Source organism: Lygodium microphyllum, chromosome 7 (assembly GCF_053477565.2).
Source record: "Lygodium microphyllum isolate KBCC chromosome 7, Lygodium_microphyllum_v1.1.10, whole genome shotgun sequence".
NCBI lineage: Eukaryota > Viridiplantae > Streptophyta > Polypodiopsida > Schizaeales > Lygodiaceae > Lygodium > Lygodium microphyllum.
Window position 1 is genome coordinate 149546500 of NC_141141.1, and position 72089 is coordinate 149618588.

Sequence of the window (72089 nt, forward strand, 5' to 3'; positions counted from 1 at the left end):
CCAAATCGTCATGCCTCGCGATCTTGAACAACAGGACCTTCTTCATTTTCCATCTTGTCTACGTTACAACAAATAATTTAATGACTTGTAATACAATTTGGAGGAGAAGGTGAATCGCTTTTGTATGTTGCACCATGCCTCTATGGAGACGTGGCTGGCCAAGTACCAGATCGCTAGGCAAGATCTAGAGGAAGCGCGAGCTGAATTTCGACGTAGTACACGTCATTGATCGATTCGATATCCCGAGGGCATGGAGGAGATGTCGCGGTTCATGTCAACGCGATGGTTGCATGGAGCTTTAACCGCAGCGTCTCGCGAAGGGACAGAGGTCTCAATGGAGGAGTGGGAATACTCAAGGAGATGTAGTCCAAAGGTGATGAGGGGTTTAGAATTTGTCGTATCTAAATTTTATATGCGACATCTAATTTGAGTGTTTCAATGTACAGTACAAAATATATAGTGCAGTGTGGTCGCACGGACGGCATTTTCGTGTGGAGCGTATTGACAAAATGCGCTCCACAATGGACTGTGGTATCATGGCAAGGTTCGAGTAAGAGAGTTGGCGACAAGCAATGGATCCAAACACGGTTGTGGATGAGATGGAGTATTTTGGGAACTTGCAAAGTATTGTTATGGTGGATTACCATAGCTTCTCCATGATACTATTCGATGTGCAGTGGTTTAAAGTGGTACTTGGAGGAGTTGGAGCAAAAGTTCGATGAGGTCCATCTGGATTTCTTGAAATAGATTTTGAAAACAAATAGACGGATTTGCGCGACACCTTTGTGTTGCAAGCTAATTTCATTTCCCTATGTGCCTCTTTCATGTGCACGCCATTCCAAAAGGTCAACATGTTACATGCATTCCCCCTTAGAGAGATCTAGATGTCCTCATCTCAAAGTTAGGGGATAAGTTGGGTTGCTGGACTTGTGATTAGGACCCATCATGCTCCTCTTGTGCTCTTTGATTAAACACAAACATTCAAGATTATAAGGATAAGGTAAAAAAACCCATTGCAAGGTGGTTCTTATTACAAAAGTTGGGTTTATTATATCTAACAAAAATCTTTCTAAGATTTTAATCGGATCCTAGTCCTTTATTACAAAGGAAACAGGAGATGTTGTTTACAATGAGTATTCTTATCCATCCAAGTGGCATCCTCCTTAGGATAGTCTTTCACCCTAGCCCCTCCCCTTGTGGCATATTGAAACCCCCTTTCCTCCAAGTTTGACCTAAGAGTCCTTCGACCTTACTTATAACCTTTACGGTTACTATATCCCCTTAGAGTTCTCTCCCGCACCTTGTGTTTTTTTCATCCCTTTTCGTTCCTCGTTTGAACGAGTCATTAAAAGGCCATTAAGCCTTCCCCATGGCTTCAATGGGTCTTAGTCGTCGAAGACTCTGAAACACCCTTTCGAATTTTCCCGACTTCCAAGGAGGGAGCCTTCCAAAAACTACTATCGACAGGCGGTGCAAGGGAGCGATGGTGGAATTCCTAGGAGGAGTTGTAAAGCTGCTTCCACGTCCGAAAAGCTACAATTGCGATGCCTCCTAAGAAAGTCCAAGGCGCAGCCGCGAGAGGGTCATCTCCCAGTATCCATGTGGATATCTCACCCCAAACCCAGGTTTTCCTTCTTAATTTTTATTTTATATCGTTGTAATTCAATCATGCAAGGTTAATTGTTAGAAATATGATATATTTTGTCCTAGTTGTTCACGACGAAGGAACTTAGTCATTAATACATTTAATGGAACATGCAAAATAAATAAAGCATAAACGTATTTCTAGCAAATAGCTTTATGCATTGAAATAATTATGAGCTAGATTATTACCCATTAAAATAGTATACTTCGGTTAAGCCTAAAGGCATAAAATTGCATCTCACACTATTAAACTCTATTCTTTTTGCAATGAATCATCATGGAAAGTGCAAATCATGAAATGACTCTTACAATGCATAAACTCTATGAAATTATCGTTGTTAACTGCATAAATTAGCAAGAAAAAGGTTGCTTATTTAGCATGAATTTTGTTCGCAAAGAAAAGGGAAGATTAGTTGAAATTAACCTAACCTATACTTGACCTCAAATCGATAAGTTAGGGTTATGCATAGACAATGAATCATGTGGAAGTAATCTTGAAATTATCTTCTAGAGTTAACCAAATTGATATAAACTTAAAAATACCTATGCTATGAAATACCCGTTGGGAATGAGTTAAATTCCAAGAAATGCCTATACCTTAAATACTTGCCCACATTCCCTGAATCTAGGGTCACTGAATCGTAATCGTAAAAGCAACTAGGGTTTGTCCCTGAGATTCTTACAAAAATGAAGCTAGGAAACACTACGTCTAACGACGCCAGCTTAAAGAACTTGAAACAGATTGTTTCGTGAATCCATTATCACATAGTACGATGCGGCACTTGCGTAGCAAGTACGGAGTCATGAAGAAAGGCCGAATTCTTGCAACGAGGATGGCGGATCCTTACGCAAGTTGTCTTGCAAGAGGATGTATACTTTGATATCCTTCTCGAGTAAGGAAGATTAATTAGAGATTAAAGACCAGAAACTGAAGTACCCAATGAACTTTAAGGTTTGACCAAGTTGGGTTAATAGGGTACGCCCTAACCCACGATATAGGGGATCTTGCCAAGTTGCAAGTCATCCTGGATCGAGTGCTGGATGCATTCGAAAGGAAGGATTCATTCCTTAGCAGTTTGCCAACAAAAACGATCAATGGAAATGTTTGTGCTTGCTACAGATTTTAAAGCACTGTTTGGATTTGTTTGACTAATGAATTAAAAGATAAATGAATATCTATACTTCAGGTTGAAGGCCTGAAGGGAGAGGCAGCTTTAGTTACCCCCGACTGCCTGCCTGATCCTAACCAAGGGGGTTGTTGACCGCGCTGGGAACGTGGACCGAACCCGCCGCGAGAGGTCTCTCCGTTGAGCGCTTCTTGGAGCAGGAGGATGCTTGGGTGCCAGGGGGGCTCTGGCCGTAAATCCCTCGCCTTCCGGGTCCTGCACAAGAGGCTAACGTGACTCCTGATTGGATCTCAAGGCCCGCATACTAGTCTACGGGCGGAAACTTGGAATAGTGATCCCTATGGATTGCTGGATGGCCTTCGGGCAGATTGTGGAAAAGCCTACGTGCTGGACTTTTTGTATTTTCAAAGATAAATATGATAACCTATTAATAAGGAACTTTTCTGATATTGTTTTTCTATGTCAAGTGATAAGATTAGGTGAAGGAACTAGTGCCTAATGGGTTAGTTAAAGAAGCTGGTTGTTACATGTCCAACTAATGTCTTAGGTAATTAAATAACTAAAACAACCCGAGGAAAGTGCGAAGGATGGGCCATAGGTCCGTCCTATGGATGGGTGGTCCCAGTTGGCCGCGAACTTTTCTCAAATCACGATGAATAGCAGGAAGATTGTCAAAGAACACGATCAACTAAAGCGTTGACCTAGAGTTAAGAGTGAACCCGATTTATGCTATTTTAGGGGAACAGAATGGGACTATGCCTTATGGCAGAGAGGTTGAGCTTTGCATCCCTCTCATTTCCAATTCTCCTTGAACTAAGTGCAGCGTGAATCCGCTTTGGACCTGGTGTTTCTGCATAAAGTAGTTCGCTTGGGTTCGACGCTAGTTGCTGGTAGGAAATGACCAATCGGGAAAACCCTAATTTAGGTCAATCCTAAGTGGGAACGGCCGGAATACTTCCGCTACATGGCAGACACGGAAAGCCCTAGATCGCTAAGCCCGTAACATTCCATGGGAGTGCGGGGCGAAGCTTTCTAGACATCCTTCCGATGGACTGCTAAGACGTGTCCTGAAAATACAAGTAGACACGCTACAATTTCTATGATTGGATTACTAGGCATTGAGACCATTGTTGTGAAAGATCTTGCCTGGGAGGGTTTATTTTGAGATAAGGACATTGAGAAATGCTTTGCAGCTTAGAACATCCACAATGGCAATTTTCTTACCTGGTCTGTACTTAATCACGATGGCATACTCTTGCAAGATTTCAATCCATTAGGGTCACCTCATGTTTAGGTTTGGTTAAGCAAAGATCCATTTGAGACTTTTATGGTTAGTGACTAAGGTAAAACTTGTGCCAAGTACATAGTGTCTCCATAATTTGAGAGCATGTTTTATAGCAAGTAGCTCAAGATCATGGGTAGAATAGTTATTCTCATGAATCTTTAGCTTCCTAGAAGAATAGGCTATTGAATGGCCTTCTTACATAAGCACACAATCTAATGCAAGAGAGCTTGCATGAGTGAGCGTTCGAATGGCCTTCTTGCATAGGCACTACCTAATGCAATAGAGCTTGCATGAGTGATAGCTTTGAATTCTTGATTCAAGTCTAATAGTTTTAGAATAAGAGTTGTGGTTAAACTTTGTTTAAGCTTCTTAAAGATAGGCTATTCAATGGGAGTCCATACAATGATAGTTCGCTTGTTGAGTAAATTAGTCAAGGGTTTCACAATCAAGACATATTCCTTGACAAAAATCATGTAGCATCCTATCAAGCCTAGGAAACTTTGGGCTTCCTTAACTGTCATTATGGGTGCCAATTCTTATATATCTTCAAGCTTGGCAGGGTCTATTACAATCCCTTTATCAAAGGCTATAAATCCAAGGTACTCAATCTACCTTTGGAAGAAGGCACATTTTTTTTTCTTGGTATAAAGCTTGTGTGTCCCTGTTATTTCAAGGACAACTCAAAGTTGTGATTCATGGACTTAATCCCTCTTTGATTAGATTAGAATGTCATCGAAGAAGACAAGAACAAAGCCATCAAGATAGGGTTGAAATATATCTTGCATCGACTGGTTATTAAAGGTTGCAAGTATGTTGGTTAATCAAAAAGACATCACAATCAATTCATAATGGCTGTAGCTTGTGTTAAATGTAATTTTTGGAATGCCTTTTTCTTTGATCCTTATCTGATATTAGCTTGATATTAGACCAATCTTTGAGAAGATCTTTCAATTTGAAGACGGTCAAGTAAATCGTCTATCCTTGGAATTGAATATTTGTTCTTGATTGTCACTTAGTTTTAGTGGATGCAAAGAAGGAGGATTCCATTCTTCTTCTTTTGGAATAGCAACGAGGCTCCCCATGGTGAATTACTTGGTTTTATATATCATTGGTTCAAAAGTTTCTTGAGTTTTTCTTTCAACTCAATGGCTTCTGGAATGGATATAGGATAGGGTTGCTTTGCTACTAGCGCACCTCCTATTGTTATCATAATCTTATGATCAACTTCTCTTGGTGGGGGAAGTTTTGCCATCTCTTTAGGAAACCCATCTATATATTCCTTTAGCCAAGATGGTCCTTCATCAACTTCATTTCCTTGCTCAATCTTATTAAGTTTGATTAGGTAGATAGATAATCCTTTTCTTAGTCCCTTCATTATTTAAGAAGCTTTTGTGTTAACTAGATCTTAGGATTTCTAGCTTCACCTTGAGTGGTTCCTAGCTCTTCTTTTTTATCTAGGAACATGATTTAACTTTTCTTGCACAATGAATATGGACATCATTGGGGATTATCCAATCCATTCCTAGCAAGCACTCATAAGCTCCTAAACTCATGACTCTAAACCCCATGCTGAAAAGATTACCTCTTAAGTTAAATTCTACTCTTCTAGTTTCTTGAGCCAAAATTGCCTGTTTCCCATTTTCTAATTCTATAAACAACTTAGATGTAGGTATAATGTTTACTCCTAGCCTTTTTGTACACTTTGGTGATAAAAATAAGTAGGTGCTTCCACAATCAATCAATATCTTAAATATTTTACCTTTGTAAGTTGTAGGAATCTCGATTACTAAGAACTGGTAATTGGGGCCCTTCTTGTTGAGAGAAGCATCTATTGTTACTTTTTCCATGTCTGATTCTAAAGTTGGATCTTCACTTTCATCTATTCCTTTGTTTCTCCCTTTGAAGAATACTCCAGTATTTTTTTCTTTGGTGGTTCCAATTTCTCAATTCTAGCCATGGAATAGTCCTTGATGGATTGGTTGACCTAACTTTGATATTGTCTTTTGAAGTGGCCAGGTTCATTGCAATGGAAACTTCTTGATACCTCCTTGTTGCCGACTGCTAAAGCGAAGTTTCCAACTGCATATGTCTTGGCCTTCTTCCTTTGACTGGTCTAGTATTGTCCTTAGATCCTCTTCATGTATCCTAATGGTCCTTTGTATGGATAACTTTGTCCTCAAAATTTGCTATTCCTGGATATTGATGGAGGTTTTAGTATAATAGGCCTTGCTCAAATTAATGTTTCTTATAAGTCAGATGGGCACATTGTGTCGAGACGAGTATCCAATAAAGGATTTAGCTAAAGACAAAACTTCTGCTAGGTAAGGTCTACAGGCAGAGCATACTTTAGAAAAGACACGAATCTAGAATAGTAAGCTTCCAAACTTAATCGAGATTGCTTCAAGCTAAAGAATTCATTCATTTTCAGTATGCGGGCATGCCAATTAGAGGTGTCGTTTGTGTATAGCTTTCTTCAGCTTTTTGCAACTAATGGTTACTTCCATAATCCCTTATGGTCCTTGCACCATTGTTTTCACAAAATTTAGGCTTCACTTATCAACTTTAACTTAGCTATCATTGCTTGATTAGGAGTAATACTTGCAATAGCGAAGTGGTCCTCCATAGACTCAATCCAAATTTATGCTTCACACTTGATATCCTTTCCTTTGCCATCAAACTCAAGCGGTTTGATTTACTTGAGAATTATTTTTTTCTCTTGTGCTTTAGTTGGGGTAAACATAGGTATGAAAGGCGCAATACCCTAGTTTTGTTAACATTTGTAACATTAGTTGCATGTCTTGAATGCTTATAATATTTGCCTCTCTTTAAGGTTTTTTACACTTAAATCCACGAATTTAAATTTAAAACATAAGGTTAGTATGAAGCACACAATCTTGCAAAATTTTGAGACTCTTTTGCTATTTATGGATTTGCAATAGGACTAACCATATTTCTTTATTACATCAAGTACATAATTGGAATCAAGCACATTTTTGGGTTACAATAGTCAAGCTCATTTTTGGGTTACAATAGTTATACTTATGAAATTTAGATCCATCAATTGTTATAAAGGTAGGAGGCTCATCAAATATATTTAGAAATTTGTATTTTTTGGGAAGATTTGGAAAACCATATTTACAAAATTTATGGTAGTGTGAGCAACCTAAAATGGCAATATGCTCGACTGGGAAAATATGGAGCACATAATCATAAAGATAATAGTTCTGGCAAACTTGTTCTCCACCTGTGTTGAGGGTAGGATTAAGCCATGATTCTTCGAAGATGAATAGCTTAACGAGCTTAAGGTCTTCCATCCACTTGATTGTCTTAAAGTTGTCTCAAGGCAAGTTAATTAGCATTGATGAAGCAATAGACTTCACTTCACATCCATCGACACTCTCAATATAGCAACAAAGGACTGTACATGCACTTCAATATCCTCATGAAGTGATACCACCAATCAAAATCCAGGGAGTGTATTACTTACATAAAAATTGTATCAAATACCAAGAATTTTTGCCAATTCTCGTTACTTTGAAAGAAACTCCATTGATAGTTAGAGGGTGAATTATTTTTGTATGGAATATTTCCTTAAACATGGTCACAAATAAATCTTTCTATACATTAATTTCATTTTTCTCCAATACCACATGTGACATGCCTACTTGAGACATCCTTAGTGGCACAAATTAGTGATCCATTGGGATCATTTTCTAGGTGACCTCACTTGGTACTCTTTTAAATAACACAAGGTTTGTAGCCTAGACTCTCTTAGGTTCACTTCGCAAACAGAAGGCCTTGGCCATTCCCACAAGAATTGACCTGAATTTTGGATTCTAAGTAAACTAAGGTAAATTTTTGAGCTTCACTAGCATTTGTCTTTGAGCAATTACTTGTGCTAGATTGCCCAAACAAAACCTCACTCATATTGCACTCCGTTTAAGGAGAGTGAGAAACAAGGGAAAGTATGAGTACGTTAACCTCTCTACCTGGAAAGTAAAGTTTTACCTTGTTCCCCTGAAACAATATTGAGTCAAGGTTCTAATTGAGTCTATGGGTCAATATTTCCTATACTCTAATGCATCAAATTTGTAAAGAAGCTCTTGGCTTATCGAGGCTACCCTACCTTAGGGTGGATTTGTCAAGAATTATATCTTTCTGCTTCCCTTGGTTGGGTAGTCTTAGTTGTCAGCAACACATTTAAGTTGTACACATAAAATCAACTTCCTTAAGTTAATCACGATTTATTAACGTGATTTAAATCACAACACATGGATAATGAGAATAATCCCTTAGAAAATAGATTCTTTATTTAATAGATATTCTTATACAAGTGTTCACCTTCCATCCATATGAAAGAACAATATGAAGGCCTTTATTTTTTTCCAAGATCTCCATCCCTCACTACTATCCAAGCCTCAAGAGGTCCATCCTGAGTCACATAGGGGTTTAGACAATTCCTAAGAGTTTAAGAGTATACTGTTGGGGTGAGAGCCTCCCTAGTATCCTTAGCTCCTTCTATCCAAGAAACTTATTACGGAGTGCCATCTTGCCATTGGGATTGTTTGAACTCTCCAAGGTGGCAAAGCTAATCCCCATTGGAAAAGAGACCTACAACTAACCTTGGGGGAGGTGTAGTACATTTTGTTTTTTTCTCTATTCTAAACTTTGTAATTAGGATTTTGATTCAATTTAATGAACTTTCTAAGTCCATTGTAAGAGAGGGGGATTCAATAATGGGAAAATACTAGCTACACTAGCTGGTATATAAGGTATTAGGGACTTGATTTTTCACCATCAGATTTTAATACAAGTGTGCTTTCATCTTCATCTCCTTCTCCAAGCTCTCATGGCTTCTTTCTCTCTCTTTCTATCCTTCTCTCTCTTTTTCTAGTCTTTCTCTCTCCTCATCACTCTCTTTCTCTCTCTTCCTACAGCCTTTCTCTCTCTTTTGCATCCTCTCTCTCCTCTCCTTCTCTCTCTCCTGCCTCCTTCATTACAAGTGGTATCATAGCTCTAGTTCTGATCCATTTAGTTACTTTACATGCTCAATTACCATCATTTTCAGTTTTAAAATCCAAGAAGCTTCAGGTACACAGTGACAGGCACAAAAATGGAGGAGCATTGAAGAGCCACAGGTCAAGGACCAAGAGAACAGCAGTCAGGAGCATTAATGGAGTCCTTGGACCAAGATTGGAGGCTGGAACACCACATTTAGCAGGTCGTGGTTCATTTTGGGCCAAGTTTGAAGGTAAAATTTTAGAAACAATGGTCACAAGAAGTAGGGAAGAGTTAGTCTTGGTTACTTTTCATATGCAGTCTTCTCTCTCCTCATTCTCAAGCTCTCGCCAAGCTCCCATGGAGGAGAAACACCATGGATCTTCTCAACCTCAGCCCCAGTGATCTTCATCACTCTTCCTGAGCCTCATAGGGATCAAAGTCATCAGTTCAAGTTGTCCAGGGACTGGTTGGACCCTCCTTTCCCTCCAAGAAGTAGCCGGTAATTTTCGGCACAAATTTTGGGCTGCATCTTGGGAAAAACCATCAGCAGACCATGCCTCTTCTTCATCCTGGCCTTCTTCCCCATCATTTGACAGTTCATTCCAGCAAGATTGAAGCCTCCTTTTCATCCTCTTCAACATCCTTCAGCCTCTAAAACCCTAGCAGGTGCAGGCCATGGACAGCCATGGATTCTCCTTCAGCATTTAGTGATTCTTGAGGGCTTTTGCCTTCCTTGGTCCCAGGGACTTGTACCTACAAGAATCCTTGAAGAAGCAAGCATCAAGAGGCCCGTACTTGAAGATGGAGGCAAGATTGCAAGTTGGACATTTGGGACAGCCATAGCCATAGACCATGACCTTCAATTTCTTCAAGTTCTCTTCAAGATCAGGTCCCGAGGCTTCAAGATTGGACTCTTTACCATCAATGGAGCTTGTTTACTCAACGGGAAGAGCTATGGAGCATCAGAAGGCATTATGGGGTGAGATTTTGGGGCATTCTTCTTCTATGATCTTCAAGGCATGCCAAGAACTATTGGAGTTCAACCTTTCATTTTCCCATTGAAGAATCAAGCTTGAAGACTCAATTCTTGGCTGAAGTTGTCATCATGGAGCTAATGGGAGCATTGAAGATTGATCATGGGGACATTGGCCCACTGATTCTTAGCCGTCTTCACCATTTGACTCTTGAGCTCTCTTCTAATTTCGTCCTCTTGATGAGCCTAAGAAGCCTATTGTTGGAAGAGATTCAAGTAGTCAATCATGTATTTTCTTCCAGATTTCAATGCTTGCATGCTGCCAATTTAATTTGAGTTCTCTCTTAGGCTTCCTTGCATTTAGGATGATCCATTCCTTGCTGGAAATTCTCACTATTATTTACTCATTGCCTCACCCTAACCTCTTGACTTGTGATGATTGCTTGAGTAAATATTAATCCCTGAAATACATTGTAAATGAAGTGAGTTGGCACTGAGTCATTGATCGGTAAGCCCTCTCCTTATTCCCAATTCAATTCCATTCACCTCATGAAAAGAATTACTTCCAAGCCACCCTGCATAGCATGCTGATTGCTTAAATAATAAATGTCTGCCATGTATACTCTGGGTGAGGAAAAAGCACGATGCCAGGCGAGGTGGCAAGACAAAAGAGGAGTGACTCCCCCTTGCCATCAAAGACCCTGAAGGGGTGCACAACCCGGCCTGGAGGGAACTTTGACCACCTCCTAGTGATTCGGATCCCAAAGTTGCTTGCAGGTGCAGGTACCCACTTGAAGAACTGAGATATTGACCTAGCACTGATGTATGGATATATTACTGGCTGCAAATGTATGGAAATTTTATTGAGGATGTATTTGCAGACATGGGAGAACATATGCAGTCAATGGCAGTGAATGCAATGCTTGGGATGTATGAGAGATGCCTATGCATGGAAAAATTGTGCTAAGAGACACTTATGACATGCTCAATTCTTGAATAAGGCTACAAATAGTGAAATTGGATGATTGGGCAATGCATTATGTCATGTGGGATGACCCTTCGGTCATGCATTGACAAGATAATCCATTGTAACCCCTTTCTTAACCCTCACAGGGTGCTGTAAGCAGTTTGTTTGCATTTACAGAGGTAAACCTACTCCCAAGAACGAAGTTGCAGGCCTTGCAAAGTGCCCACAGGTCCTACTAAGGGGCTTTGATGAGTTTTGGAGCTTTATTTGGACTCTACAAGATACTTACAGGTCAAAACAGGTCTCCTACAGGTGTAGACACGTTACTGGACCACATAGTACAACAGTACTTTTCATGTTACATAATTTTATACATAAATTCTAGGAGTGCGTGCTTATGCTCAGTTTGAAGAGGGCATCCTTGGCTCCGATTTGAACAAAAAACTAGGTCAATTGGAGCTTCTTAGCTCAAGTTACGGGCAAAACAGTGGTAGGTGGTCTAATGGGACTGCACCTAACCATGGCAGGGAATAAGGGAAAAACTAAGGCAAATGATGATCTTCAGCAACAAATAAGGGATGCACGCGCCCCGAGCGATGAAACTAACCTTGAGGTGGAAGATGAAGATTATTCTCATGCCGTGGATAGCCTCAGTGCACTCACTAATACCCTCATTTTGCATGAGACAAGGCATGTTGAGAGGCATAGAGAATTGATGGAAGGCATTGGTCAAATGAAGACCACTATGGACACCCTTGCTGCCCAGCTCACTAAGTGGATGGAATTTAAAATGAAAGGAAAGGAACATGAGGATAGATTGGGTATGCATGCGGCAGAGGCATAGGAGCTATATTGTTACAAGAGCATGGGGTTATAGCATTTGAGAGCGGCAAACTTGCTGAAAATGAGATGCCCATGAATGTATATGACCAAGAAATGCTAGCCATCCTTCATGCCATTAAGAAATGGCACCACTACTTGTATGGCAGTAGATTTAGGGTCAAGAGTGACCATAGGGTCCTCAAATACTTCCTCTTTCAGTCTAATCTTACCCCCAAACAATGCAGATGGGTAGCTACATTGCAGAACTATGACTTTGACATTACACATGCACGGGGAAAAAACAATGTAGTTGCTGATTCATTATCAAGAATGTGGGCTTGTAAAGTTTCAGCCATTATGGAACTTCATAGTGATTGGATAGAAGAGCTTCATGAGGCCTATTTGTCAGATGTTGATTTCAGCCACATTTTTCAGAAATTACAGCAAGGGCATGTAGAAGAAAACTCTCCATATTAGCTTAAGAACGGTCTCTTATGGTTTCAGGGCAGGATTGCCATCCCATACACTTTCCCATTCAAGCAAAAGATCATGCAAGAGATGCATTCTTACGACAAAATTGCTAAAAGCTTACATTGGAAGGGCCTATGGAAGGATGTAAAAGATTTTGTCTTGAGCTATGTGACATGTCAACAAAACAAAGACAACACCTTAAAACCAGTTGGTTTACTACAGCCATTGCCTATGCCCGAAGGCAAATGGACACACATCACTATGGACTTCATAATCAGCCTACCGATGAACAAAAAGGGGTGGAATAACATCTATGTAGTTGTGGATGGACTCACCAAGGCAGTCCATTTCATTCCTACAAAGATTCAATATAATGATTCTCAAGTAGCTAGCCAATTCATGGAACATGTTTTCAAATTACATGGCTTACCACAAGTCATTGTGAATGACCGGGATGCTAAATTTATGAGCAATTTGGCAAGCAGTTTTCAGCTCTATGGGCACTCAATTAGTCCCTTCCACTGCTTACCATCCATAGACTAATGGCCAAACAGAGAGGGTTAACAAGTGGCTGGAAACTTACTTGAGGCATTTCTGTTATGATGTGCAGAATACTTGGGACTGGTGGTTGCATCTGGCTGAGTTTGCCTATAACAACTCTATACACTCTAGCATTGGAGTTTCACCATTTGAGGCATTGTATGGCTATAAGGTGCCCCTCCCCATGGTTATCTTCAATGATAAAATAAACCCACAAAGCAAGGAGGACCTGGATAAAATGCATGCCTTACTTCAGCAGTGCAAAGTCAACTTGAAGAAAGCTCAGGATCAAATGAAGCTTTATGCTGATGACAAAAGAAGGGATGTCGAATCCCAAGAAGGGAATTTGGTGTTGTTGAAGGTGCCCAAGTCCAGATATGCCACCCTTAAGGATGGGTCCAGCAATAAGTTGGCACACAGATTCTATGGGCCATATCGGATTGTCAAAAGAGTGGGAGACTTGGCATATCAGTTAGCACTACCGCCATCCACGAAAATTCATAATGTCTTCCATGTGAGCCAATTGAAGCCCTTCATTGGATCATTAGTGGATTATGTTGAGGACTTACCACCGATAGATAAAGAAGGCATCATTCAATACATACCTGATCAAATCATAGGACAAAGGGAAAAGAAGCTTCGCTCTCACTCCATTATGGAATACTTGATTAAGTGGCAAGGTTTACCACTTGAGGAAGCTTCTTGGAGGCCAGCTTCAATTTTGGAAGAGTTTCCACATCTATTAGAAGCAGATTTGGCTGAAATCTAGCTAACTATGGTCCCGTTTTCTCTCAGAATGATTGCAGACAACTCTTTGTTTTAAAGCAGATTTTACCCTACACTATGGAGAGCAATGGACGCTATACATAGGCTGAAAGTACTCCTCAAGAGCTCCGTTTTGATATATGGCCCACCCTGATCGGAGTCTCGTACAGAAAGTTATGACAGATTTACTACAGCAGGGTCCTGTAGTAAACAACTTGCTGTCCACTGTCAGTAACTCACATTCACTCAAGATACTTGGGTCAAAATTCATTTTTATAATTCCCCAATAAGACCCATGTAACGTACATACCCCAATGACCTGACATACGCAATAATACCTCTTCATTCATTTCTATACCCCTGTAATAATGCAGCAGAGTAGTACTCTGATCTGCTCCTACCTAGTTAGCATAAGTGCCCAAATTGTTTTTGAGGGCAAAAACCTTTGGGTGGGGATGGAATGTAAGAGAGGGGGATTTAATAATGGGGAAATACTAGTTACACTAGCTGGTATATAAGGTGTTAGGGACTTGATTTTTCACCATCAGATTTTAATACAAGTCTCCTTTCATCTTCATCTCCTTCTCCAAGCTCTCATGGCTTCTTTCTCTCTCTTTCTATCTTTCTCTCTTTTTCTAGTCTTTCTCTCTCCTCGTCACTCTCTTTCTCTCTCTTCCTGCATTATTTCTCTCTCTGGCACCCTCTCTCTCTCCTCTCCTTCTCTCTCTCCTGCCTCCTTCATTACATCCATCAAGTAAAATTTATATGCATTGTTATAAGAGCAATAGATTCTTCCTCCAGGAATATTTTTACACAAAATAGAGAGGCAATTTCTCCTAGTTTTCCTTCAGATTTGTGTTTTGTAAGTTCCTTTTTGAGGTCTAAATTTTGATTAGTCTTTCTTCATTGGATCTTTCATTGATTATCCTTAGTCTTTGTTTGCAATTTTAAGGCAATTTTACTCATAACCCTTGTTAAAGATTTGTTACTTGATCTCGTATTGGTTACGAGTTTTGAGTAATAAAAAGTTATCCTAATTTATTAGAACTAACTTAGAATTTGGAACCAAAATTTTTTCTTGAAAATAAAGTGAGCCAACAAGGCAAGTATTTTTCCTATGAATTTTTAAACTTTTATTTTTCTCAAATGAGAATTATATCATTCTTTTGGCTACCTTCTAACCTAGGACTTGTATTTCATTTTCTCATGTTGGCAAAGTGAAGTGCTTCAAATATACTAGGTTCAAATTGGTTATGTAATTGATTTAATACTTTCTAATGTGCTATGTATGCCATTTAATAACTTCTCACTTAATTTATTTAATGGTAGAATTTTCTCTAAAGAGAGTACTTCTAACCAATAATTTATAATAACCTAATTTAATTACCTTAATTCACTTTACATAACTCATAAAAGTCAAGAAAAATCATTCTTCTAACTTAAGTAATTGGTAAATACTAAAAGAAATAATATTGATATAATTCTTAATTTTTTATATTTATATAGTTTATAAATACTAAAATAAATATTCTTGATGTAATTTCTAACTTTTCATAAATTTTCATAATTTGTGAATGCTAAAAGAAATATTTTTGATGCAAATTTTCACTTTTTCTATATTTATATAATTTATAAATACTAACAAAAATATTATTGATGTAAATTTTCATTTTTTCTACATTTACATAATTTGTAAATACTAAAAGAAATATTCTTGATACAAATCATGTATATGCAGTTAGAGGAAATTTATTTAATGCTTTTGGATGTCATGGAATCTATCCTTCCTTTTAAACTCTAAATTAATAGCCTCTACTTATTCTAACATTTTTTTGTAAATTTTCCATTAAGCTATAAAATTTTTATCGAATAATAAAACTCTTTGATTTAGGTTTCTATTTATATATTAATAATTGGTCTTTAATCTACACAACAATGTGGTTTTGTGTTGCATATAATGGTGTGTTGACCACAGTTCCGGACTGTATTCATAGCTCCCATGCTCCTTGCTCTAGAAGATCATCTCTTGTGGGTTGCCTGCGATAAAGAGACCCTGTTACAGGTGATGAGAGAGTTTCATGAGAGTCCTTGGGCTGGTCATAGAGGAGTGTGGGCTACTTATGAGAAAATCAAGGAAAAATATTGGTGGAAAGGCATCTATAGAGATGTTTCTCGCTTTGTAGAGACTTGCGGAGATTGTCAGATGTATTCCATAGTGCATCATCGAGATGAGCTTCATCCGACTATCCGTTATGCATTCATTATAAGTGGATACTTGACTTGGTTACTATGCCTATGGGTCTATGGCAGATGAGGTATATTGTTTTGGCTAGAGAGGATCTTACCAATCATGTTGAGGGCATACCTTTGAGAACGAAGACCAGTAGTGCAGTGTATAAGTTCTTATTGGAAGAATTTTTTTGCAGGTATGGTTGTGTTGGTAAGATCACTGCAGATCGTGGTGAATTGGATGTAGATGAAGCTAGGGAGTTTTTTTCTCAACTAGGAATCAAGTTGGCTCTAACCACAGCATATAATCCAAAGGGAAATGGAAAGAGTGAAAGAGGGCATCCACCGATAGTGAAAGCATTAACCAAAGCATGCAGAGGACGGATTGGAGAATGGCCGAGACTTCTACCATTTGCTTTGTGGGCTGATCGTACGACTCACAGTGTTACCACAGGATATATGCCCACAGAGTTGATGCAAGGTCAGAAACCGGTTATGCCGAGTGAGACTTGTGCTTTGACTTGGTTAGTTTTACCTTGGCAGGAGGATTTGATGAGAGAGGAGCTCTTAGCTCTTCGGATCCGGAAGTTGGAGAGAAGACTAGAGGATATCCAGCTAGCTATTGACAGGTTGAAGGTTGCTAGACTTAGAAATAAGGACAGGTTTGACAGCAGGCATCGCTTGCGGCCTAGAGCAATAGAAGAGGGAGATTGGATATTAGTCTTTGATAGCAGCCTTGAAAATTAGCATACTGCACTTTAGAAGATGGTGAAAAGATGGTTTGGGCCATACATAGTCAGACATGTCTTTGACAATGCAACATATGAGCTGACAGAATTGGATGGGGTAGTGATTAGAGTGCCCATTACAGGAAAAAGAATCAATATTTTCAAGAAAAGAGATGATGAGGATTATGCATTGGAAGAATTTGCAAGAGAAGAGCAACGAGAAGAAACTCTAGTAGAAGAGAGAGATGATATGACAGATAACCTTGCTGATATACCGGAAATAGTCAATGAAGAGATTGATCTGTTCGTGGATCTTGACGACAATGATCATGGGTAGTTGGCCCATCCGGAGGATGCGCAGGATCAGAGGGGGTGGATGTCGTACTGCTGCACATCCGAGGTGTGGAATCCACCAAAAAGTTGTGTGTGTGACATTTGTTACTTTGTACATACTTAGTCGTTGTGTTTGCATTTTTGTTCTGCGTGGGCAGCATAGTAGAGAGAGGGGTCTTTTGCTGCCTTTCCTTTTAGCTGGGGTTGCACCTGATAGATCCTCCTTCAACAATGGTGGGCATGCAATGTCTTCTATGGTTTTTCTTGGCTTCTGATTCCCGGGTGAAAAGAAGGAATGGATCTCCACATTTTACTCCCTTGGCATTTTTATCAAGTTGGGATGATTTTTATCAAGCGATTGTGAAAGAAAGCATCTTGGAGAGGCTTTGATCATATCGAGAAGATTTGGCCAAAGTTGCTATGAAAGGAAGCTTCTTGTTGAATAAGAAAAAGCACCATCAACTCAGGACTGTGCTCTGTGGGAGATGCCGCTTATTATCTCATGGCCAGATGATTCCTGCAGTAGGTGGGCATGGTGGTTATACTAGAGGGAAAAGATTGGTTTCAGCCGAGCAGCTTTGTTCATAGTTGTCACATCTTTCTAACGAGAAAGCACTAATAATAAAGCTGGTAGATATTATTGATTTCAATGGAAGTTTTCTTGCAAGAATTCGTGATCTGGCTGGAGCCAATCCAATTGTATTGGTTGCAACAAAGATTGATCTTCTTCCAAAGGAAAATGATCTGAATGTTGTTGGTAACTGGATCGTGGAATATTTGATAAAAAAGAAGGTTAAAGAAGGAAACGACCAAGACCACATTTTTGGGATCCTGCACCAGTCTTGTTTTGGAATTCAGCACCAATTAATTTGTCTGCTTTGAATTACTTCTTAGGCCTTCTTTCCTCATTCAGAGAGAATTCAAAATCCAAGTACAATTGGACAAAAAGGTGAAGCCTAGAGATGTGAACCTACATGGTGGTGCTCAACGTTGATGTAACCTTGTGGAAGATTCGAAGGACACTCAGTCTAGTTGTAGGATTCAGCAACAACAACTGCTTTGAATTACTTCTTTGGCATTCTTTCCTTCAGAGAATACAAAATTTAAGTACAGTCAGCCAGCAAGATGATGCAATCACTAATGGACCCGTATATGGATTTCAAAGTGGAGATTGACTATCCAAGTAGAGAAAAATGTAGTGTGACTGCAATAGATTGGACTTCATGAGTTTGCTGCTTTGCCATGGAATGGGTGGATGTGCAAATTTTATGCCAAGTCTCATGTGGGCATTCTCAGAATGACCAAAAGCAGTATACATTGTTTGTATTTACTGGAAGGATGTTATTGATTGCAATGTACATGTAAGCAATCAAGTTTCATGTTTCATGGGAAGACAAGGTGTATGAATACTCTAGTATTCAAGTAGATTTTCCACAACAGATTCACTTGAATGGGCATCTAACTTGTCTCTTTCTTTATTATGTTGTATGTTTATTCCCTCTCTCTCGTTCTTTCTTTCTTTTCCTCTTCCTCTCTCTCTCTCATTTCCTTTAATAAAATATATATCTCTCTCTACTACCAATTTCCTTTAACAAAATATCTCTCTTTCTCTACCACTACCACTACAATAAATAAGAAAAGAAGAAAAAACAACAACAAAAAACAAGAAAATAAGAAAAAACTACTACTACTATCACTACTACAACAACAACAACAAACAAGAAAACTAAACAACAATAAACAAGAAAACAAAAAAACCTATTACTACTACTACTACTATAACAACAGCAACAAACAAGAAAACCACTACTACTACTACAACCATGACTACGACTACAACTACGATAAACCACTACCACTACCACTACCACTAACATTATAATAAACAAGAAAAGAAGAAAAACAACAATAACTACTACTACTACTAATACTATTACAATAACAACAAACAAGAAAAGAAGAAAAAACTACTACTACTACTACTACTACTACTACTACTACTACTACTACTACTACTACTACTACTACTACTACTACTACTACTACTACTACTACTACTACTACTACTACTACTACTACTACTACTACTACTACTACTACTACTACTACTACTACTACTACTACTACTACTACTACTACTACTACTACTACTACTACTACTACTACTACTACTACTACTACTACTACTACTACTACTACTACTACTACTACTACTACTACAGCAAACAAACAAGAAAACTAAACAATAATAAACAAGAAAAGAAAAAAACTACTACTACTACAATAATAACAAACAATAAAACTACTATTACTACTACTAGTACTACTACTACAATCACGACTACGATGACTACGACCACGACTATGACTACCACAACAACTCTCTCTCTCTACCACTACCACTACCACTATCAGTACAATAAACAAGAATAGAAGAAAAATCAACAACAACAACAACAAGTACTACTACTACAACAACAATAAAAAACAAGAAAAGAAGAAAAAACTACTACTACTACAACAACAACAACAACAAACAAGAAAAATAAACAACAATAAAAAAGAAAAGAAAAGAAACTACTACTACTGCAGCAACAACAACAACAAAGAAGAAAACTACTACTACTACTACTACTACTACTACTACTACTACTACTACTACTACTACTACTACTACTACTACTACTACTACTACTACTACTACTACTACTACTACTACTACTACTACTACTACTACTACTACTACTACTACTACTACTACTACTACTACTACTACTACTACTACTACTACTACTACTACTACTACTACTACTACTACTACTACTACTACTACTACTACTACTACTACTACTACTACTACTACTACTACTACTACTACTACTACTACTACTACTACTACTACTACGAATACCACAATAACAAATCACTACCACTACAATAAACAAGAAAAGAAGAAAAAACAAAAACAAAAACTACGACTACTAGAATAACAACAAACAAGAAAAGAAGAAAAAACTACTACTACTACAATAACAAAAAACCTACTAGTACTACTACTACAATCACAACTACGATGACTACGACCACAACTATGATTACCACAACAACAACAAACTAAAAGAGAAGAAATTAAACAACTACTACTATCACTACCACTACCACTACTACTACTACGACTACCACAACAACAACAAACAAGAAAATAATAAATTAAACAACTAGCGCTACCATTACCGCTACCGCTACCGCTACCACTACTACTACTACTACTACGACTACCACAAAAACAATGAACAAGAAAATAAGAAATTAAACAATAACTACCGCTATCACTATCGCTACCACTACTACGACTAGCACAACAACAACAAACAATAAAAAAAGAAAAGAAGAAATAAAATAACAACAACAATAACAACAACCTCTCCCTCCCTCTCTCTCTCTCTCCCTCTCCCTCTCCCTCTCTTTCTCTCGTTCCCTATTATGTTTAATGTTTTCTCCCTCCCTCTCTCTCTCTCTCTCTCTCTCTCGTTCCTTCGTTCCTTTTCTCTCTTCTCTCCCTCTCTCAATACACATGATTTTTAACAAAAACAAGTAAAAGAAAAAGAGAAAAAACAAAAACAAAGTAAGAAGGAACAATGCACTCACCATAAAGGCCCAATGATGGATTCGGCAGCTCCTCTTCGCGACGACGGCTCCTCTTCGCCCTCCCTACACTTCCTCCTCTTCTTCGTGAACAACGGCGGTGGCGGCGAGAAGCTTTCATTCCCCCTCTTTCTCTCTTTCTCTCCCTCTCCCTTTCAAATTCAAGATGGAGTTCGCTCTCTCTTTCGTTTATTCGAGTAAAATAAGTGCTTGGGTTTCGGCCCACTTTTTTCATCTGAGCACTGTCACTATTTGTGTCAGAATGCACCGTCGCTATACCTCTGTATTTGTAATATGGGTTACGTGATGGTAAGACTGTACTTGCTTTTATCAGTCAGTTTGATCATTATTTCCATAAAGAACAGTACGCCGAAAAAGACAAAATTAAGTGTATCACTAATCATTTAGTGGACAAAGCATCGCTATGGTGGACTATTGCTCGCAAAAGCAATGATTGGCCTACTACTTGGAAGAATTTCCAAAAGAAATTTTTGCAGAATTTTCTTCCACCCCAATTCCATGAATAAGCAATCAAACAGTAGGATCTTCTGTAACAAAGAGATCGCGAGCCTATTTCACAATATACCGAGTGTTTGTGGAATGCTTTATTGCAACTTCGAATGCTCCAAGATGTACATGAGGCGACCCATAAGCACAAGTTTATGTCTAGTTTGCTTGGTCACTTTTATGCGAAACTGAATATGCTCAGGCCAATGACTCTCTGAGGATGCGATTTCCTTGGCCCATGATATTGAAGACAAAATTTGAGGACGAGAGAAGTGACCACAATAATTCTAAAACAATGGTAACTTCGGTACAAAGCAATTCAATTCTAACTTTCGAAGATTCAATCAAAACTGCTTTGTTCCATCTTCATTCCGTAAATCTTGGACACGACCCTCTACTTTACCATCAAACACAAATCCAAGTCCTAAGCCATCTCTTCAGCCAAATCCCAACATTCCTAAACTTCTGGCTATTACCAATAATGTTTTTCAAGCCAAATCCATAGTCTGTTATAAATGCCATCAACCTGGACATCTAGCAGTGAATTCTCAATCCAAAAAGCCAATAGTTCATATCAACTACTTGGGAGCGACTGAAGATGAAGAGCTTTAAGAAATGTCAGATTTCACGGAAGACGATGACGATAACGACACTACTTAGATACTTTACTAGGTATACCAAATCCCCATTCTTTATTAACAATGAAATGTCTTTTGCATGGTAAAGAAAAGACTGTTTTACATGATGATGAAAGCACACATGATTTTATTTCTGCAAAATTGGTCAAAGAATTGAATTTACATACTGTTTCCACTCATTATCACATCAAGGCTACATTCTTAGGCACTAGATATAATGTAACACAAGAATTTCTTAGTTGTGCCTTTGTAATCTAGTGACATTATCTTAGGAATGCATTGGCGTTATCAGTATAATCCCAATATAGATTATTCCATGCATTCAATGAAGATTCATTCTAATGGAAAACAAATCACATTGCATGGTAAGCACACTTCTAATAATTTTCTATTGCTTAGTCATACACAGGCTAAATGTGCATTAAGAAAAGGCAGCAAATCCTAATTAATTTGGGTGAATGAAATTGAAGTTAAAGAAAATAAGATGCATCCTAGGCATGCACAATTTCTTTCACAATTTAAAGATTGTTTTGCTGCTGACTTACCACCTGGTTTACCACCCACACATCCAAAAGATCATAAAATAAACTTAATTCTGTTAAACGATGTGGATCTAGGACATGACACAAGCTATGGTGGATCAAAGATGTAAATCAAGTTCATAATGACATGGACAAGTAGAGATAAACTATTACACAAGTGAATTAGGTTCCAAGATAGATTAGCTTGGACTCATAAACACAATCTTGTGTAGAATTGACAATGATAGACACTTAACTGAAAGTACAAAGCATCATGATATTGTATTCATTTCATAGTCAAGTACAATGCTTTATAAGCTTTGAGTTGTTCCACTCTCCTCACTGTGCATATGGGATTCAGGACAGCTCCTCATGGAGCATACATCATTTGTCCATTTCTCAACACCCCCCCTCAAATGATGAGTCCCTACACTTGCTGGCTTTTGCCCCCTCTTCATGATAACATGGCCCGGAAGACTAGCTCATAGGCAGCCTAGTCAAGTTAAAGCTTGAGACTTTACATCTTGGCAAGGGTTGTACAAATCAAATTCACTAAGGAAAAGAAAGATCCACTATGGGAAAAACATATGAAAGATATAATGAAAGTTCTTGAAAACAATCTGTCAGAGTTGTTGATGGTAGTGGAAGCATATTCTTCTTCTTCTCCTTCTTCCATGTATTGGTTCTGGTGATGATCACTTTGCAATTGTTGGGCTCTCTTCTTGTGGAAACATTCACTGGCTACATGGCCAGTCTTACCACAATAGTGACATGTAATCCGATCCTTGTTATTGTTGTTGATGAATCCTCGACCTCTTCCTTTAGGTCCAGCAGCTCCTTTGGTGTACAAAAGATTTTCCCTAGATGATGAGACATTGTCTTTTGCATTCTTGGTTTTTACTTTGCCTTCTTCATCGAGTAGTGAGTGCTCAATATCTTTAAGTGTGAGGCTTGGAACATTACTCAAAGTGGACACAAGATTTTCATATGGATCCTGGTTTACACTTGCAAGCAGTACGGCTATTACTTCATCTTCCTCAATATTCTTTTTAAGAGATGCAAGTTGAGTTTTTAAACTCTTAAACTTATTAATGTGTATGGTCATAGAAGCACTGTCTTTGATATCTAGTTTATAAAACTGCATGAGAAGTTTTACCATTGAATTCTTTGCTTGAGTACCAAACATTTTATCAAGTTCCTCCCAGGAGGTTTTAGCATTTCTAATGCCAGATATATGATGTAGCACATCATCACTTAATCCCCAGGCAATGATGCCTAGTGCCTTATTATTCATCTTCTTCCATTCTTTGGATTTGAACTGGTCTTCTTCAACGAACCCGTCTTCATCATCTTCCTTCTTGTTATCTGCATCATCTTCAAACAAGTCCCACAAGTCTTTCCGCATAAGATGGTACATGGTCTTCTCCTTCCAGGCATGAAATCCTTCACCGTTGAATTTAGCTATTTGCTCAATCTTTGCCATGTTGCTAAACTTCAGTTAACCAGCAAAAGATTGTATTTTAATGTGTCAAGAGACACAAGAGAATCAGTGTCAAATTGACACTAGTTGAGTGTTAATGGATACTAGTTGGTACTTGATATGCTTTCTCTTAGGAACTTCGTGGATGGCTTCTGAGCTTTCTTGGACACTTCCAAACTAGTAATGATCTTTAGAGAGTATTCCTCAGTGATTAAAATCACTGTTGATGATGGTAACGAGAAAAGGAACAAGGTTGCCAAGCTTTCCAAATTTCTGGATATGGCTTCCTCTAGGGTTTCAGACAGCCGACTGTTCTTTCATTTCGTGCAGCTCAACGAGTTGACCATTGCCCAAGATATTGTATGGGAAGTAGGCTTGCATAGTGAGCTTCAAAAGCCCTATGCTCACAGGGTCGATTGCGGACTGTACGATTGGCGTCAGCAGTACGACCGTGGACAGGCGCAGATAGGACAGCGCGTTTTGATTTGTGTAATGCTAAAGCTAGGAAGCAGTAATGTCGTCGATTGAAGTGGTAGGATGAAGCATCTTGAGTAAGGGAAGATAGATCCAGAAGGAATCACCTGAAGATATGGCCCATAGAGAGAGATCCAAGAGCTCCAAGATGGGTAGGTGCAGTCTGGCTATGACTGCCACAAGGTCCAACTGAGATTTGAAGTTGAAACTGAAGATATGAGCTGAATGTGAGCTGGTTAGAGATCACCAGAGGTGAAGGGAGACTAGAGATTCAAAGTATGAGCTGTGCCATGCCCAACTGGGCTCTGATACCATGTTAAATGATGTGGATCTAGGACATGACACAAGCTATGGTGGATCAAAGATGTAAATCAAGTTCATAATGACATGGACAAGTAGAGATAAACTATTACACAATCTTGTGTAGAATTGCTTGGACTCATAAACACAATCTTGTGTAGAATTGACAATGACAGACACTTAACTGAAAGTACAAAGCATCATGATATTGTATTCATTTCATAGTCAAGTACAATGCTTTATAGGCTTTGAGTTGTTCCACTCTCCTCACTGTGCATATGGGATTCAGGACAGCTCCTCTTGGAGCATACATCATTTGTCTATTTCTCAACAAATTCCAGGTTCTCAACCACCATGTAAAGCACCTTATTGACATAATCAAATTGAACAGAAAGAAATTCAAACTTAAGTTGAAGAATTGTTAACCCGAGGACTCATTAGGCCTTCTCCATTTGGTGCACCTGTCCTATTAGTTAAAAAGAAAAACAACACCTATAGGATGTGCATTGATTATCGTGCCCTAAATAAGATCACTGTCAAGAATAGATATCCGATCCATAGGGTAGACGACCTCATGGATAAACTACAAGGAGCTACAATATTTAACAAAATAGATCTTAAATCTGGATACCATCAAGTACGACAAAACACATTTGATATTTTCAAAACTGCATTTAGAACTCAATTTGGACATTATGAATTCCTTGTTATGCCTTTTGATTTAACTAATGCACCAGCCACATTCAGTTATATGATGAATCGCATATTTTTGAAGCATCATCATATTGTCATTGTTTTCTTTGATGACATATTGGTTTTCAGTAAGAATGAGAACGAGCATTATAAATATTTATCTTTGGTTTTCAAATTATTGAAAGAGAATCAATTATATGCAAACCCTGAAAAGAGCGTGTTTTTCCAAACCCGCATTGAATACTTATGACATATTGTTTCATATGAAGGTATTAAAGTTTACCCTAAAAATATAGAAGCAATTGTGAATTGGCCGATACCTAAAAATGTGCACGAATTACGTTCTCTCTTAGGTCTTGCTATCTTTTATAGAAAATTTGTGAGAAATTTTTCATTGCTTGCATTACCTTTGACAAAATTATTAAAGAAAGGTATTATATATCATTGGTTTGAAAATCAACAAAAGTCTTTTCATTTATTAAAACATGCCTTGACACATGCTCCTGTATTGCAACTCCTTGACTTTAATAGACCATTTTTCCTAGTAGTCACTGATGCTAGTGGATTTGGAATAAGAGCTGTCCTTATGCAAGATTCCCATCCCATAGCCTACTTTAGCTACAAGCTTAAACCCTCTGAACTTAAGTATTCTATCTATGATAAGGAACTGCTAGCTGTAGTACAAGCTTTACGTCAATGGAAGCACTATTTAATGGGATTTGAATTCATGATTAAAACTGACCAACAAAGTATCAAGCATCTCCTTAGTCAGTCACAGATCTCTGACCCTCATATTAAATGGGCTGCTTTTATTCAAAGTTTTCATCCACTTATCTAATATCAACCTAGAAAAGAAAATGTTGTTCCCGATGCCTTGAGTAGAAGACCAACTATTCATAATATCTCTATGATCTCTTTTGATTCCCTTATCCCTATGAAAGATACCTATGATCAAGACCCCAATTTTCAAGCTAATTGGAATAAATTAATTGCCAGTAACGGGATTCCAATTGATTCATTGTCTTATGCTATTGGATTTATGTTTTATGAAAAAAGGTTATGTGTAATTGTTCCATTTAGATCATTTGTATTGCATGAAATTCATTGTCCCCCATATCAAGGCCATAGAGGTATTATTTCCACTTTACGTACATTGGTTGAAGATTTTTATTGGCCACAGATGGAATCTGATATTTCTAACTTTGTATCTGAGTGTTTAATTTGTCAAAGAGTTAAACAACACCATGGTAAGCAACATGGTTTGTTAATGCCTTTACCAATTCCTGAAAGACCATGAGAACATATTTCAATGGATTTTGTTACTAGTTTACCTAACACTCAAGCTAATCACGATATGATTTGGACTATTGTAGATCGGTTTAGCAAACATGCATATTTCATTCCATGCAAGAAAACATTAATTGCAACTCAAGTTGCTCAATTGTTTCTGAAAACTGTTTTCATTAACCATGGTTTGCCAAAAGTTGTATTTTCTTATCGTGATTCTAGATTCTGCAATAATTTTTGGACAAAGATTGATTTTTCATTTGCATTTCATCTTGAAACAAATGGACAAATAGAAGCTACAAACAGTACAATCTTGGATTTTTTACGTGCATACACAATTTCAAAACCACAAACATGGGATACACACTTCCATTTACTTCAGTTTGCATACAATAACACTCTACATACAGCTACACGAAAAGCATCTTTTAAAATCATTTATGGATATAGATTGCCCACACCTATTACTTCATTATAAAACAAAGTTAAAGCTGTTGATAATGTTGCCAATATACATGCTACTATTTTTTTTGAAGTTAAAGATATGATTGCGAAAGCCCAGCAATCATATACTAAACAAGAAAACAAGAAAAGAAAAGCTATGAATTTCACAGTTGATGATTATGTTTGGTTACGCAGTGAAAAGCGAAGACTTTGAAGTGTTGAGAAACACCCTATTGTAAAGTTAGCTCCTAGATTTTATGGACCTTTCAAAATCATTCACGAAATCAATGACAATGCCTTTAAATTAGAACTACCCTAACATTGGAAAATCCACAATACTTTTCATATTAGTTTATTACGACCTTTCAAAGGCCAATTACATGTCCACCCTGTCTATAAAAATCCTCCTTTGTTAGAAGAAAAAACTGAAATCCTTGAGCCTATGACTATTCTAAGTACTGATTTTATGACCACTAGAACTAGCCGTATATATTCTAGATATTTGGTGAAATTTAAAAATCATCCTGTTGAAGAGGCCCAATGGATGCAGGCTCGTGACCTAAGTGCTTACCTCTCACTGCTCGCTCCGCATTGAGCTAATAGCAATTGAGGACAATTGCTATCCCACCCCGGGTGTATGATGCCAGGAGGCATATTCCACGGTGGATTCCATGACATTTTGTGGTGGATTCCATAAAATTATATTTATTTGTTGGGGCTCGTACACAAGGTGGATTTTTTGTGCAAAAAGTTGATGGGGATGCCTATCCTTTTCGAGCGTCACGCTAATTTAATGTGCAAGTGGGTGATTCCATAGCAGGTGATTCCACAAAATATATATTTAAATTAATGGACATTTATGAGTTTAGAGTGCGCACTCGTATTAAATTAAGGTTAGGACAGAGTTCCAACCGATTTATTTATTTTTTTAATGAAGACTGCTAGGTATTCACTTTTGTCAAGTTAATTTTATTATTTTCTAACAATTATGAATGCTTCAGTTGATGTGTAGAGCAGGCGGTGGTGGCACTGGGAAGCATTAGGCAATAGCGTGTATTCAAGTAATTTAGAAGAAATTATCATTTTTTATGGATGCGCATCTTAGGCGTGGCGCCAATATTTATTTTGACGCGCTTATTTATTGAAGCACTTAACATATATTTATTATTTTGTATGTGCATGGACGCACAATTTAAATATTCATTATTGATCATTGTATTTGGGCACAACCCGACTCTTGGGGCGCCCAACCGCTTTATTCTTTATTTGGACAAAAGCAAACACAAAAGCTAAAGCATGCTAATTGTAAATTTGGGCTATTTTTGAGCTTGGAGATGAATAAAATATTAAATACATGCTTTGTGGAGGACTCACACAAGGCATGGGGGAAGATTGTACCCAATTGGTATTTTTGCTTTATGTCGGGCAAGTCTATTCTCTTGGATTTTGAGCAAAAAGTAGAGTGCTTTATTCTCGGGGGCCTTCCAGCGCTTGCTACGTATGCATACGGCATCCGATTTACGCACCAAGCAACTTTTCCTCAAGCAATGTTCATAGTACACAAATAGAGGGACAATTGAAGTAAGATCTTAACTTAGTGAGAAATCTTTTAAACATGGTCCTCTTACTAACTTCTTCAATTTCTCCTAGTTTCCCTTTAGAGTTGTCTTTCTAAGTTCCCTTTTTTAGGTCTAAATTCCAATTAGTCTTCCTCCATTGGATCTTTCCGTGATTATCCTTAGTCTTTGCTTGCAATCTTGCTTTTAACCCTTGTTAAAGGTTGGTTGCTTGACCTCATTACGATCCTTGAGTAATTAGAATTTATTCTAATTTATGAAAATTAAGTTAAAAATAGGAATTATTATTTTTCCTTGAAAATTATGTGAGTTAATAAGGCGAGTACTTTTCCTAGGAGTTTTTGGGATTTTATTTTTCTCAAAGAAGAATTATATTGTTCTTTTGGTTACCTTATGACCTAGGACTTGTATTTGACCTTGTTGTATTGGCAAAGTGAATTGGTTTGGATATCCTAAATTCAAACTAGTTATGTACTCAATTTACTAATTTCTAATGAGTTATGCACACCATTTCATAATTTTAAATTAATTTAATAATGGTGATTTTTATTTAAAAAGTCTACTTTGAATCAATAAGTTATAATAACCTACTTTAATGATCATAAATTAGTATAGATGCTTCATAAATACTAAGAAAAATCATTCTCATTACTTAAGTTATTTGTAAATACTAAAAGAAATATTCTCGATGAAATTTTTACTTTTCTCTACATTCAAATGATTTGTAAATACTAAAAGAAATATTCTCGCTTTTTTTTAAACTTTACATAATATACGAATGTTAAAAGAAGTAATTTTCATATAAATTTCTATTTTTTCTTATATTTATATTATTTGTAAATGCTAAAGAAAATTGTTTTTATTTTTTTACTCTTAGCTATATTTATATAATTTATAAATATTGGAAAGAATATTTTTTATATAATTTTTTATTTTCTTTACATTTATATAATTTGTAAATACTAAAAGAAATGTTCTTGATACAATTCCTTTCTATGCAATTAGATGGAATCTATTTAATGCTTTTCGATGTCATGGAATTTATCCTATCTTTTAAACTCTAGATTAATCATATTTATTTATTCTACCATTTTCTTCTTGTTTTATTCCCATTAAGCTATAACTTATTCATCAAATAATAAACTTGTTTATTTAGATTTTATTCATATATTAATACTTATTCATTAATCTATAGAAGACCATGGTCTTATGTTGTGTGTGATGGTGTCTTAATTACATTCACGACCATATTCATGGCTTCCATGCTCCTCGCTATTGTCTCTTCATGAGCCATCTAGGGAGTTCATGAGCACAAGCTTCAAACTTTGATGAGGTCTTGATCTAGAATCTCAAATGGCTATATGAGGCTTTCTCACCAGTTGAGGGTTTGAAAACAAACGTAATAGGATGGAATTTTGTAGATCGAAGAAGTATGTCTTAGAGTTGTCGATGATGATCTCCTCTTGCTCTTCCTCTTCTCACTCTTTGCCTCCTTCTTTCACTATCTCTACTTTCCTTCTTCTCCTACCTTTTCTTGCTTCTTCACCTCTTCTCTTCTCCTCTTGCTCTCTTCCTGTCCTTATCTTCTCTTCTTTACCACTTCTTCTTCTTCTTCTTCTTCTTCTTCTTCTTCTTCTTCTCTCTCTCTCTCTCTCTCTCTCTCTCTCTCTCTCTCTCTCTCTCTCTCTCTCTCTCTCTCTCTCTCTCTCTCTCTCTCTCTCTCTCTCTCTCTCTCTCTCTCTCTCTCTCTCTCTCTCTCTCTCTCTCTCTCTCTCTCTCTCTCTCTCTCTCTCTCTCTGTGCACAACAACTAATGGGTGAAAGGCTAAGAAAAGCCCTTAGCCTAAGCTAAGGATAAGGCTTTATAGCCTTTGGGTATCAATTTACTCTTTTGTCTGTCTTGTTGTCTTGGATCTGTCCCTCCCCTCTAATCGATGCCATTGAGGTTGATTATGTGACATTCATTTTTATGATTGATATGGAAATTAGGTTGAGACAATTGATGGTGACGAGTTTGATGGTGATAATTGTGATCAGTCTTGTAGCAATTTCTCGGCTTGTTCCATAATCTATTCATGAATTGTTTTGTGTTTTTCTTTCTACTGAGGTTATAATTCCTTAGTTATTTTCCTTCCCCTATGTGCCCCTTTCATGTGTCAGTCTTTCTAATAGGCTGAGGCGTTACATCCTTTTCCCCCTAGAGAGATCAAGATGCCCTTATCTTGAAGTTAGGGGATAAGTTGGGTTGCAAGACTTATGGGTTAGGGCCTATTATACTTTTGGTATGCTCTTTGATTACACACAAACATTCAAGAGTAGAAGGACAAGGTAAAAAAACCCATTGCAAGGTCACTCTTATTACAAAAGTAGGGTTCATTACATCTTCTTAGAAGCTTCTACTTTTAGGGTAGGGTCAGAAAAGTGTAGCGAGGTTATGTTTTCTTGTAAAAGCTTAGAATGGGGTTATCTAGACGCTTTAATGATAGGATGCATTGTAAGCAAACTCCACCAAAGGCAGATATTGTATCCACCACTTAGGTTCTATGTATTAGTAAGCTCCAAGTATGTCTTGAATGACTTGGTTGACTCATTCAGTCTACCCATGAGTTTGAGCATGATAGGCAGTACTACAACAAAGTTGGGTACCAATGGCCTCAAATAAACTCTTCCAAAAATGACAAGTGAAGAGAGAATCACAATTGTTGATGATCCTTTTAGGCAATCCATGTAGCCTAAACATTTTCTTCACAAAGATCCTTGCAATATCTGAAGCCTTGTAGTTGGTTTTAACTGGCATAAGGTGGGCAACCTTAGTTAGAATATCTACAATGATTACAATTGAACGATATCCTCCTTGGACATAGGGTAATCCAACTACAAAATTCATGGTGATAACTTTGCACTTCATTTTTGGGATGTCAAGTGGTTGGAGCTTTCCTGACATCTTAACGCATTTAGGCTTTATCAATTAGTAGCTCAAGCACTTAGTGACATATTTGAGCTCATCTCCTTTTAGTTTTTCCCAATGAAATCTTCTTCTTAAAATGTTGAGAGTCTTTCTATAGATTGGACGTCTTGAGAAAGGAGAATCATGGGCTTTCCAATGTATCTTCTTCTTGAGGTATTTGAAAGGGAAGTGGAACCCAGGAGGAAGAAGCTTGGCGGAGAGAGCTATGGCGGATGGAGAGCAAGAGCAAGAGAGAGAGTGAAACTGAAAGTGGGAGCTCCAACAATGACAATGTGTGGCCGGGCCCTCCTTTATTCAAACTATCACTAAAAGAATAAAGAATAAGTGACTGTGATGGGCGCCCGCCACCTGCAGTGTGCAGTGGCGGGTACTGTCAGTGTAGTAATACACGAGCGGCTAGGCGGAGGCGCCTTTACCCCCAACAACCTCCCACTTAAAGGCAAATCTGCCCCAGTGAGAGAGAAAAAAAAGACAGTACAACATGTACACATGTACAACAGGATGAGGAAAAAGACATCATCTCATCCAATGCCCATCAATATCCTGAGGAAGGCAAAGCGCTCGGTAGTGAGGCCTTCGTGAGCAAGTCTGTAGGATTCTGCTCAGTCGGAATCTTGACAAGGTCAATAGACCTATCCTCAACGACCTCGTGAATGAAGTGATTCCTCACCTCAATATGTTTTTTCTTCGCATGGAAGACCGGGGGGTTCTTGGCCAAGTGAATGGCACTCATAGAATCTGAATGCAGTTTAGGCATAGCATCTATCATATCAAGGTCTACAATCAAACGGCCTAACTAGATAGCCTCCTTGCAAGCCTCTGTGACTGCAATATACTCAGCCTCTGTAGTAGAAAGAGCTGCACACTTTTGCACCTTGGACATCCAAGAGATAGCCCCTCTAGCATAAGTGAACACATAGCCAAAAGTGGACTTCCTACTATCTGCATGTCGTATAATCAGAGTACTCCACGACTCCTCTATCCTAGCTGCCATAGCAAATACACATATCGGCCATGCCCTTCAGGTACCTCATGATACCCTTCACGGCATCCCAATGTTTCTTGCCAGGTGTAGCCATATAATGTGCCACAACCCCAACTGCGAAAGCTATATCTGAATGGGTGGCTATCATGGCATACATAAGACTGCCCACAACTCATGCATAGGGAATCTTGGTCATCTCGGCCCTCTGCTCATCTTTCTATGGACAATCGGCCTGTGAAACCTTCACATGAGAAGGTAATGGATAGCCAATAGGCTTAACATCCTGCATGTGGAAGTGGTCAAGGACTTTATGAATGTACTCCCTCTATGACGAATAGAGGAGTCCCTGAGATCTATCGCAAGTAATACGCACACCAAGTATATGAGAGGCATGTCCCAAATATTTCATCACAAAGCTCTTCTTGAGCTAATCTTTAAGACCATCTAGCTCCTCATGAGCTGTCCGTGCTAAAAGCATGTCATCCACATAGAGTACCAAAATCAGTAGAGAACTATCACGGGATTTCTTTGTGTACAAGAATGGATCCATAGCACTACGGCTTTAGCCCTGTGACTACATGAATGCGTCAAACTTATGGTACCATTCCCTAAGTGCTTGCTTCAAGCCATATAGACTCTTCATTATCTTGCACACTAGGCGTTCCCTACCTAGGTTTGCAAAGCCCTTAGGTTGCACTGCAATAGGTTCCATCTGGTACAAGTCCAAGTCAAGGTCTGCAACCAAGGGCAAGACTAAGTGTAGGGTGGTAATCTTAACCACAGGAGAAAAGACTTCATCCAATCAACACCATGCTCCTTTTTAAAACCCTTAGCAACCAATTGAGCCTTGTATGCTGGCTTGGAGTGTCCAAGGGTACTTTTCAGCTTGTGCACCCACTTACATAGCAAAGCCTTCTTACCATGAGGCAAGGAAACCAAATCCCAAGTCTGATTCTGATGCAATGAGTCAAGCTCAGACTACATAGCCCTCTCCCAAGAGTGAAAATCACCCTTGTGCATAGCCTCATCATAGGTGAGAGGCTCTCCTGCATCTGTAACCAGTGCATAATCCCTAGAGGTGTCGTCTATCTGTAGTAGAATGCCTTAACCCAAGATCTGTTGCCTGACCGATATCTTGTCTAACATCAGCATGTCTAACATCTGGGCCATGAGCATCAAGTGATGCTACACGCTATCTAGCTAGCCATGGAGCAAGCTGAATTGGAGAAGCTGACTCCTCCTAAAATATAACTCCGCGTACCTCAACCACTTTCTCAGGTTGCATATGCATTTTGTCCTCATGAAAGATGACATCATGGCTGCGGATCACTTTTCACACATGCGGATCCCATAGACAGTAACCCATCTCTCCTGCATCTCCATAGCCAATGAAAATGCATTTGACACTTTTAGGATCCAGCTTATTGCGTTTGTCCTTGGGCACATGGTAGAATGACTCATATCCAAAAACACACAAATGATCATAAGAGGAGGGCTTGCCTGCCCATACCTCCTCTGCAACCTAAAATTAAATGCCACTACTAGGCGACCTGTTAATGAGATGCACTGCAATAGTAACTGCCTCAGCCCAAAAGTGTTGTGGTAAGCCAGCCGGGCTAAGCATGCTATCCACCCTTTCCTGAATGGTCCTAATCATGCATTGCCATACCATTTTGCGGAGGGGTGTAAGGGGTAGTCAGCTGACAGTTAATACCCTGCTCATCACAAAACTGCTCAAAAGCACGTGATACATAATCACCCCCATTATCTGACCTTAGGTATTTTAGCCTTTTCCCAGACTGGTTCTCTGCCAATGCAAGCCAACGCTGAAATGTGTCTAAGATATTTGATTTTCTCTTTATGGGATAAACCCAAACCTTACATGAGTAATCATCTATGAAAGTACACATAGAGCTCTTGAATCTTCTTTCATAAATCCCATACACTCTGATTCTCATCTTCAACAACATTATGATGGACCTCTTCTGAGAGTGACAAGATAACGGTAGACTTGCATAGCTCATCAACTTCCATCCAAACATCATCATCCATATCCTTGGGTTTAACACCCTTGAAATGCAAGGGTTTAATCTCCAATTCCTGCACCAAAACCTGCCATATCTGGGACTTCCAATTCCCATAGATGGTACCATCCAACTTGACAGTGTTAAAGAGAGTTGTGTCTTTCAGATGACTAGCCATATTGTCCCAAATCAAAGCAAAAAAGTAAAATTGCATATTGGTGTAATTAGTAGAAAATGCACTAAAACCACTGCTAAAATTGGTTGAAAGAGTGGATATCACTAAGAGAAGCACCTATCTACCAAATATGACCAAGATAACATCAAATAGTAAGCATTACCCTCATAGAAGTGCTCGAAATTTATAGATTTCAGCTTGCTATAATAAATGACAACAGTATGTAAAACTATCCCAAAATAAGGCAATCACTGATATATATGTCACTGCAACTGCTAGATAGTAGGATACATCCAGCAGTGAGTGTCAAGGGGCAATAAGGAACCAAGAAATGTCAAACCAATAACCTGTCAGGCAAGAGACATCTCATAGGTCTAGAAGTCATGCATGTAATGGGTTTTGGGGTAAGAGAAGAGACCAAGCAGAAACACAACTGATAGAGCAAGAAGCTTAATACATAACCATCCAAGATGTATACAAAACTGACAAACCTGACAGAGATAGGTGCCTATCCCAATAGGTGTATCAAATCAGCCCACTATAGACTAACTATAGAAATAAAGCTCTCAAGAGAGCAAATGCATGTAACTATCCCACAAGCTCAAGCTCAAGTCTAAATAAGACTCGGTGTACATCCAAATATACCAAGAGACTCCCACTGGAAGTAAAGACAGATGCAGAGAGAGCAAGAAACACTCTAATACATCGAATACATAGCATCAGACATGTCAAATCCCAATAGGATATATTTGGAGCATAAATCCCAAGCTATCTCAGACCTGTAAAGCATAAGCCTGAAAGCATTCAAAGCGCATGTAACTGACAACCAAATGTAATGCCAAGTAGGTCCAAAATGCTCAAATGCATCTGAAGACAAAGCTCCAAGTAACTATCAAGCATGGGCAAACCAAGTGGCATCCATATCTGACCAAAGCATAGATGCAAGAAGACTAAATATCAAGCAGTGACAATAGGCATAAATCGTCCAAAGCATGCCAATTGAATGCCAGTGAATGACGACCAAGGCGGAGCCTAATCGAAGCTCAAAAGTATTCTGTAACCAAAAGGAAGCATTTGACAGTATCCAAATACATCGGTGTGATAATTCAAACCTCCAATAAGCACCCTGTATCCAAGAACCAATGCATACACCAAGTAAATGAGCTTCAGTCCACTATACTACACCAGAAAATATTTACTATTAAATGAAGCTCAAACAATGTCCGAATTTGCTCCAAATCAGTTCCAAAGCATAGACATAACATCCCATAACATCAGGGCATAAATAGGCATAAAACGGGCAATGCCAAGAAGCATCAAATAGTAAATGTCAAGTGCTGCCCTATTTTGACAATCCTAGGATTGTGTATACAGCAAGGGCTAAAGGGGAAAGTACTCAAATGGATCATCGAGAGCCAAGCACTAATGTCGGGGAGTCCAACAATGATCGGAAAGGTTTCCAAGAGTGCTGAGAAACCGGGGAAGAGTAGGGAAATGCGAGGAGTAGGTGATGCCAGGAGGCATATTTCATGGTGGATTCCGTGCCACGGTAGATTCCGTGAGGTTTTACAGTGGATTCTGTAAACTTTGATGACCGGGGCTCATACACAAAGTGGATTCTTTGTGCGAGAAGTTGATGGGGACGCCTGTCCTTTTCGGGCGTTTCATTAATTTAGTGTGTACATGGGTGATTCCATAGCGGGTAATTTCGCAAAATGCATATTAAATTAATAAACGTTTATGAGTTTAAATTGCGCACTCGTAATAAATTAAGATTAGGATTGATTTCTAACCAGTTGATTTATTTATGTAGCTGAAGACTGCTAGGTATTCACTTTTATCGGTTTAATTGTATTATTTTACTAACGATTGTGAATGCTTTCAGTTGATGTGTAGAGATAGCAGCAGTGGCGGAGGAAAGCATTGGAGGATAGCGAGTATTCGATTTATCATTTATATTTTGATGGGCGCATACCTTAGGCATGGCGCCTATATTTTGTCGCGCCTATTTATTGAGGCGTTGGATATTTATTATTTTGTATGCGCATGGGTGCACGATTATGTTATTTGTACTTGGACTTTGTATTGGGTATGCCAGACTCTTTGGGCACCGCCCATTAGCTTTATTTCTATTTTGTGCTAAAGCAAACTCAAAAGCTAAAAGCTTGCTATTTTGTAATTTGGGCTATTATTTGAGCTTGAAGATGATGAATACATAAAATACATGCTTTGTGGAGTGCTCACACAAGGCATGGGGGGAGATTGCACCCAATTGGTCTCTTGTTCATGTCATGCATGCTTTTTACCTTGAGTTTTGTACAAAAAGTAGAGTTCTTTTGTTCTTGGGGACCTTCGGGCATTCACTACGCAAGCGTACAACATCCGATCTGCGCACCAGTGGTATCAGAGTGAAGCTGAGATCAAGAGCTTCCAATCGCTACCCATCTTGTGCGAAGGCGGAGCTCCTGGAACGATCGAGCTCTACGGTCAATCTTGTCGCGAACGGTCGATACGGGTGGATTCCTGGCGATCAAGAACCTCTGTTTCCATCATCAGATCGTGAAGGACCGGCCTGCAGCAGCGAAGGACCACTCTTACATCCTCACATACAAGTCGTGGAGTTACAGAGATAAGTCTCAATTTCCATAGACTTAAAAGCTTAAAAACTAAATCTTTATAAGCTTAAAGAAGCTTTAAGCTTCTAGATTTCATTTCGGCGTGTCAGAATGTGGCCGTGAAATTTCTGCCGGGCTGAAAAATGGCCCCCCCCTAAAATTCGCCGTTCTGATTAGTCAACATACTAAGCTAAGTCTCCTAAGCCACAAGTCACACAAAAGCTCCCAAGTTCTGCAAGTATTTCAAGTCTAAAATCCTGCAAGTCAGATAAATCAACCAAGTTCTGCAAGTCTTGGTACTCTGCAAGTCACATAAGTCTGCAACTCTACAAGTCAAACAAGTCATCTGAAGTCAAAATTGACTTCTGTTCAAAACTCATAGAAGGACTGTTCCTGCGCAGAAACTCCGAACTGCAAAGTTGTTCATTGGAAGGTATTCTTCGCATACGCAGGTTTGCTACAGCATTTTCAGCACACGTAGAAGGATAAAACACAGATTTTTCAAAGATTACAAATCCCGCAATAGTCAAAGACGAAGATTGTGAAAGCCATACACAAAAATATATAAGCCTTGTACACCCGAACTTGAGCTACGCTCATCCTGCTAATTTGATTTTGAGAGTGTGAGGTCTTTTGAAGTTTTGCAGGATGACGGAATCACATATGGATGATTTAATGGCTGAAGGCGATCTACCTGAACCTACGATGGAGCAAAAGCTGGACTTAATTATGATGCAGTTGGATGAAGAACGACAAGCTAGGCAAGCATTGCAAGTTCAATTGGCTAATTTACAAAGATCGACTACCGACAAAGAGGAACCTCAATCTGAAGACCTTATTCGACGTGCCATCGACGCAACTCTCGAAGCTCAATCCATCCGCAAGGAAACAAAGATAAGTAAAAGAAATTTCAAATTCCGTACTTTCAATGGCACTCGAGAGGGAAAAATTGTTCTTGCATTCATCAGTCAGTTTGATGACTATTTTCATGAGGAAACATATGTAGAAAAAGATAAAATCAAGTGTGTCACTAATCATTTAGTGGATAGAGCATCTCTTTGGTGGACCGTGGTTCGTAAAAGTATAGATTGTCCCACTACCTGGTAGAATTTCAAGAAGAAGTTTATGCAGAATTTCCTTCCTCCACAATTTCATGAAAAAACCATAAAGCAATGGGACCTTCTTCAACAACGAGATCGTGAGCCTATTCCTCAGTACACCGAACGCTTTTGGAATGCATTACTCCAGTTACGCATGCTTGAAGATGTACCTGAAGCGACACACAAGTGCAAGTATATGTCTGGATTACTTGGGCATTACTACGCTAAAGTTAATATGTTCAAGCCTGCAACTCTTGAAGATGCAATTTCATTAGCTTATGACACTGAAGACAAGCTTCGAGGAAGAGACAAGCGTCCACAGCAATTCCAAACCAATGGTAACTATGGATCTAAGCAATTCAACTCAAATTTTAGAAGATTTAATCAAGGTCATTTTCCTTCATCATCTTTCCGTAAGAATTAGGCAAAACCACCTGCTTTACCATCCAATATCAATCAAAACCCCAAGCCTATTCCACAGCCAAATCCTAATATCCCTAGACTTCCTGCCATTGCAAACAATGTAACCAAAGCCAAGCCTATAGTATGTTATAAATGCCACCAACCTGGACATCTAACAGCTAATTGCCATTCGAAGAAGCCACCTATCCATATCAACTACCTTGGAGCAATGGAAGATGACGAACATGAAGAAATGCCTGATTTCACGGAAGATGAAGACGACATTACCACTCCTTCGGATACTTTACCAGGTATGCCAACTCCACATTCTTTATTGACAATGAAATGTTTAGTGCATGGAAAGGAAAAGATTATTTTGCATGATGATGGTAGTACTCATGATTTTATTTCTGTAAAGTTAGTGAAAGAATTGAAATTACAGACTGTTCCTACGCATTATCGCATTAAAGCAGCATTCTTAGGCACTAGGTATAATGGAACACAGGAAGTGCATGACTTAGAAATTCAAATTGGTGAATACACTGAAAGAAGGAATTTTCTAGTTGTACCATTACAGTCCAGTGACATTATTTTAGGTATGCCTTGGCGTCATCAGCATAACCCTGATATAGATTATTCCACACATTCAATTAATATTCAATTTCAAGGAAAACATATTACATTTTATGGTATGCATGCATCTAATGCTTTTCCACTGCTTTCGCATACTCAAGCTAAATGTGCATTACGCAAAAGTAGTAAATCTTATCTCATTTGGGTGAATGAACTGCAAGTTAAAGAAAACCATATGCACCCTAGGCATAAAGAATTTCTTGCACACTTTAAAGACTGTTTTGTAGAAGATCTACCACCTGGTTTACCTCCTTCACGTCCAAAAGACCATAAAATAGATTTGATTCCTGGTACACAACCACCTTGTAAAGCACCATATAGGCATAACCAGATAGAGCAAAAAGAAATTCAGAATCAAGTTGAGGAATTACTAAATAGAGGATTGATTAGACCTAGTAGTTCTCCATTTGGTGCACCTGTTTTATTAGTAAAGAAAAAAAATAATACCTATCGTATGTGCATTGACTATCGTGCTTTAAATAAGATCACAGTAAAGAATAGGTATCCAATTCCTAGAGTCAATGACCTTATGGATAAACTGCAAGGTTCTACCATATTTAGTAAAATAGACCTTAAATCTGGTTATCATCAGGTGAGACTAGATAAGTCTGACATATTCAAGACTGCATTTAGGACACAGTTTGGTCATTATGAATTTTTAGTGATGCCTTTCGGATTGACTAATGCACCTACTACATTTAGTAGAATGATGAATCGTATATTTTTGAAATATCAGTATTGTGTTATTGTATTCTTTGATGATATTTTGGTGTTTAGTCAAAATGAGAAAGAACGTTATGAGCATTTGTCATTGGTTTTCCAGTTATTAAAAGATAATCAACTGTATGCCAATCCAGAAAAGAGTGAGTTCTTTAAAATAGAAATTGAATATTTAGGTCATATAGTATCATCTGATGGTATTAAGGTTGACCCTAAGAAAATAGAAGCAATATTGAATTGGCCTATACCTAAAAATGTGCATGAGTTACGATCATTCCTAGGTCTTGCTAGTTTCTATAGGAAGTTTGTGTGTAATTTTTCATTGCTTGCTTTACCATTAACTAAACTTCTGAAAAAAAGTATTGTTTATCATTGGTCCGATAATCAACAGAAATCCTTTGACTTATTGAAACATGCATTAACCCATGCTCCTGTTTTACAATTGCCTGATTTTAATAGACCATTCTTTTTAGTAGTGACTGATGCTAGCGGATCTGGAATAGGAGCTGTACTTATGCAGGACAATCATCCCATAGCCTATTCTAGTTGTAAACTGAAACCCTCTGAACTTAAATATTCCACATATGATAAAGAATTATTAGCTGTAGTACAAGCCTTAAGACAGTGGAAACATTATTTAATGGGTTCTGAATTTATGATTAAGACCGATCAACAAAGTATTAGACATTTACTTAGCTAACCCCAAATATCTGACCGACATATCAAATGGGTAGCCTTTATTCAGAGTTTTCATCCTATTATTCAATATCAACCCGGTAAAGAAAATGTTGTGGCCGATGCATTAAGTAGAAGACCTGCCATTCATAATATTTCTGTTATATCATTTGATTCTTTAACTCCTATGAAAGATATTATCATCATGACATTACTTAATCGTGCGCCCATGTACATACAAAATGCATAAAGCAAGCTATTTTGTAATTTGGGCTATTATTTGAGCTTGAAGATGATTAATACATAAAATACATGCTTTGTGGAGCGCTCACACAAGGCGTGGGGGGAGATTGCACCCAATTGGTCTCTTGTTCATGTCGTGCATGCTTTTTACCTTGAGTTTTGTGCAAAAAGTAGAGTTCTTTTGTTCTTGGGGACCTTCCGGCATTCACTACACAAGCGTACAACATCCGATCTGCGCACTAGTGGTCTAGCCAGGAGGTATATTTCACGGTGGATTCCGTGCCATGGTGGATCGGTAGATTCCGTAAACTTTGATGACCGGGGCTCATACACAAAGTGGATTCTTTGTGCGAGAAGTTGATGGGGACGCCTGTCCTTTTCGGGCGTTTCATTAATTTAGTGTGTACATGGGTGATTCCATAGCGGGTGATTTTGCAAAATGCATATTAAATTAATAAACGTTTATGAGTTTAGAGTGCGCACTCGTAATAAATTAAGGTTAGGATTGATTTCTAACCAGCTGATTTATTTATGTAGCTGAAGACTACTAGGTATTCACTTTTGTCGGTTTAATTGTATTATTTTACTAACGATTGTGAATGCTTCAGTTGATGTGTAGAGATAGCAGCAGTGGCAGAGGAAAGCATTGGAGGATAGCGAGTATTCAATTTATCATTTATATTTTGATGGGCATGCGGCATGGCGCCTATATTTTGTCGTGCCTATTTATTGAGGCGTTGGATATTTATTATTTTGTATGCGCATGGGTGCACGATTATGTTATTTGTACTTGGACATTGTATTGGGTATGCCAGACTCTTTGGGCACCGCCCATTAGCTTTATTTCTATTTTGTGCTAAAGCAAACTGAAAAGCTAAAAGCTTGTTATTTTGTAATTTGGATTATTATTTGAGCTTGAAGATGATTAATACATAAAATACATGCTTTGTGGAGCGCTCACACAAGGCATGGGGGAAGATTGCACCCAATTGGTCTCTTGTTCATGTCGTGCATGCTTTTTACCTTGAGTTTTGTGCAAAAAGTAGAGTTCTTTTGTTCTTGGGGACCTTCCGGCATTCACTACGCAAGCGTACAGCATCCGATCTGCGCACCAGCAGGTCAGCCTAGCCCCCTAAAAATGCGTTGCATTTTGCGCTCACTATTTTTGGGGGTTGGGAATCTTCAACAGTGCTTGGGGGCACTTGGCAATATCGAGGGGCTCTGATGCATCCCTGGAAGATGCCAATGAAGGTCCGAAAGCTCAGGGAGGAGGCATGAGATCAAAACATACCTGCAAATGAAGGTGCCATGGTTGCCATTGAAGCTTGGGTTGAAGCTCTTTAAATCCGGGCTAAAGAGAATGTCAGGCAAGCTCCAATGCCTTTGCTTTGATACCCGTTGAAAGGGAAGTGGAACCCAAGAGGAAGAAGCTTGGCGGTGAGAGCTATGTCGGATGGAGAGCAAGAGCAAGAGAGAGAGTGAAACTCAAAGTGGGAATTCCAACAACCACAATGTGTGGTCGGGCCTTCCTTTATTCAAACTGTCACTAAAAGAATAAAGAGCAAGTGAATGTTACAGGCACCCGCCACCTGCAGTGTGCAGTGGTGGGTACTGTTTAGTGTAGTAATACACGGGCGACTAGGCGGAGGTGCCTTTATCCCCAATAGTCTTGGCTTATTGGGATGCACAACCTTACCCTAAGGTAAACAAGTCCTCATTCTGTAGAGAAGTTCTAGTACTTGAACTTGAACTTAGGGCCGAGGGCCGGTCTCCTTGGATAGGACTTGTTTTATCATTTGTTAATACCTTGTATCCTTTCTTGCTTCCTCCTTAGTTATTTCTATGATAATATTACTAGGCATTGACACCATTCATGTAGAGATCTTGCCTTGGAGGGTTCTTTTGAGATAAGGGTGTTGAGAAATTATGTGGCTTAGGACCTCCATAACTGCATTTTCCTTATCCAGTCATAACTTGATCTCAAAGTCATACTCTTGCAAGACTTCAATAGATCATGGTCACCTCATGTTTAGGTCTTGTTGAGTAAAGATCCATTTGAGACATTTATGGTTAGTAAGGTTAACTTTGTGTCAAGAAAATAGTATCTCCATAATTTGAGAGCATAATTTATAGCAAGTAGCTCCAGATCATGGGTAGCATAGTTCTTCCCATGAATCTTAGCTTCTTAAAAGAATAGGCTATTGGATGGCCTTTTTGCATAAGAACAAAACCTACTGCAAGAGAGCTTGCATGAGTGATCATTTAGATGGCGTTTTTAGATAAGGACACAACCTAATGCAAGAGAGTTTGCATGAGTGACAACTTTGATTCCTTGGTTCAGGCTAAGCACTTTTAGAATAGGAGGTGTGATCAAACTCTCTTTAAGCTTCTCAAAGCTAGACTACTCAATGGGAGCCTATACAATGGCATTTTGCTTCTTGAGTAAATTTATCAAGGGTGCCACAATCAATGCATAATCTTTAATAAAAAGCATGTAGCATTGTGTTAAATCCCAAAAAACTTTGGACTTCCTGAAGTTAATAGGGATGCCCAAAAAAATTTGGACTTCCTTAACTATCAATAGCATTATGTTAAAGCCTAGAAAACTTTAGACTTCCTTAACTATCATTACCATCATGTTAAAGCCGAAAGACTTTGGACCTTCTTAACTATCATTATGAATGCCCAGTCTTGTACATCTTTAACCTTGGCAGGGTCTTCCACAATCCCTTTCTTAGAGACTATAAATCCAAGGTACTTAATATGTCTTTTGAAAAATAAATATTTATTTTTCTTGGCATAACACTTGTGAATCCTCATCGTTTCAAGGAGAACTTAGAGCTTCGATTCATGGTCTTCATCCCTCTTTGAGCAGATCAAGATATCATCGAAGAAGAAAAGAAAAAAGTCATCAAGATAGGATTGAAATACAAAATACATTAGAATGAATTCATAATGGCCATACCTTGCTTGCGTTAAATACAATTTTTGGAATATCTTCTTCTTTGATCCTTATTGGATATTAGCCTGATCTGAGATCAATCTTTAAGAAAATCTTTCAACTTGAAGATGGTCAAGTAATTCATCTATCCTTAGAATTGGATATTTGTTCTTGATTGTCACTTGCCTTAACCTGCGGTAGTCGATATTGCAAAGATGGAGGATTCCTTTCTTTTTCTTTTGGAATAGCAACAAGGCTCCCCATGGTGAATTACTTGGTTTTATGTATCCTTGGTTCAAAATTTGCTTGAGTTGTTCATTCAACTCAATGGCTTCTAGAATGGATATACGATAGGGTTTCTTTGCTACTAATGGCGTAGCTTCTCTTGGTGTTAGCTTAATCTCATGATCAACTTCTCTTGGTGGGGAAAGTTTTTCCATCTCTTCAAGGAACACATCTATATATTACTTTAGCTAAGATGGTTCTTCATCATCTTCATTTTCTTCTCAATTTGATTAAGTTTGATTAGCTAGATAGACAATCCTTTTATTAGTCCCTTCATTATCTGATAATCTTTTGCTAAATGGATCTTAAAATCTCTAGCTCTCCTTTTTTATCGAGGAACATGATTTAATCTTTCTTGCAATGAATATAGGCATCATTGAGGATTATCCAATCAATTTCTAGTAAGCACTCATCAGTTCTTAAATTCATAACTCTAAGCCCCATGTTGAAAAGATTGCCTCCTAAGTTAATTTTTTTATTATTCCCCTCCCCAGCCGACTGTTGTGCTGGAAGGGGAGGGGAATAGAAGGGACGCAGAATCTCCCCAGTGGAGCTCACGGAGTAACACGACCATGCACGCTGACACGAAGGAGAGGGAGGATCCCCCCCTTCCCCCCCTATTTAACCAGAAGGGCACTGCCATGAAGTGTAGGTAGAGAGGAATGAGGGCTGCAAAATACCCTGCGCTGCTGCCGTGAGGAAAGGAGGACGAAGGAAAATGAAAGTAGGAGGGCCGCCAGGTTACCACGCTGAGCAATGGTTAAGAGAGAGAGAGGGCTTGAGGAGCATTCTGCCAGTTGAGGGCTGCCGAACCCCACCACTGCCACCTTCATCCGCTGTTGACGAACAGCCGTATTACCCCCCCCCCCCCCCCCCCCCCCCCCCCCCCCCGCCCCCCCATGTTTTATCTCTTGAAACCCCTTTCACCCCCCGTGTCAAAAAACCCTCCAACGGCCCTACTTCTGCCTATTATTACCCCCCACCTCATGTTTAAAGGTCTATAAGCCCCCTTTTTCCCCAATAAGAGTGGGGCTTAGAGGTCCTATTATTACCCCCCTCGTGCTTTTAATCTCTCTTAAGCCCTTTCCTTGGGCTTTGAAGGCTGTGCAAAAATAACCCTTGGAGCTCTCCCGCACTTTGTTTCTTTTCCACACCTTTCTATTCCCGTTCGTGCGAGTTTAGAAAGGCCATTAAGCCCTCCCCATGGCTTCAATGGGTCTTAGTCGTGAGAAATTTTGAAGCACCCCCTTCCGGAATCCCTACTTCAAGGAGGGAGCCTTCTAAAACTACTTCTGACGGACGGTGCAAGGAACGATGGTGGAATTCCAAAGAGGAGTTGTAAAGCTGCTTCTACGTCCGAAAGACTGCAATTACGATGCCTCCTAAGAAAGTCCAAGGCGCAGTCGTGGGAGGGTAGTCTCCCAGCATCCACATGGATATCTCACCCCAAGCCCAGGTTTTCCTTCCTAATTTTTATTAGATATTGCTGTAATTCAATCATGCAAGGTTAATTGTTAGAAATAGGATATATTTTTGTCCTAGTGGTTCACGACGAAGGAACTTAGTCATCAATACTCTTAAATGAAACATGCAAATTAAAGCATAAACGCACTTCTAGAAAATAGCTTATGCATTGAAATGAATTCTATGACCAAATTATTATCCATTAAAATAGTATACTTCGGTTAAGCCTAGCAATATAAACTGCATCTCGCACTATTAACCCATATCGCAATGAATCATCATGGAAAGTGTAAAGCATGAAACGATTCTTACGATGCATAAACTCTATGAAATTATCCTTGTCAACTGCATAATTTAGTAAGAAAAAGGATGCTTATTTAGCATGAGTTTTGTTCGCAAAGGAAAGGGAAGATTAGTTGAAATTAACCTAACCTATGCCTGACCTCAAACCGATAAGTTAGGGTTAAAAAAATCAATTTACACATAGTCAACGAATCATGTGGAAGTAATCTTGAAATTATCTTCTAGAGTTAACCAAATTGGCATAAACCTAAAACACCTAAGCCGTGGAGTACTCGTTCGAAATAAGTTAAATTCCAAGAAACGCCTATACCTTAAATACTTGCCCACATTCACTGAATGTTGGGACAGTGAAATGTAATCGTAAAGTGAGCTAGGGTTTGTCCCTAAGAATCTTACAAGATGAAACTTGGAAACCCTAGGTCTAACGACGCCAGCCTAGTAACCTGAAATAAATTGTTTCGTGACTTCATTGTCTCATAGTTCGATGCGACGCTTGCGTAGCAAGTGCGAAGTCATATGATATTGTGATTGGATCACAAGAGAATGGCCAAATTCTTGCAATAAGATTGGCGGATCCTTACGCAAGTTATCTTGCAAGAGGATGAATACTTTAGTATCCTTCTTGAGCAAGAAAGACTAATTGGAACCTAAAGATCAACCGATAAACTGAAATAACTGATGAACTTAAGGATTGACCAAGTGGAGTTAATAGGGTACGACCAAGTCGGGTTAATAGGGTACGCCCTAACCCATGATATAGGGAATCTTGCCAAGTTGCAAGTCATCCCGAATCGAGTGCTGGATACATTCGAAAGGAAGGATTCATTCCTTAACAGTTTGCCAACAACAAAAACGATCAATGGAAATGTTTGTGCTTGCTACAGATTTTAGAGCACTGTTTGGCTTTGTTTGATCAATGAACTAAAAGATAAATGAATATCTATACTTCAGGTTGAAGGCCTGAAGGGAGAGGCAGCTTCAGTTACCCCCGACTGCCTGCCTAACCCTAAGCAAGGGGGTTGTTAACCGCGCCGGGCAAGTGGACCGAACCCGCAGTAAGAGGTCTCTCCGTTGAGCACTACTTGGAGCAGGAGGACTCTTGGGTGCTAGGGGGGGCTCTGGCCGTAAATCCCTCGCCTTCCAGGCCCTGCACATGAGGCTAATGTGACTCGGGATTGGATCTCGAGGCCCGCACACTAGTCTACGGGCGGAAACTTAGATTAGTGATCCCTTTGGATTGCTGGATAGCCTTCAGGCGGATTGTCGATAAGCCTACGGGCTGGACTCTTTGTATTTCAAAGATAAATATGATGACCTGTGAATAAGGAACTCGTCTGATATTGTTTTTCTATGTCAAGTGATAAGATTATGTGAAAGAACCAGTGCCTAATGGATTAATTAAAGAAGCTGGTTGTTACATGTCCAACTAATGTGTTAGGTATTTAAATAACTAAAACAACCCGAGGAAAGTGCGAAGGATGGGCCATAGGTCCGTCCTATGGATGGGTGGTCCCGGTTGGCCGGGAACTTTTCTCAAATCACGATGGACAGCGAGAAGATCGTCAAAGAACACGAACAACAAAAGTGTTGACCTAGAGTTATGATTGAAACCGATTTACATTTTTTTAGGAGAATGGAATGGGACTATGCCTTATGGTAGAGAGGTTGAGCTTTGCATCCCTCTCGTTTCCCATTCTCCTTGAACCAAGTGCAGTGTGAATCCGCTTCGGACCTGGCGTTTCTGTGTAAAGTAGTTTGTTTGGGTCCGATGCTAGTTGCCGTTAGGGAATGGGCAATAAGGAAAACCCCAATTCAGGTCGATCCTAAGTGGGAACAGCCGAAATACTTCCGCTACGTCGCAGACGTGGAAAGCCCTAGATCACAAACCCCGTAACATTCCATGGCAGTGCTGGGCGGAGCTTTCTAGATACCGTTTCCGATGGACTGCTAAGACGTGTCTTGAAGATACAAGTGGACACATTACAGTTGGTATCAGAGCCAACCAACAACGGAATTGTTTTTATGATAAGATGAAGTAAAGCAAATGTTTATGTCGAAACATTTCCTTACCTTCAATGCTGTCTTGCAAAATTACGAAGCATGGAACAAGTTTCTAGTATTTCGAATCATGTTTATGACTGCAATGCATTCTCCGTATTATAGACAAAGGATTGAGATGATGAAAATCCTAGAGCAAATCTATAATCCATCACCCTTGTACATGGAACGAAGATGGACAGGTGCTTCAGGAATCTACTATATAGCCGCCCACCAGTTTGCTTACCTACAAACCAACATAAAGAGGATCAAGTGGTTGGAAGACCTGAAAGTCATGAAGCTGTTCATTTTTGTGGAAGCTCACGTAAACTCAACTTTACATATTCGAGGTCGGAGGGTTGAGATGAACTCATATGTATATGAGGAAGTAACCCGTGTAATCCCCGCTGACAGAATTAAAGTGTTGGGCGGCCATGAGAAGAATGGATTCCAACGGAAAGGATACCCTGAACTTCCAATGATTTACCAATTCCTGAAAATGCATGATCCGAAACCATATTACTATACAGTTAGTGTAGATAAATGTAATACAATGTTGTTCTCCCCAAACTAAATGTAACAGTTGGCTTATCATCTCAAGAAATGTTGTATTCTGAAAGGGCTATGCCCATATAAATACGAATAAGACTTCCTTTTTATCAATGTCTGATTGTGCATAAGATTTGATAAAAAGCTAAGTAGCTACATTGTTTACATGATAGCTGAATTAAAGATGTAATATAAATCAATAATGATTATCGTATAATAACGTTAATCTAGGCACAACCCCAGGTATAGGTTCCTAGTTCGCCTCCTACATCAAGTACTGTTGTAATCCAGGAGAAGAAGTTTCTTCTCAAGCAGATCAAGCCGCCCGAGTTTGACGGGAGAGGTAGGTCCGTTCAAGCTGATGCTAAAATTTGGATTGAGTCCATGGAGGATTACTTCGAAGCAGCCGGTACTGCACCCGCCAATCAGGCTATGCTCGCCAAGCTAAAGCTCACCAGTGAAGCCAGGCTTTGATGGAAGCAATGGTGCAGGGATCAAGGGATCCGGAGGGATCCGTTACCTGGGAGAAGCTGAAGAAAGCCGTGCAGGGAAGATACTTGCCACCTGCATATCACATGTAAAAAATGAATGAGTTCTACGAGCTAAAACAGTTGGGGCTCACGCTTGATGCATACTATTCTAAATTTGTCTTACTTCTTAAGTATGCGCCACAGATGGATATGACACAGCAGGTGTCCAAATTTTGTGCTGGTTTAAATCCACCAGTAAATACCCATCTCGAATCTATGCGTCCATCAAATCTTCAGGATGCACTCATTCGAGCGGCGCCTATAATTCAGGAGGTGTAGGCTAGACCAAGGGGTAACAAAACTTGGTCTTATAATGACCGAAACAGAGGAGCATTCAGACGTCAAATAAAGAGAGTTCAAGGTCATAATCAAGGACAAAGAAAGAAAGCAAGGACGAACACGTCAATAACTTTGTTCCTACTCAAAGTAATGGCCGAAACCTCCGTTGTTTCCACTGCAACGAACTCGGTCACTTCAAGAGGCAATGTCCCAAGCTTGGTGGAGGACATCACCAAGCGCCTTTCCAAGGAACAGGCCGTGGTCAAGGAGCCGCTACACGAGGCAGAGGAAGAATCGCCTGCATTGCCAATAGGCAATTGTGCGAAGAAGAAGAAGAGGAAGATTCGACCATGAAAGCAGAGTTTGAAAGGGCGACAGTCCATGCCGCTCTACACAAGAAAGGGCCGAATCGCCAGTTCTCGGTGATTCAGACACCGTTGAACTATCAAGGCAAAAGTTTCAAGACCTTGATTGATTGTGGAAGTACACATTCCTTTATCTCACCAGCTTGTGCAAAAAGATTAGGAATAGCCATAGTAGAAGCACCTACCCTGCTTGTGGAATGGGCAAATGATCGTGAGGTTACTTGTACCAGGAAAACTGCTAAGGTGGAATTCTTTCTGGGAGGAAAGAAGACTTCGGTCAAATTCAGAGTCATGAATTCACATATCCATGAGTGTCTACTCGGAATGGATTGGCTTAAGCCTAATGACGCCCACATTCACTGTGGAAAGGGTCAAGTTTCCTTTCAAAACTCTGAAAGGGAATTAGTCACAACCCAAGGTGAGACTAGAGTGCCAAGAATCCAATTGGCCAAAGTATCTCGTATCATAAAAGGAGTCACAAAAGGATTACCTGTCTACTTGATCAAACTCAACAAGCTAGATCAGAAGCAAGAGTCTAATGAAGGACCCTCTTGGCTAAAGGAATACACGGATGTATTCCTTGAAGAGTTGACAGAGCTCCCGCCTCAAAGAGAAGTGGATCATGAGATTAGGTTAGTACCAGGAGCTACGCCAATTGCAAAGAGACCTTATAGAATGTCCATACCAGAAGCAATTGCTAGATCAAGGCTATATCCATCCTAGCAGTTCACTGTGGGGAGCTCCAGTACTATTCCAGAAAAAGAAAGATGGGACACTTTGACTATGTATTGATTACCGAGGGTTGAATCAATCAATGGTCAAGAACAAGTACCCTATTCCTAGAATAGATGAGCTTCTTGATCGTCTTCAAGGTGTAAAGATCTTCTCCAAGATTGATCTCAGGTCAGGTTACTATTAGATAAGGATCAAGGAAGAAGATATCCCCAAGACGGCCTTCAATACAAGATATGGGCACTTTGAGTTCCTAGTTATGTCATTCGGGCTTACGAATGCACCTACCACCTTCAATAGGTTAATGCAGGATATCTTTAGGCCATATCTTGATGATTTCGTACTTGTCTTCTTCGACGACACTTTAGTCTATTCCAAACAGGAAGAAGATCATGAACCCCAACTTTGGATTGTCCTTGAGACAATGAGGTCACATAAGCTGTATGCTAAGATGAAGAAGTGTGCATTCTTCAAACATCAGATTGAATATTTGGGATTCATAGTATCAGTGGAAGGAATATCAGTGGACCCAGCCAAGGTCAGAGATGTGCTTGAATGGCCAATACCAACATCTGTCAAGGAAATACGTAGCTTTCTTGGATTGGCAGGATGGTATAGGGTCTTCATAAAAAACTATGCTTTGATTGTAGCACCCCTGACGGACTAACTGAAAAAGCAAACTTCCATTGCATGGTCAACTCCCAAACAAAATAGCTTCGACAGATTGAAGCAAAGTTTGGTATCAGCACCTATTCTAAAACTTCCAGACCTCAATAAAGAGTTTGAGGTAGTAACTGATGCTAGCATACTTGCCTTGGGGTGTGTACTCATGCAAGAAGGTCATCCAGTAGCATACTCTTCAAGGAAATTGAAGAGTCATGAAAAGAATTATACTACGCATGATCTAGAATTACTAGCTGTCATCCATGCTCTAAAGCTTTGGAGACACTACCTGTTGGGTAACAAATTTACACTAGTAACTGACCATAAGATTCTGAAATGGATCTTTACCTAGAATGAGCTCAACATGAGGCAACGTCGGTGGATTGAAGTGTTGGAGGAATATGACTTTGAAATAAAGTACCGACCAGGAAAAGAGAATGTAGTTGCCAATGCACTTAGTCGCAAGGCATTCCTTAATTCTCTAGTCCTGCAGAATCCATCAACAGCTAGATCTCTAGCTACAAAAGTATCTATGCCAAACAACCCTATACTTGAGTTAGCTAGAGAAGATGCATGCCATGATCCGGCCTACCAAACAATGCTAAGGGAGATCTCTATCAAGGATCAGAACCAAAAGTTGCAGGCAAACTATCATGAATTCTCTATTAATAGTGGACTTGTCTACTATAGAACAAGGCTGTGTATACCAGCAAGCCAGTCACTTAAGCATAAGATATTGTGGGAAGCTCATGATTCCCCTTTGGCAGGACATCCTGGCTATGCCAAGACTCTCAATGCAGTTAGGAAGAGCTACCATTGGGAAAGGCTCAAAAGTGACGTTCTCAAATATGTCACCGAGTGTCTGTCTTGCCAACGTATTGATCCGGGTTTTTTACAACCCGGATTATTACCACAAAATTTTGGCCAAAGCCCCTATCAAGAGCTTACCATATCACTTTGGGTTTACTCTTCAAGCACTAGGTATGCTACATTGCTTCTCGATTATGATAACTCTAGCAAATGGGGGGAACAAGTTCTTAGAAGGCATGTCAATGTATAGGGTAAATGGGATGGTTATCTTAGTGAAGATGAAAATGAATTACACCTAGGAGTTGAGTGAATGCATAGATTTTTCAAAGGACTAGCCTCCAACTACATATGGGCTCCGTCTGCATCACTAAGATTTGGAATCTATCACCATCATTAGAGGACACCTCACCCTTGCACACAAGTCAATATCCACATCATGGTGTCATTTGGATCTTGCACAAAAGCTTACAAGCATGGACCCCTTTTGTCACATGCTTATATGTATTTATATACATATGGGATACTAAAGTCAAAGCAGCTTTTGGAAGCCCTTTTTTATAATCTCAATAGCTCCCAAGAAAAAGCGAATTTCAAGAAATTCTCGCAAAGGCCGATCGGTTTCGATCTGGTCTACAAAGTTGCAGAAGAAACTTTTTCCAAATTCCTCACGGATTTGAAGTTACGAAGGCGCAGACTGCTGGCTATATGCAATTTTCTTCTCTCTTTCACCACACCAACTTTCCACTCTATCCTTCTTGTAAATATATTATAATAATGTGCTTTGGGCATCCACCTCTTGTAATCTAGCTCCATTTCTCTATTTTGTCTACCACCACCCTTGGCTTCTTGCATGATGACCAAGGTGGGGACTTGTCCCATCCACTACTCTCCATATTTTCAAAGATGCCATACATCATCTAGGATTATGTTAATCAAGAAGATTAGCTTAATCTAATCCCTCATGAAGGCTATATAAAGAGCCTATGGAGAATGAAGAAGGGGAGGAGGGAGAATGACAAGTCCATGAGAGCATTCTAGAATACCCTCATCTCCTTGAGGGAAGCTATGAGTGAGTTCTTTTATTATGTAGCATAATGGCAAGCTTCCTCTACCTCTTCTCCTATTATCTCCCTCTCTTCTCATCTTCTCATTCCATGTAGCATAATGGCAAGCTTCTTCTACCTCTTCTCCTCTTGTCTCCCTCTCCTCTCATCTCTCTCTCTTATATTCCAATATGGTGTCTAGTACATGTATTCTCTCTTGTAAATTTGTGTCTTGGTTCTCTTGATTCTCTTTGAGAAAAGAGGGGGAGAGGGAGAATGACAAGTCCATGAGAGCATTCTAGAATACCCTCATCTCTTTGAGGGAAGCTATGAGTGAGTTCTTTTATTATGTAGCATAATGGCAAGCTTCCTCTACCTCTTCTCCTATTATCTCCCTCTCTTCTCATCTTCTCATTCCATGTAGCATAATGGCAAGCTTCTTCTATCTCTTCTCCTCTTGTCTCCCTCTCCTCTCATCTCTCTCTCTTATATTCCAATATGGTATCTAGTACATGTATTCTCTCTTGTAAATTTGTGTCTTGGTTCTCTTGATTCTCTTTGAGAAAAGAGAAGAAGAAGAATGACAAGTCCATGAGAGCATTCTAGAATACCCTCATCTCTTTGAGGGAAGCTATGAGTGAGTTCTTTTATTGTGTAGCATAATGGCAAGCTTCCTCTACCTCTTCTCCTATTATCTCCATCTCTTCTCATCTTCTCATTCCATGTAGCATAATGGCAAGCTTCTTCTACCTCTTCTCCTCTTGTCTCCCTCTCCTCTCATCTCTCTCTCTTATATTCCAATATGGTGTCTAGCACATATATTCTCTCTTGTAAATTTGTGTCTTGGATTTCTTGATTCTCTTTGAGAATAGGGATGTCCTAGCCCATCCTCTCTTTGGCTAGGTGGTGCCCCTCTTTAGTTCTCTTAGTGAGGATTGGAGGTTGGATGGGTAAGAGGCAACCCGTTCATCATTTCAGCCCTCATTTTTGGTGCCCCCGCTGAGGAGTTCTCAAGCTATGCTCTACAACTTCCATGAAGAAAGAAACATCTAAGGAGTTGTCCTCTTCTTCAACGAGTGTTTGTCAAGAAATCACTAAGGAGGAATCTTCATCAAACCCTATTCAAGGGATTCGCCGCTCAAGAGTACCGCAATGGTCCCCAAAAGAAGCTCAAGAGAAGAAGGACCTTTATCGACAAACGGCACGTATGCGGGTAAAGCAAGTTAATTACACACATCCTTCTTTGCTTCATGAGAAATCTTGCTCTCATCAAGTCTCTACGTCAAGGCATTGTGTTGAGTGCTTGGTGTCTAGTGTAAAGACACTCCCTACGGAGCTTCGTCTTCAAGTGGTGAAGGCGCTTTCAAATTCGGGGATTAACAAGTTTTTGGAGGGTGAGTTACACATCAATGGTGTGCGGTATTGGCGAGAGGCTACATATGGTGATGCGCTTCAACTACTACTAGCAAGAAGACTCAAAGTAATTGAAAAGATAGCTATCGAAGCCTATGAACTTTACAAGGCTGATGATGGTCACACAAAAGCTACGCTAATCAGTGGTGAGCAAATCCTTCGCATCTCTCGAATGGTGGGATCTAAGAGGCCATAGCTTCAACGACACGCTTCATGAAAGTTTGTAGTGTAAATTTGTAGTTAATGCATAAATGACTACTCCTACTTTCTACAACTTTCAATCGGTTCAAAACATTCGGGTGGATGTGTGCATTAGTAGAAAGATACATTTTCAGCAAAGGTTGGTCTTCTATTTTGGAGCTGAGAGGTTGAGAGAGATCTTGTTGTCACCTGATCCCATAATACTCCCTATTTTGGATTATAACATCTCCTTTAATGTGCACATATTCATTCTACTCTAAGTGTATCCCATGAACCATAGGGACTTGTACGGACCTATCCGTCCACTTGCTAGACAAACCGTGCATATAATCGTTAGCACAAAGATCAGGTTTCAAAATATTATAAGGGGCTTATTGGGCCCTCATCATCTTGCTGAGATTAATGCATCTGTAAATCCATTTATTCTACCCTTAATAAGATATGACTTGGGCCTAGACGTGTTTATCTTTATTTTGTATTGAGCTAGGCCAACATCTTCCTATCATGGCTTTTCCAAGTTTTTTTGGGCACAAAGGGGAGAAATCTCTGGACTTTTTGGATGACTTAGAAATGGCCTTCCTAGTCACAGGCCGGGATGATGAAGCAACCAAAGTACGGGCCTTCCCTTTAGTTCTAAAGGGTGATGCTCGAGTGTGGTATCAAGCTCTCCCGGAGGCTACAAGGGGTAATTGGGAGAATCTCAAGATCGCATTCATGCACAAGTACCAAGATACAGAGCCACCTGAAGATATTTGGAGACAACTCTTAGATCTTCGCCAAACCATAGCAGGGGAGTACCAAACCTATGAAGGCATGTTTATAAAATTGTGGGATAAATGGACAGCCTCTTTAGCCGAGGGAGAAAGAGTACCTGATTGCCTTAAGAAAGATTGTTTTCTAGCCGGACTCCATCCTCTACTAAGGGAGAAGGTCAAAGGAAAGTTTCCCACATCCTATGAAGAATCAGTCACTTATGCGAGGGAGAAAGATAGAAAATTGAAGTATCAAGCCCAGTTGAAGGGGGGAGTTGAGCCCATGCAGGTTTTACCAACCATGCCAAGGCCTAGAGAAATAGCAGAGGCCCCACCTGAACCAGAGATACCACAGCAAGAGCTCCTACAACGCATTACTAATCAACTCGAAAGCCTTTCATTAAATTTGGTGCAAGGAGTACGACCCCCTCCCCTCATAAATGAAGGCAATCGAGGTCCAAGAAGACAAGAAAGAGAGTATGTTTGCTATAATTGTGGGGAGACTGGCCATGGTATGTACTTTTTCCCTCATCCCAGGCGTTTTCCAGGAAATGGGTTCCAACCAAGAAGGAGGGGACAACAAGTGACACCACCTAGGGAAAGGTTTGTTCCACCGAATCCAAGGCCTCCACCACCGGTTCAAGTTCTCCAGCATCCTCGACCACTTGCAGAGGTGCCGCCCTTGCCTGTTCAACCGCCAGAGAATCATGATGTTAGGATAATTAGTTTAGATGAGAGTGATGTCAAAGGAAATGACAAAGTAGTAGAGGTTGAAGCAATGCCGGTGAAGAAAGCCCGGAGAATTGAGAAGATGGAGCCTACACCACAAAAGGAGGTTGAAAATATGGAAGAGGAGATAGAGTCATCAGTGGCTGCAAAGACACGCAACAGTAAAAAGAGGAGGGCTCGCTCACGCCGACACATTGAGCCAGATGATTTTCCCTTGGGTAAAGGTACTAGAGCTTATGATTTGCTTGCTGATGTGAGGAATCAAGGGCCAAAAATTTCATGGCCACAATTACTACATCTATCTCCAACAGTGCGGCGACAATGGTCAAAGATGGTAAGCATTAGACCCATGAAGAATAGACATGTGAATGCAATCCAGGCTAGAAAGATGAAAGATATTGTACCTCTAGTGGAAGCCGAAATCAATGGGCAGAGAGTGTCAAAGACATATGTGGATGGAGGTGCAGAGATTTGTGTCATGAGGAAAAGTTAATGCATCGTTTGGGATTAGAGGTAAATGAAACTACTAAATTTGGGGCCAAAATGGCTAACAATGTGGTAGTAAATTGTTTGGGAGTTATAAAGAAAGTCAAGGTAAAGGTGTGTGGAGTGCAACTGGAGCTTGACATGTATGTGATGCCAGTGAAGGGGGATGGCTATCCGCTCATTCTTGGGCGACCATGGCTAATGGGAATGAAAGCCAGACAAGATTGGGAGACAGGGGCTTTAGAGCTCAGGCCACAAAAGGGGCTGCATAAAAAATGGAAGAGCACTATCTACAACATGAAGGAGGGCCGACAGGAGGATCTTGTATTAGAAACCACCGCTGATGAATGGAGTTCCAGCGAGGGTTGGTCATCTATGACAGAGGGAGAGTCTTCTAATGAGGAGGAAGAAAGCTCTCTAGAAGTGATGGGGATTACATTAAAAGGGCCTTCTAGTAGTGAAATTCCGCAGCAGCTTCCAAAGGTCGAGAAGGAGGGGTTAGAAAAAATGTTGGCTAAGGATCTATCAGTTGAGGAGAAGGCAGCCTACATGGAAGTGGTGATAAAACACTCTGCACTTTTTATTTCTGATTATGAACACATCACAGGTGTGACAGTAGTACAACATCACATTAATCTAAAAGAGGGAGCACGGCCAGTGGTGCAGCGACTACGACGATTGGGAGTAGTTCAACAAAACGCTTTACTCACTGAGGTGCAATGACTTTTAAAGGCAGGCTTTATCTATCCAATAGGGGATTCAGAGTGGGTTTCACCTGTGGTGGTGATACCCAAGAAGAATGGAAAATGGAGGATTTGTGTGGATTACAAGCCGCTAAATGCCGCAACTAAGAGAGATCACTTTCCTCTTCCCTTTCAGGATGAAATACTCAACGAGGTGGCTGGGCATGAGAGATACACTGTTTGTGATGGGTATTCAGGTTATTTCCAGATCCGAATAGCTGAGGAGGATCAACAGAAGACCACCTTCATTACACCTTGGGGTTGTTTTGCTTACAAAGTAATGCCATTTGGATTAACAAATGCCCCAGCTACCTTCCAGCGATTCATGAATTATGTCTTCCAGCCATATTTTGGGAAATCCATCAGGGTCTTTATTGATGATTTTTGTATTTATAGTTCTAAGGCTCTACATTTAGGGAAGGTGGATGAAGCTTTCAACCGACTCGCACAAATGGGGGGGCAGTTAAACCATGAGAAGTGTCGCATTGGTGAAAGCAGTGTAACTTTGTTAGGGCATGTCGTAAGTGAGAGGGGCATTGAAGTTGATCCAAACAAAGTTAAGGCCCTATTGGCGGTGCCATCACCATCTTCTGTGAAGCAACTAACCTCTTTCATTCAGAAGGTGCGATATATGGGGCGGTTCATTCATCTCCTCTCCCAATTAATATTTCCACTGCAACAGTTAACCCACTCTGAGGAGCTCCTGTGGAGTGACGAAAGTGAAAGATGCTTTCACGAGGTGAAGAAGGCTCTTAGCACCCTTCCTATAATTTTACAGCCTTGTTGGGATCAAGAGTTTTTTGTCAACCCGAGTTTTGGGGACAATGCTCTAGGGGCAGCACTAATACAAAAGGATGCTAAAACTGGACTAATGAGACCAGTTTACTTTTCTAGTAGAGTAATGACAGCATCAGAACGAGGGTACAAGAAGGTTGAGGTAATGGTTTTGTCTCTAATGTTTGCTATAAGAAAGTTTCGTCCTTATCTTCTCCCTAGGCCATTCACAGTGATCACGACAGAAGAGCGTTTTCCCTATGCCTTACAGCACATGGATGTTTCAGCTAGAATCGCTAAGTGGGTGATACAACTCCAAGAGTTTGACTACACCTTCAAGGTGGAGGATTCTACTCGAGCTTGCCTAGCTGATTTGTTGACCCATAGATGCCATCAAAAGAAGGAAAAAGAGAAAGGAAAGGTAAAAGAGGAGACACCTCCTCTTGAGGAGCCGCCACGGGTGGAGAATGCCCATGCCCTCTACTTCGATGGGGCCTTTATTAAAGACAGAGCGGCAGCAGGAATAGTGGTGTTTAGTCCCGAAGGTGACAAACTTTATGGAGAAGGTATCAGCTTGGAGGATGTCCATTCTAACAATGAGGCAGAATATCAAGCCTTGCTTTTAGGTTTGAAGTGGTGTCTCTCACATGGTATCACTCGGCTTAATGTTTTTGGGGATTCTATGCTCATTGTTAAGCAAATGAAAGGAATCTGGGCTTGTAAAAATGATAACTTAGCAGTGAAAATGAGAGAAGCTAAAACTCTAGAAAGCTACAGAAAGCCCAAATCTATTTTGTGCCAAGGCACGCAAATGGCGAGGCAGATGCTCTAGCAGCTGAAAAATTGAAAGAGGTAATGGTGGGCATCATTGCCGTAAAGCTTCCCTTGTTTCAAGGCAAGTTTCAACTACAATATGTGCTTTATTTTCTCGAGCAAGGTGAGGCACCTACACATATGAGTAAAAGTGAGAAAAGGTGGCTGGCTACTAAGGCCACTAAATACCGCTTGATAAATGATGTGTTGTATTGCAAAGGAAAGGATGCAGTGCTTAGAAGGGTGCCAACAGCAAAGGAGATTATAGATGTGATTAAGAGCTGCCATGAAGGGGTTTGTGGCGGACATTTTGCTCAAGAAATAACCAGCAGAAAGATTCTCCAAGCCGGTTTTGTGTGGCCTAGTCTACATCGAGATGTGCAACATTGGTGCCGCACTTGTGACGATTGCCAAAAGGCCGGACCAAGGAAGCTAGTGCATGAGGAACAAAATCCCATAACTACATATGGCCCATTTGAGAAATGGGGGGTTGATGCAATAGGGCCACTCCCACGAACTCAATCTGGCAAGGAATACATCATAATGGGAGTGGACTACATGACGAGGTGGGCAGAGGCTTCAGCAACTAGTAGGATCACAGCCCAAGAAGTGGAAAAATTTGTGTTTGAACATATTTGTTGCAGGTTTGGCACACCTTTGGAAATTATCTCTGATCGGGGTCCTGGTTTTAGGGCGAACCTAGTAGGGGAGCTAATGGAAAGGCTAAAAATCAAGCACAGGCATTCTACTCCCTACTATCCACAGTGTAATGGTTTGGTCGAAAAAGTGAATGGGCTAATTTGTAAGATAATTACCAAGCAGGTACACATGCACCCCAAGCACTGGGATAAAAAATTGAATGCAGCTCTTTGGGCCTACAGGACTTCATTTAGAACCTCGCTTGGCTATACTCCATTTCACCTCGTTCATGGCCAAGAGGCTTTGCTTCCTATAGAGGTGGAACTGGCCAGTTTGCGTGTTTTAGTAGCCAGTCGAGAGAAGAATCAATATAAGAAGTTAGAGGAAAGGATCTTGGATCTAGAGAGGCTGGAGTTAGACAGAGAAGCAGCAGTCCAACACTATTCCATGCAGGCTGAAGAGAGGAGGAAGACCTTTAATAAGAAGCTGGCTAGCAAACACATAAGGGAAGGATCACTTGTGCTACGCTATGATAACCGCTTTGATAACAGAAATGATGCTAAACTTGTGTTCAAGTGGGAAGGGCCATTCATGGTCATAAGGAGATATCCAAATGGCAGCTATAAGCTAGGTGACATGGATGGGAAGGTTCACAAGACAAGGGTAAATGGATGGAGACTGAAGCCTTATTTTCAAAGAAATATGAACACTTTGGAGCAGTCATTCAATGAAGAGCCACCAATGAGGGGGTGCAGTCCTCCTTGCTCTATTGGACCATCATTATCAAGCTAGAGGCATGAATACCTCTAGCCTAAGGGGAGGGCTAATGATCCGGGTTTTTTACAACCCGGATTATTACCACAAAATTTTGGCCAAAGCCCCTATCAAGAGCTTACCATATCACTTTGGGTTTACTCTTCAAGCACTAGGTATGCTACATTGCTTCTCGATTATGATAACTCTAGCAAATGGGGGGAACAAGTTCTTAGAAGGCATGTCAATGTATAGGGTAAATGGGATGGTTATCTTAGTGAAGATGAAAATGGATTACACCTAGGAGTTGAGTGAATGCATAGATTTTTCAAAGGACTAGCCTCCAACTACATATGGGCTCCGTCTGCATCACTAAGATTTGGAATCTATCACCATCATTAGAGGACACCTCATCCTTGCACACAAGTCAATATCCACATCATGGTGTCATTTGGATCTTGCACAAAAGCTTACAAGCATGGACCCCTTTTGTCACATGCTTATATGTATTTATATACATATGGGATACTAAAGTCAAAGCAACTTTTGGAAGCCCTTTTTTATAATCTCAATAACTCCCAAGAAAAAGCGAATTTCAAGAAAATTCTCGCCCAGGCCGATCGGTTTCGATCTGGTCTACAAAGTTGCAGAATAAACTTTTTCCAAATTCCTCACGGATTTGAAGTTACGAAGGCGCAGACTGCTGGCTATATGCAATTTTCTTCTCTCTTTCACCACACCAACTTTCCACTCTATCCTTCTTGTAAATATATTATAATAATGTGCTTTGGGCATCCACCTCTTGTAATCTAGCTCCATTTCTCTATTTTGTCTACCACCACCCTTGGCTTCTTGCATGATGACCAAGGTGGGGACTTGTCCCATCCACTACTCTCCATATTTTCAAAGATGCCATACATCATCTAGGATTATGTTAATCAAGAAGATTAGCTTAATCTAATCCCTCATGAAGGCTATATAAAGAGCCCATGGAGAATGAAGAAGGGGAGGAGGGAGAATGACAAGTCCATGAGAGCATTCTAGAATACCCTCATCTCCTTGAGGGAAGCTATGAGTGAGTTCTTTTATTATGTAGCATAATGGCAAGCTTCCTCTACCTCTTCTCCTATTATCTCCCTCTCTTCTCATCTTCTCATTCCATGTAGCATAATGGCAAGCTTCTTCTACCTCTTCTCCTCTTGTCTCCCTCTCCTCTCATCTCTCTCTCTTATATTCCAATATGGTGTCTAGTACATGTATTCTCTCTTGTAAATTTGTGTCTTGGTTCTCTTGATTCTCTTTGAGAAAGAGGGGGAGAGGGAGAATGACAAGTCCATGAGAGCATTCTAGAATACCCTCATCTCTTTGAGGGAAGCTATGAGTGAGTTCTTTTATTATGTAGCATAATGGCAAGCTTCCTCTACCTCTTCTCCTATTATCTCCCTCTCTTCTCATCTTCTCATTCCATGTAGCATAATGGCAAGCTTCTTCTATCTCTTCTCCTCTTGTCTCCCTCTCCTCTCATCTCTCTCTCTTATATTCCAATATGGTGTCTAGTACATGTATTCTCTCTTGTAAATTTGTGTCTTGGTTCTCTTGATTCTCTTTGAGAAAAGAGAAGAAGAAGAATGACAAGTCCATGAGAGCATTCTAGAATACCCTCATCTCTTTGAGGGAAGCTATGAGTGAGTTCTTTTATTGTGTAGCATAATGGCAAGCTTCCTCTACCTCTTCTCCTATTATCTCCATCTCTTCTCATCTTCTCATTCCATGTAGCATAATGGCAAGCTTCTTCTACCTCTTCTCCTCTTGTCTCCCTCTCCTCTCATCTCTCTCTCTTATATTCCAATATGGTGTCTAGCACATATATTCTCTCTTGTAAATTTGTGTCTTGGCTTTCTTGATTCTCTTTGAGAATAGGGATGTCCTAGCCCATCCTCTCTTTGGCTAGGTGGTGCCCCTCTTTAGTTCTCTTAGTGAGGATTGGAGGTTGGATGGGTAAGAGGCAACCCGTTCATCATTTCAGCCCTCAGTATCAAAGCCGAACATGTCAAGATGCCAGGGAAACGACAACCTCTTGACATTCCCCAAATGTAATGGGAATTCATCAGTATGGATTTTGTTGTAGGCCTACCCCAAGTCCAGGGAGGATACAACTCCATCATGGTTATGGTTGACATGCTTACTAAGGTTGCACACCTTATTCCAGTAAAGACAAACTATAAAGCCTCAGACATTGCAAGATTGTTTATCAAGGAGATATTCAAGCTACATGGTTTACCCAAAAGAATCATTAGTGATCGTGATTCTCTCTTCACGTCACACTTCTAGAGAGCTATCTTTGAAGCTATTGGGACTCAACTCTGTTTTAGCACCGCTTATCATCCCCAAACGGATGGCCAAACAGAGCGAGTAAATCAAGTCATCGAGGATATGCTTAGGGCATACTGCTGTCATGAGCCGAAGAGGTGGATTCAATATTTGCCTTTGGTTGAATTTGCCTACAATGCTTCTTACCAGCAAAGCATTCAGATGACCCCTTTCCAAGCATTGTATGGTCATGGCTGTCGAAGTCCCCTAAACTTATTAGATCCAACCTTAAGGGTTGAAGCTTCAAGGTAGATGTTGGAAGAGATGGATGACCAAATAAAGTCAATAAGACAAGACATCCAAGCTGCCAAGGATAGACAGAAGGCATACCCAGACTTCAAGCGTCAAGATAGAATCTTTGAAGAAGGAGACATGGTCTTCATTCGCGTACACCCTAAGAAGAGTTCCCCATCCTTAGGAGATTGCAAGAAGCTAAGTCCAAGGTATTGTGGGCCGTATAAGATCCTCAAATTCCTAGGACCTAATGCTTATAGATTGCAACTCCCTGAGAATCTAAAGGTTCACAATGTATTCCATATCAACTTATTGAAAAAGTATGTACTAATCCTAACCATGTACTTGATGACCAACAAGTTGTAATGCCTAGTCAAGGAGTCCTTGAACTAAGGCCTGATGGGATCTTAGATGTTAGGGGGAGACAATTAAGATCCAGAACCTGGAGAGAATGCCTCGTCCAGTGGAAAGCTTATCCCGAAGAGGATGCCACTTGGGTAGATGAAGGCATTCTCAACCATCAATATCCCCAGTTTATCTCGAGATGAGGACATCTCAATTCCTCTAAGGAGGGGAGAATGTAACGTTCGCGTAAACTACCTCTTGAGGATAAATATATAACATTTTTGTATGGATAATGTAATTTTTTTAAATTATTCCCCTCCCCAGCCGACTGTTGTGCTGGAAGGGAGGGGAATAGAAGGGACGTGGAAGCTCCTCGGTGGAGCTCACGGAGTAACACGACCATGCACGCTGACACGAAGGAGAGGGAGGATCCCCCTCTTCCCCCCCATTTAACCAGAAGGGCGCTGCCATGAAGTGTAGGTAGAGAGGAATGAGGGCTGCCAAATACCCTGCGCTGCTGCCGTGAGGAAAGGAGGATGAAGGAAAACGAAAGCAGGAGGGCCGCTAGGTTATCACGCTGAGCAGTGGCTAAGAGAGAGCGAGGGCTTGAGGAGCATTCTGCCAGTCGAGGGCTGCCGAACCCCACAGCTGCCACCTTCATCCGCCGTTGACGGACGGCCGTATTCCCCCCCCCCCCCCCCATGTGGAAGGCTTCTGGAAATTCAGAAGCTTCCAAGGGGGGGGCCTTCTTAGCCCCCTTTCCCCTGGTGTTAAAACCCCCCTCACACCACCCCCCCTGTGTTTTATCTTTTGAAACCCCTTTCATCCCCCGTATCGAAAAACCTCCAAGGGCCCTACTTGTGCCTATTATTACCCCCCCTCATATTTAAAGGTCTATAAGCCCTCTTTTTCCCCAATAAGAGTGGGGCTTAGAGGTCCTATTATTACCCCCCTCGTGCTTTTAATCTCTCTTAAGCCCTTTCCTTGGGCTTTGAAGGCCGTGCAAAAATAACCCTTGGAGCTCTCCCGCACTTTGTTTCTTTTCCACACCTTTCTATTCCCATTCGTGCGAGTTTACAAAGGCCATTAAGCCCTCCCCATGGCTTCAATGGGTCTTAGTCGTGAGAAATTTTGAAGCACTCCCTTCCGGAATCTCTACTTCAAGGAGGGAGCCTTCTAAAACTACTTCCGACGAACGGTGCAAGGGAACGATGGTGGAATTCCAAAGAGGAGTTGTAAAGCTGCTTCCACGTGCGAAAGATTGAAATTGCGATGCCTCCTAAAAAAGTCCAAGGCGTAGCCGCGGGAGGGTCGTCTCCCAACATCCACGTGGATATCTCACCCCAAGCCCAGGTTTTCCTTCCTAATTTTTATTAGATATTGTTGTAATTCAATCATGCAAGGTTAATTGTTAGAAATAGGATATATTTTTGTGCTACTGGTTCATGACGAAGGAACTTAGTCATCAATACTTTTAAATGAAACATGCAAATTAAAGTATAAACACACTTCTAGCAAATAGCTTATGCATTGAAATGAATTATACAACTAAATTATTATCCATTAAAATAGTATACTTCGGTTAAGCCTAGAAGTATAAACTGCATCTCGCACTATTAACCCATATCGCAATGAATCATCATGGAAAGTGCAAAGCATGAAACGATTCTTACGATGCATAAACTCTATGAAATTATCCTTGTCAACTGCATAATTTAGTAAGAAAAATGATGCTTATTTAGCATGATTTTTGTTCGCAAAGGAAAGGGAAGATTAGTTGAAATTAACCTAACCTATGCCTGACCTCAAACCAATAAGTTAGGGTTAAAAAAATCAATTTACGCATAGTCAACGAATCATGTGGAAATAATCTCGAAATTATCTTCTAGAGTTAACCAAATTGGCATAAACCTAAAACACCTAAACCGCGGAGTACTTGTTCGGAATAAGTTAAATTCCAAGAAACGCCTATACCTTAAATACTTGCCCACATTCATTGAATGTAGGGATAGTGAAATGTAATCGTAAAGTGAGCTAGGGTTTGTCCCTAAGAATCTTACAAGATGAAACTTGGAAACCCTAGGTCTAACTACGCCAACCTAGTAACCTGAAACAGATTGTTTCGTGACTCCATTGTCTCATAGTTCGATGAGACGCTTGCATAGCAAGTGCAGAGTCATATGATATTGTGATTGGATCACAAGAGAATGGCCAATTTCTTGCAATAAGATTGGCGGATCTTTAAGCAAGTTATCTTGCAAGAGGATGAATACTTTAGTATCATTCTTGAGTAAGGAAGATTAATTGGAACCTAAATATCAGCCGATAAACTAAAATAAATGATGAACTTAAGGATTGACCAAGCCGGGTTAATAGGGTACGCCCTAACCCAGGATATAGGGAATCTTGCCAAGTTGGGTGCCGAAGAAGCCTCGAGATCAGCCTAGAACTAGACGCGCGGGTCCGCGGAACACCTACAAACCTAAACCTAGAAGGCCAAAATGCCATCATCACAAGCGCCGCGTGGTTACAAATATGGGTTCCTAAAATCCTATTGCGTGCACAAGGCTACTATGAGGGGAATGCCTCGCTGTGGATCCCCAAAATCCCAACTGACACGGGCCCTGCTTCTATGTCAATCACAAGGCCTTGTCCTCTGACGCTTGAAGACCACGAATCGCAGAGTCCACCCCAGTCATCCGACTCCTTTGTGAGTCAACCCACGAGCGTCACACACGCCCAACGACCCAAGCACCGGCCACCACCACTGGAGGCATCACCCAACCAACCCGGCCTGCAACTCAGCAACCCTGCCGACCGCACTAGCATAGCCCCTAAGCTCAAACCCGACCCATCCATCCGACCAACGCCCGGGTTGCTGACTCAAATAGGCCCCCAGCTGTAGCTCTGTACTGACAAAACCTCCAGCTCTAGCAAACCTTAACCACCCGCCGGCCTTAAGCCTTCCTATGAACGGAAGTCAATCCTAACGCTGGCTGCGGACCTCGCCGAGGACATGGGGGATGACGTTCTGGACTGCATTAAACAGCTCGATGCCACCTTTGTTGCACTGGCCCTTAGCTATGACCGCCTAGACTTGGGACTGTTAGCGGAACCCCTTGCAACGGACGTGCTCTTAGCCATCATCTCACTATGACACTAATCTTGGCAGTTTTCCATCTCCCTATGGCGCTGTTCCAGCTCTTGATGCTGCTCAACACGATGGGTCTCATGTTGGCATAGTGTGTTGCTAAGCATAGCAAAACGGTCCGCCGTCTTGGGGGCACCTTCTTCAAGTATGTCTTCACAATCCTCTTGGGAAAAGCTAGGATCATTCATAGATGCACGGGAATCTTTGGTCTTGTGTTGGAAGTTCTCCTGGGCCTTGGATTTACCCTTATGATCTGCCATACTAGGTGCAATCCATCGGATCCTTTGTCACAAAACTGCAATATCTCGAGCTAGGAAGCTCCGATCACCAAGATTCTTAATTCAAAACGGAGCCCTTGATCTCCTCTATGAGGCCATGCAAAAATATTTCTCATAGTAAATATGTAGAATTTATTGTAATTGACTTTTCAGAGCTAAGACAAGGTACACCTATCTTCCACTGCATACATCCACCATACATCCACCAAGTCATACATGCTCTTTGACAATACATGTGCATTTAGCCATCATACATCCACCAAGTCATACATTTTCTCTACCAATGCATGTGTATACATCCGTCATACATCCATCAAGTCATACATTTGTTGTCCATACATGTGCAAGCTACTTGGATGTCAATGATTGGGGCTCGGGCCACCAATTTAGAGTATCAATACCTCCGCATCTGTGCAAATGAGACCATCCATGGGGTAGAGTTCAAAGATTACCCTCCCCCTACAGGTGACACCCTTCTTATCGCAGCAGACATGTCCTCCAATTTTTGCTTCAAGCTTGTGGATGTGTTCAAATTTGGCCAGGGAGCACAGAAAACATTGGTCCTTCTAGTCTAACTATTGTGATTGTTCGCAAGGACTTTCTAGGTAAGTTTCAGCCTATAACTCCTGTAATGCGAGACTACAAGATCCATGAAGACAACAATTCTTTGTATAACACACTGCCATGCTTTGGCATCTATGTTTGTGGCCTTGTGTTTGATGATTTGTTGGCCAAGGGAGGCATAGAGGCAGCAGAGAAGCGCAACATTGATAAGACTAAGCTTATGGAGCAACGCAAACAATCTAAATATTGCAATCTTCTGGAATGTGATAGAGACGAGAGAAAATGCCATGTTCCAAGTGTGGTTATGAAGCTTTTCCAAGAGTCTCAGGGAGACTCTTCTGTTTGCAGCCTCAGGTAGACTCCTACACCCATTGCTCAATCTTTGATTCCATGATTGCTGGTGTATTCCTGTCCTGTTCCATGTGTACTCTACTTATACTCAATATATGTGGCACCTCCCACAGAATCACAATAAGTACTCGGTCTTTATACCAGAAGATGGTATTAGGAGTAGCAAGGTGAACATTGAGGAGATTTTTTTGAAGTTCTTTCCTGCTCAGATACAAGAAATGAGAGAGGTAGTCATTAAGTTGATATCTAGACTAGTGTATACAGATCCACACCAACGACTCCTAGATTTCAAGGATGCATTTGATCTCACGGTGCATGCCCTTGGCCAAGATCAGCGTCAGATGTGGCAGTTTCAAAGCATCTATTTCTTCAATACTAGTGGCAATAAACATTAGGCCTTTTTTTTCAACAGCAAAAGAGGAGAGAAGCAGCCATTGTTGGAGCTTCAGTGGGGCACGAAAATGTTGTGTTTCCAGGGATGAAGGTCTTTGACTCGTTTAATTTGTCAATTCCCCTTCTGTATTACAGCAGTAGCACACATTTTCATGGGGAAAAAGTTGGAAGATATTGTGCCTTCCTCTCACAACTGTGATGTCCTTGAAGTGACTCGAGTTGATTATCAGCTTATTCACATATCTGATGATGGATTTGTGCCCTGACAGCTTTCCTAGGCTCATAATGCAGGGCAATAGTTCATGTTTTCGTTGTTGCCATGGTTGTCCTTGGCACTAATGCAAGATTTCAACAAGGAATCGCTTAGTGGTTGTTGATAAATTTTCTATTGAAACTCAGATGATAAAGAAAATCAGTTGCAGGAGACGTGAAGACATGACAGAAACCTTAATGATTGATGGTACTTGTTCCATGTAGAGTGATGAGGAGGATGAAGAAGATATCGATTTCAATCCACTGTCACAACATTTGCAAGAGAAAGGGCAGAGGTGGATAAAAATGACAAGTCTGTCTGTCAAAGACCTGGTGCTATTCCTATTTGAGACTGCCTTGCTCACATCTGATTTTTTAGCTTGGATGATCCCAACACGTTTGGCAACTGAATTCATCGCATGTTGAAGGTTGGCCTCAGCATCGATGATGATGCATGCATCCCTGATGCTGATGAGGATATGGGTGGTGGCAAGGAAGAGCGGCAGACTTCAACATCGATGACAATGTAGGCGTCCCTAATGCCGATGAGGATGTGGGTGGTGGCGAGGAAGAGCAGCAGACTTCAGTCCCCTAAAAACGCAAAGCAAATTACAGGGGTAGCCTTGGGGCTTTAGCAGGGTATGGGATGGCACTCAGGTACTCCAGGGTGAGCCCAAGGTCTCAAGAAAGTGGCTGGAGGTGCCATGCAAGCCCTAGAAGAAGGGGAAGAGAGATCTTGCAAGATTTTGGGCTGGAGCTTCCGTGGTAGCTTGAGGGTCCTAAGAGAAAGAATGGGAAAAACACACTTTTGTAAAACATAGTCACTGTTAGTCTTTTCCCCAAGTTCAGAGGGGTCTTCTTGGAAGAGACACCCCTAAAATTGCTATGTGAAGTAAAAACGAGCTGCCATTCTCGCCCTTTTGCCTCTAGATATAGTCAAATATCTAGTGAGCTCCCCAACAAAGGCTGCCATAGTCTTCAAGAAGGTTGATAGCCTGTCTGAGTACTCCCTGTGTACCTGTGGGAACTATGTAACTAGGATTTTCTAACTGTGAAGAACTGTAAGGAACCTAAATCTGAGGGAGGAAGAAGGATGGACAAGGCTCTCATACCAACTGTAATGAAGGAGACCTAAAAGAGAGAGAGAGAAGGAAGAAGACCACAGAAGAGAGAAGAGGAGAGAGAAAGACTAGGAAAAGAGAGAGAAAGACAGGAAAAGAGAGAGAAAAAAGAGAAAGAGGGGAGAGAGAGAGGGGAAGCCATGGGAGCTGAAGGTGAAGGTGAGGAGACATATTTGTATTTATCAAATGGTACCCTAATTAGGTCCTTGTACACCTTAAATACCCCATCACTGTAACCGGGTATTCGCATGTGCTAACCCCGTGTAAGACCCTCTAATCCCATTTTTTATATTCTACTGCAAGAAAATCTATCTTGTAACATCAACAAGCTTTTATTTCATTCTTTTGATGACCAAAACAAGGAAAACAACAAATCTTCACGTAGCATCATAGTAGATATCTCCCACGGATTTGATAGAATCAACCATAATCTTCAACATCTTCACAAAATCCATAATAAAAAACAAGAACACAAAGGAATACACCACTTTTGAATGGAAATCAATCACATAGTATTCATCTTCATTGTCTTCATAGTTTTCTCTCTCAATCTCTCATAGACAGACACATTGTTTTTGACGGAATTGATTATCTCTGACTCTCTCTCTCTATCAATAGTGCATCATCTCCTCACTACAATACTCAAGAATTGCACTCAATAATCCTTCTTAGGTCGTGGATGCACCTCCCAAGAGGTATGGGAGGTATGAAAGGGCACCATAGCCACTACATTGTCTCTTCATAGCTCACTACTATTTCTTCCATTTGTTTTAGCTCTTTTAAACTTAGATTCATCCTTTCCAAAAGTTAGAAAACTTTCCCGAAGACATACATACATTCTACATAACACTTACAGAAGATCTACAGAACAGGAACAGAGCAGAGACAGAGGCTCTACAGAAGGTCTACAGAGGGTTACAAAAGGTCATCAGAGAACAGCATATCCTCATAACTCATACTAAAACCATTCCAAACTATAAAAAACTATTCAATAAGCTTTCAAAAGATCTCAACCTTCATCAATCATCAATCCATGCTTCATACATAAGAAAATAAGAACAAAACAGAAGCTAAACAGAAGGTATTAGAACCAATCAGAACCTATTAGAACATCACATAGCTTCATATTTCCACTAAGAATCATCATGAGCTTCCAAAACATAATCAATATCCTCCAAAACACTCTCAAACAATTCCATTAACAACCAAACATCATTCAAAATCCATAAAAAATCAACCATTCAAGCCTCAAAAACAACAAAAATCAATCAAAAAATTAGTCTTTTTCCACTCTCAACACTATTACATTTGTGAAATCCCCAACTCGCAAGGAAGCCTTATAGCTATTTGAGATTCCAAATTAGAACCCCATTAAAGTTCAAAGCGATTGTACCTCGACTCCCTACTTGGCGATGGCCTCGAAGAGATGGTATTCTAGAGCAAGGAGCTCAAGAGCTATGAATATGGTCACGAACATGGTCAATATACCATCACATGCAATACAATACCAACTTCTCCCTAGATTAATGATCAATTATTAATACATGAATATAAATCTAAAGAAAAGAGTTTTATTATTCAGCGAAGAAGCTATATGTTTATGGAAATTCAACAAGAAGAAACTGTTAGAATAAGTAAAGGCTATTAATCTAGAGTTTAAAAGGTAGGATAAATTCCATGACATTTACATACATGGAATAAATTTCCTCTAACTACATATAAACAAATTGCATCAAGAATATTTCTTTTAGACCTACAAATTATGTAAAAGTAGAAAAAATAAAAAAATTATATCAATAATATTTCTTTTAGACCTACAAATTATGTAAATGCAGAAAAAATTAAAATTTTATATTAAGAATATTTTCATCATTTATAAATTATATAAATATAAAAAAGTAAAAAATACCTCAAGAATACTTCTTTTAGCATTTACAAATTATGTAAATGTAACAAAATTAAAATTTTATATTGATAATTATTTTTTTACTATTTATAAATTATAGAAATATAGAAAAAACTAAAAAAATTCTCAAAAATATTTCTTTTAGCATTTATAAATTATGTAAATTAAGAGAAAGTAAAAATTTATATGATGAATATTTCTTCTAACGTTCATAAATTATATAAATATAGAAAAAAATATATTTTAAGAGTATTTCTTTTAGTATTTACAATATATATAAATATAGAGAAAAGTATATATTATATTAATAATATTTCTTTTAGTATTTACAAATTACTTAACTAAGGAGATTGATTTTTTTAGTATTTATGAAGCATATAAAGTGAATTATGATTATTAAAGTAGGTTACTATAAATTTTTGATTAAAAGTTTCCTCTTTAAATAAAATTTTACCATTATTAAAAATAGGTAAAAACTTATGAAATAATATACTAGCTCATTGAAAATTAGTAAATTGAGTACATACCTAATTTGAAGCTAGGATATCCAAACCAAGTCACTTTGCCAACATGACAAGGTGAAATATGAGTCTTGGGTCAAAAGGTAGCCAAAAGGATGATATAGATCTTCTTTTGAAAAAAATAAAATTCTAAAAATTTCTATGAAAAATATTCACATTGTTAGCTCATGTAATTTTCAAGAAAAAATTGTGATTTCAAGTTTCAACTTAGTTTTCACAAATTAGGATAAATTCTAATTACTCAAGGCTCATAAAATGAGATCAACCAACCTTTAATGAGGATTATGAGTAAGATTGTGAATAAAAACT